Below are 72089 nucleotides of genomic sequence, written 5' to 3'. Positions count from 1 at the left end.
ACGTCTTCAGACAGCTGCAAAGATTTTTAAGCCTGAAAGTGTAGTGAAGTCCACTCAGGTTCTGAACGTATCACGTGCCAAGCAGTATAACTGGACACTCGCCAAAGTAACCACCAATTTCAGTTCTTACCACTGACAAAATAATAATGTTCTGATGTATACAATATTCTTATTATATCTACTCAATTTCCGAGGATGCACAAAGGTCCCAATTCCCTGAAATGTCTCAACAAAATTCAGTATAACAGTTATAAAGGTCAGAAGGAAATCCCTACCTACAGTACATTTTAGACTTCCATTATCAAACTCGATAAAAGATATTTAGGGCCATGGTCGGCTATCCCAGTAAAGCAACCAACCCTGGATGGGACAACAATCAATCACAGGGCACACTCACTCACACAAGTAGCTGAGCCTTATCAGTTTAAGCAAACAGATTAGGGTGGCACGGTGGCGCAGTGGTAGCGCTGCTGCCTTGCAGTTAGGAGACCTGGGTTAGCGTCCTGGGTCCTCCCTGTGTGGAGTTTGCATGTTCTCCCCGTGTCTGTGTGGGTTTCCTCTGGGTGCTCTGGTTTCCTCCCACAGTCCAAAGACATGCAGGTTAGGTGCATTAGCGATCCTAAATTGTCCCTAGTGTGTGTGTGTGCCCTGCCAGGGGTTTGTTCCTGCCTTGCACCCTGTGCTGGCTGGGATTGGCTCCAGCAGATCCCCGTGACCCTGGAGTTAGGATATAGCAGGATGGATACTGACTGACTGACAACCAGAGATTAAGAGGTGACATGACTAAAGTGTTTAAAATTGTAAAAGAAATCACGACAGCAGGTCCCAGCTGTTACTTTAAAACAAAATTTTCAACAAGAACACATTGGAAACTTACCAAGACCAATTTCCACACAGATGTTAACATTTTGTTTTTCTTTTCTTACAAAGAACTATAGACACATAGAATAAATGATCAAGCAGCGAGGTAGACAGTAGGACTTTACGGACCTTCAAATCTTGACATGAAGATATTTTGGACAATTGAGGTGAACAGGATGGATGAGAATGTTGGGCCGAATAGCATTTTCTCATCACAATCATTTTCATGTTTCATTATAAAAGTTTAATTCATCCGCAGGCTCAGAAGTCTTAAAACAGGTTTAATTTATATAGTGCCTTTAACCAAGTACACACTGATAAGACACGTTACAAAGCAGAACAAACTCCAATGCAGTACCAAACTTCTCAGGAAAAATAAAATGAGTAGGAACACAAATGGAGTACTGACCGCACCTAAGAAGATCTAGGAAACAACCCAACATGAAAAATAGGGAACATCGCACTCAGCAAAGTATCAGTAGAAAGAAAAGAAAACGTAGCACAGTAAATTAGAGCAGTAACAATTCTAAGAAAGAGTGGCCTTCCCTGACAGACTCGGAGACTGCGTGGAGACCTGGGGCCTCGTGTACAAGGCTGTGCCTAGAAGTCACACTAGAATATGGCGTACGGACAAAACAGGAAATGTGTGTACGCGTAAAAAAAAATCCAGATGAATAAAACTAGTAAGCGAAGTTCCATGCACTTTCCCATGCAGACATGGTAGAACAGGATAACTCCATACGGACAGCAACTAGGAACAGGATTCAAACCCCACGACTCTTGATTCTATGTGGCAACTCCGTTTACCAATGTGCCAAAGCTTATTTACAGATTACAGTACAATCCTGAAGCCATCAAGCTACTGGGAAAAGGGAGGTGAAACATAGTGAGTGCCCTTGTAAAATGACTATGTTCTCATACAATTGTTTCCGTTTTATTTACTACTTTTAGAGACTGTGCATGGAGTCAGGTCAAATAGGGGATTAGCAGTTTGAGATTTTGTTTCAGAGTTCAGCCTCTTAGCTACATGGTGTGCCGGACTGTAGAGAGATGAAGCTGCAGTCCTAACATATTAAAGGTTAGGAGCAGGCGCCGATACAGAGCATTGCCGCACCCAGCACATGACGAACCAACTCAGGATCCCAGATTGGGACCCGAGTGTATCCATGTAACGGGTGACACCTCAGCACCACACAAGTTCAGATGGAATGGAACCAGTGCGAGGTTTTTTTTATGGTAGTCGGAGTGCCCATTCTGCCACCAACCCCCAGGTTTTTCCCTGCAGGTTGGAGGGCCTACATGCAGGACTGGATGCAGATTAACGTCATACTCAGGACAGAGCAATTGAAGAGCTCAGTTCCAAAATCAGCTAAGATACATTTTGGAGATAAATAGGAAAATCTGGGTCCGTAAGCAGATTTTGAAACTAAATCCCTAAAACTATAGCGCTACACTGTTGCAATTAGCAGGTTTTGAAGCTCAAACATATTTTCGGCGCATGACCAACTGCATGAAAAGTCACAATCACGTGTTCACTAAATTTTAATTAGCAGATTTTGGAACTCACATCTTCAATTGCAGGTTAAAGGCCTTGCTCAAGGGCCCAACGAAGTAGAGGTACTTTGGCGTTTACGGGATTCAAGCTGGCAACCTTCCGATTACCAGTGCAAATCCCTAGCCTCAGAGCCACCACTCCGCCCTAAACATATTAAAGGATTTCATTTTTTGAGCTATAGCCTGCCTTGACTGAATCTCTTCACAGAACTAGGTGATGAAGCGGAGCTGAAATTTTAGAATCTCAAGTGCAAATGTTTTTCAACACACAGTAAATCAGGTTTTTAGAGGACTACAAATAATGCCATGCTGTGAATTAATTTTGTAGTGAAGCGCCATGGTAGTGTGAGCACTTCCTCAAAGGTGGTGAGGCATCATGAGACAGACACACCTCCACCTGTTACATTCTTGGAGGGCACTATACCCTGAAGTAATTACAGGTAGTCGTGGACACTAAAGGGACAAAGTGGCAGTCTGCCTCATACAAGCTGAGGACCACTGCTCCGCTAAGTATTAAGGATTAGGCAAAGTCATTGAAGTCCATAAACCAGGAGGAAGGCAGCATTCAGACAGACTGTCTGTGCTAGCCTGTAAAAAAAAAATCTGTTACCAAGGAAAAAAGCGTTCCAGGTACCAAAAATAAAAACCACATCTGTTGCCATTATCAAATTCCCAATTTTTAACTGCTTATTAAAAATGTATGTGTGTTGAGGGAGATGTAAATGCTGGGTGATGTTTGACTCTTAAACAGCAGAAGGTGGGAAGCAGAAGACATACAGATCAGCATGAAAAACAACATACATACATACATAAATAAATAAATGACTTACCGCTACTATTGTCAGGTCCACATGAGCTTCCTTCTCTTCTCCAGTCCCACCAGTTTTAATGCACCATATTTTCCCATTAGACTGAATAAGCTTCAGAACGTACAGCACACTCCTCTCGGTATCATAATTGCACAATCCCACAAGCGCAGACTAATCCCACCTGTTTTACAGTATTATTCGCAGATCTCTATGGTTCCAACAGCATATTTTCTTCAGTCCTACCAAGTCCTCAGCCATGCATGGTTTCCCATTCCCCATGCCACAATGTTCCACAACCTTTGCCTCACCAGTTTCACAATCTGTCATCCTTTTCGTTGGCAAAACTCCACATAAGTCATGTTCCCACCACAGGAACTTTGTTTTCAGGAACTAATGAATTCCTGTATGATGTAGGCCAAGGGCCTCTTCAATGTGTTGCATTCCCACTGCACAATAGGCACTGTAAACTTATTGCAAATTCTGTTACGTGTAATGAAGAGTGATGTGTTTCAGAAGTTCACGGCGGAGATTAGTGCTGCAATGATGTGGTGCACTAGGGAGGCAGCTATGAAGAGTGATGCAGCACTCCATTTTCACCAGTAACTCTTTAATAAAAAGTCCAAACTACAAACAAACAGACTTGTCAGATGGCGCCAGTGCTTGTGCTCAACCAATTGATCACCCAAGCCCCACTCACGATAGTCCTTGATTGAATGAAAAAGTACATACCCTAGAGCAGGAGCTAAACAAAAAAGTACCTGGAACTACCTACCAGGAACTACACATGGCCGGAGTTCCTGCAGTGGGAAAGCGCCTAACTTCAACTCCAGATGACACCTTGAAGTTCCTCAAGTGGAACAAACTAAACTCTGCTCACCTTGGAACTTAAATGTACAGGTCACTCTGTAGGAATTTTGATGATTAATAATCAATAAGATGCCCACCCAGGAGGATGCAATAATAATGTGGGATTTGAAAAAGTTTAACTTGGTTAATTAATTATCAGTTCTGCCTTTGTCTCTGTTGTAGGAGGCAAGGTTCTAGCCTCTAGACTTATATCAAGTAAATGAGGCCCTGCTGTTTTAAGGAACAGAATAATACAATTTATTGATAAACACAATGATTACAGAAGTATAATAAACACATATATTGACATGTAAGACTAGATGAAGACACACTAGACATATAACATACAGGCTGGCTGTTTACTGTGTCACACACGTGCGCATGGGAGGCGGCTAAACGGCTTGAATAAGGGCGATTCCGAATCAGACCAGGATGTGACAGAGTGCACGGACTCTTTTTCTCCCTTTCCTGCAGACCATTCACGGGAGATTCCACCTGGCCCTCTTGACGTCACTTTCAGGCTCGAGCCTATGGGTGAAGACCCTTGTGAGCCCGACCCCTGTGATGTCACATCCAGGCTCGAGCCTATGGTTGAAGACCCTCATAAGCCCGACCCATCTGACCTCACTTCCTTTCTTCCCCTTTAAAAGCCTCCACCTTTCCCCCTATTCCTTCAGTTCTGTTTTGGACTCGGTTTTCTGCACATTAGTGCTGTGTAACATTTTTACGATTTTGCAGCCAGGATACCAAATATATGGGTGGCTGCCCCAAACCTTGCTATGACTTGTGGTCAAATTTGTGATAACTGGTATAGTTCTATTTTATCTTGGCACAGATAAACAGATTGAAGATACCAAGTCTTTATGGATGTTGAATGAAGTTGTTGCTTTGTTTCTGCTCTAGGTTCAAGTGGAGGGTTCTTCATGTGTTTTAGTGCACTCTCTCTTTACAGCATGACCCGTTGTCTGTGGTATAATTCTGCTTCCCCAGCTTGCCTTCTGCTATCTTTTGCCATTACATAGGAAACAGCATTACTCATTCTGGCCCAAGAGTTTAAGATACTGAAGTTCCCTTCCTGAAGTCATGGCTTCCCAGCCATATCAGACTACTGGCACACAGCTTTGGCTTGAGAGACTGAATTTCAGATTCTGGTCCACGTAGAAAAGAGTTTGTCAAATTCGGCTTTCCAAGAAGCTAATAGCTTTTAGTTTGAGAGATTTTAGAAAGTCATTTTGGAGAATGTGCACAAAGTGCCCCTGGGAAGAGTCCCAGAGTTCTCTAGGATTCTCTGGAGAATTTCAGGGAGTATGTTCAATTCACAGTTCTCCAAGATCCTCTTTGCTTCTCCCCATTCTCTGCCATTTTTGGTGTCTTCTCACTTAATTTTAGAGATAGGGTGCATGTGGTTTTAAAGGAAGGTTGAACCTTCTGATTGGATTAAAGTCATTTCCAGTTACAAAACAAGTGTCTTCTAATAGGTGAGATCTTTGATCCATCTTAGTCATCATCCCTTGAATTATATGCCTGTCCTTGCTAGAGTCCATTTCGTGCCTTGTGGCTCAAGAGGTCTGCAGATGGCCCAGAGAGATGTCAAGTCACCTCTGATTTCCACCTTTATCATTAGATGAAGTCCATGCAGATCCTGCTACAAGCTGGAGTTCAGTCACTTAGTTTAGAAAGCAAGTGGGGGAAGGTACAGCTGGATGCCTGCATCTGTTAAATCCACTTTTGTTTAAAAGACCTGGTGTGCCATGAAAGCCTAGCATAACGGGCAATGCCCACTTTGTCCTACAACTCACACAGACCATCTTACATTTTATACCCAAACATGTGCACACTGGTAAATTGACAATTCTAAACTGGCCTAATGTGAGCACATCCTGCATACGCATTGTACCCAGTGTTGCCAGGATATGCCCCTCATCCCTAAACTGGATTACTAAATGAAGGATGGATCTTTCTTGAAGAAAAATTTGAAGGCACTGCCCATACAGTTTACAGCTTGGCCCTCCTTTTCCAGAAATATTAATTTACGGTGCCATTAAATGGATCATGCCAAGTAAGCAAAATGCCAAGAAAGACACATGTCCTCACTTTTTTAATCCAACTCCTTACTGAAGAAGCAAGAAGCAGCAACAATCAAAAATAATCCTGGATTGGTGAAACATCAGCCAATCATCAGCCGTTAGATTTGACACACACTGCCAAAGTCAGCGGGGGTGGACAGTGACAGCGGGTTTCTGAAGCTCAGATTACAACTCTAGAGGTCAAAGAGATTTGATTGTTTCACTAAGGGGCCAACCAACTCTTGCTCTTGAAACCTGATCCAAGGTGGATTATCCTGCAGAATATTTAGTGACCACACACAGGAGAAACAGAACTGATTTCCTAATGGCTCATTAAGTGAGGATCAAGCTGCAAAAACGCCGTCTCCTGCTCAGTAGCATGAAGACAGATCACTCTATTGAACTTCCTGGGACAATTTTTAAATCAACTCAGTGGTGTGTGAGCTTGTTCATTTAAAAGGTGTTAAAAAAAAAAATTAAAAAATAACGTACATTGGGTGTCCCACAACAGTCAGTTGAACTAGTTCCATCAAGGCTGCCCCTAACTCAAGAGTCAGTTGAAATGTCATTCTTGCTGGCATCTCGCCAGTGTGATGGGCACCCGACTGGGAACAGTAATCACAGACACCGCTTTGGCCAGCTAATGCACCTACTTAAATTGTCCACCCATCCATTTTCCAACCCGCTGAATCCGAACACAGGGTCACGGGGGTCTGCTGGAGCCAATCCCAGCCAACACAGGGCACAAGGCAGGAAGCAATCCCGGGCAGGGTGCCAACCCTACCGCATACTTAAATTGTATTTGGCTGAATTACATAAGGGCGGCATGGTGGCGCAGTGCGTAGCGCTGCTGCCTCGCAGTTGGGAGACCTGGGGACCTGGGTTCGCTTCCCGGGTCCTCCCTGCGTGGAGTTTGCATGTTCTCCCCGTGTCTGCGTGGGTTTCCTCTGGGCGCTCCGGTTTCCTCCCACAGTCCAAAGACATGCAGGTTAGGTGGATTGGTGATTCTAAATTGGCCCTAGTGTGTGCTTGGTGTGTGGGTGTCCTGCGGTGGGTTGGCACCCTGCCCGGGATTGGTTCCTGCCTTGTGCCCTGTGTTGGCTGGGATTGGCTCCAGCAGACCCCCCGTGACCCTGTGTTCGGAATTCAGCGGGTTGGAAAATGGATGGATGAATTATATAAAGAAAACAGTTCAGGCACTGCTGGCGTGGAGTCTGCACATTCTCCCCATGCCCATGGCAGTATTTCACCTACATAATTAGTTTAATAACATTAAACAAGATGGCATGTCGTTAGGATAAGAGAGCACAACTCAAGCATGAAGAGAAATGTGTACAGCCCTACACAGACAATCCCCACGGCAAGACTCAGACCCAGTGTTTTGGCAATTTAGGAATCACAATGGACACCTCCCACCCTGTCTATTTGGGCACAATAAGGGAGGATGAACAGATTAAAGTAAAAACCTGCATTCATCTGTTCTGGAAGGTCGGGTCCCTCATGAAGTTCTGCAGTAGACAGGATTCTGGGAAGTGCTTTTAGGCTTTCTGAGGACACAGTGCTGCACAGTTGGGGGTAAACTGAATGAAAAGAGTTGCTTTAACCTAGAAGAGAGACAAGCAGACAGTTGCCTGAGGATGTATCCATGTAACAAACAACAGCTGCTGCATTCACTTGATAAGAAAAGAAGCAAAGAAAAATAAACTTAGTAATGGGTAATATGAACAAGGCTACAGAACTGAAGATGTGGTGCCAGAAACATTAAGAGCCTTCCTTGCGAAAAACTGGCAAACACAGCTAACAGAATGTACAGTGCCTCAGAAGTATCAAACACCCTCACATGATTGCAGCCTCATGCTAAAAAAAACTTTTACATTTATTCTGTCCTTTATCAATCAACACTCCATGCTCCACAATGACAAAGCAAAAATATTACAAGTTTTGCAAATTAGGAATAAAACACTGAAATATCTCATTGACACCTTTGGTGTGACACTTGGCTCAGGTGTATCCCATTCTATTGATCATCGACAAGATGTCAGGAGACCATCCATCCATCCATTATCCGACCCGCTATATCCTAACTACAGGGTAACGGGGGTCTGCTGGAGCCAATCCCAGCCAACACAGGGCACAAGGCAGGAAACAAACCCCGGGCAGGGCGCCAGCCCACACACACAACAAGCACACACTAGGGACAATAGTGGTCAATTCAATTTATTGCACTTGGTAAGGAGCACATTGCTGTCTACAGAAGGTCCCACATTTGAACAAGAAGAAAGAAATAAGGTCAAAGAAAATCTCAAGACACAGATCTGGGGATGGCTACACCATTGCCGATTCCAAACAGCACAGCGGTTTTCATAATTTGTTAAATGTGAGAAGTATGATACCATGACTCTTCTCAGAGCAAGCCACCCAAATCATAGTGAGCAATCGAGGGAGGAGGATCTTGGCAAGAGTGGAGGTCAAGAACCCAATGGTCACTATGCATCCAGAAAACCTGTGTGGAGATGGATGGTAGGTAGGTAGGTAGGTAGGTAGGTAGATTGATACTTTATTAATCCCAAGGGGAAATTCACATTCTCCAGCAGCAGCATACTGATACAATAAACAATATTAAAGATTGATAATAATGCAGGTAAAAAACAGACAATAACTCTGTATAATGTTAAATGTTAACGTTTACCCCCCAGCCCCCCCCCCCCCCGGGTGGAACTGAAGAGTCGCATAGTTTGGGGAAGGAACAATCTCCTCAATCTGTCAGTGGAGCAGGACAGTGACAGCAGTCTGTCACTGAAGCTGCTCTTCTGTCTGGAGATGATACTATTAAGTGGATGCAGTGGATTCTCCATAATTGATAGGAGCCTGCTGAGCGCCCTTCGCTCTGCCACAGATGTTAAACCGTCCAGCTCCATGCCTACAATAGGGCCTGCCTTACTCACCAGTTTGTCCAGGCGTGAGGAGTCTTTCTTCTTAATGCTGCCTCCCCAGCACACCACTGCGTAGAAGAGGGCGCTCGCCACAACTGTCTGATAGAACATCTGCAGTAAGATGAAGGACACCAGCCTTCTAAGGAAGTATAGCCGGCTCTGTCCTTTCTTGCACAGCGCATTAGTATTGGCAGTCCAGTCTAATTTATCATCCAGCTGCACTCCCAGATATTTATAGGTCTGCACCATCTGCACAGTCACCTTTGATGATCACGGGGTCCATGAGGGGTCTGGGCCTCCTAAAATCCACCACCAGCTCCTTGGTTTTGCTGGTGTTCAGTTGTAGGTGGTTTGAGTCGCACCATTTAACAAAGTCATTGATTAGGTCCCTATACTCCTCCTCTTGCCCACTCCTGATGCCGCCCACGATAGCAGTGTCATCAGCGAACTTTTGCACGTGGCAGGACTCCAAGTTGTATTGGAAGTCCGATGTATATAAGCTGAACAGGACCGGAGAAAGTACAGTCCCCTGTGGCACTCCTGTGTTGCTGACCACAATGTCAGACGTGCAGTTCCCAAGACGCACATACGGAGGTCTGTCTTTAAGATAGTCCACGATCCACGATTACTGCTATACTCCACTTACCTGGGCATTATAACAAAGCTGCCAGACAGAAGTCTCTCCTCTCCTCCTAATACATGATTCTGTTTTTTCAGTGCAGACTGAGGACTAAACAGAGCTGAGGAAAGGCTAAGCACAGCAAAGTACAGAGATCTCTTTCATGAAAAACTTGCTCTGAAGCACACCACACCGGGCTGAAGTTTCACCTTCTAACAGGACAGTGACCCTTAGCACTAAGCAAATGCAACACAAGAGCGGCATAGTGACAACTTTGGGAATATCCTTGAGATGCCCAACCAGAGCGTAGAACTGAATCCAATCAAACATCTTTCAAGAGACCTGAAAATAGATGTCAACTGATTGTCTCCATCTAACCTGACAGATTTTGAGGGGAGCTGCAGAGAAGAATTACAGAAACTCCCCAAATCCAGGTGCGTGAAGCTTGTTGAGTCACACCACAGGAGACTGCTCACTGAAATCATTGCCAAAAGGACCTTCAACAAAGTTCTGAGTGAAGGGTCTGAATACTTATATCAATGGCATATAGCAAATTTAAACAAAAAACAGAACACTGATTATATTTTTGCTTTGTCATTCCGAGGAACAGAGTGTTGCTTGATGTAGTGAAAATGAATTTAAATGACTGTAGAAGGCAGCTACAAAACAGCAAAATGTAAAAGAGTGAAGGGGTCTGAGTACTTTCCAAATGCACTAATGTAAACACACATGCATATTACACACCTGCTATGCATACTTTATATATTTGTTGTATTTTTGTCAGCTATTCTGAGGAGACAGGCAAGTAAGAAATTAATTGTACTGAACTCCAGCATTTTTGCTCTCTCTACAACTTCTGCAGTCTCGTGGAGCTTTTCAAATCCTATGTTCAGTTTTCATCAGTATTTTGTTTTACTCCCATACTTTGGCTTCATAGGAGGTCTAAAAATTACTCAGTGTGAGACTGTGCATGAATGGGCCCCGAGATGGATTTGACATCCATCTGGCCATAGGCTGCATGCAGCCCCAAAACAACCCTGAGTTGGATTAAGCAAGTTTAAGAAAGTTAATTCTGCATTTCTGAGCCATTCACCTTGTTGAAATTTCTATGGGACTGGAGAAGGTGAAAGGAGAATCCATGCTGCCTACCAAGGACTGTCTCTGAAAAATGCACTCCACCGTTTCAGGAGTAATCAAATGCCAGATAACCGAGTAGCATACAAGGTGGCATACCTTTACAGATGATTAAAATAATTATGGTATTATGTAGGTGCACCGCTGACTTTACAAGTATCCACCACGGTCGAATTGTTTCAAACAATTTATTCATTTTCTGACACATTTAGTTCATTTCAGGGTTGAATATTTGGCTTTTAACAGCACATCCAATGGATAACCAAAATGCAGTTAAGCCCACACTACAACATCAGGCACCTTCAGAGTGGCACTTCAGTTGGGACCTGAAGCTGATTCAGATCCATTTCTCTATCTGGACCTTTTCCAGAAACTACCACAAACTATTCAAATCACACTGGTTGTTCTTATAATTAATAAGAGCTACTGCTAAATGAGACCACCTTCAAGTTTACATTTAAAGATGCGTAGCACTGTTCCCTCACATAACTTGGGTTTCACTATTTTTTTTTTTTTTGAACCTTGTGAGTAGGGGTATGCTGTCCTGGTGGAGCTTCTCTCTAAAATCTAAAGACGTTGTCAAGTCGACTGGCATTTTTTAATCCGGCCCAATCCTAGTGTAGCTGGTGTCCTGTCCACTTCTGGCTCCCCCCCCGAATAGCCTTCAGGCCCCTACAGCCCTGACAAGGACCAGCAGGGGCATAAAGGAGATGAATGGAAGAACTGCAGTTTACATCTGATGATGAACAACCAAAAACAAAGAGCAAAGAGGTGGAGATGTTATTTTGGTAAAAACAGAAAATTTCAATTAGGTCTAATGGTGTAAAAAAAGGGTAAAAGCAGCTGCAAACACTCAGGCGGTCAGCTGACTGAGCTAAAGGTAATTGTCACAGAAGAATGGATTCACCTTTCCAGCCCATTAAAGAAAAGCTAGAAAAAGTCTCAAGGGGTCTCATTATGGGGACAAAAGTGGCCAGAACCTAATTAGTAGCTCCTCATATATCTGATCCCTTCGCCCCAGCAGCCAAAAAACACCCCATTCAATAAAGTGCGACACGGAGCTCACACCGACAATTACTGAAACACAGTTCATGTTTACTCTAAATACTAGCAGACTGCACAAGAACACACAGCCTTGTACGGAGAATGCAATGCTAAAGCCATTAATAAAGGATCACCCCCCCCCCCTCCTAAACAATATTTGTAAACTCAATCAAGTGTAAGTAACCACCATTTCCATTGCAGACCATGGTTACTGGCTTCCACCTGTGATCAATTGTAATCCGGGTGATTAGTGAAGCTGTTCCTGGAGCATTCATTCCCTTGCTTGGTAGTGAAACTGACAGCAAACAACAGACTATGGGTAGCAAGTCACTTTCAAAAGATCTCAGGGATAGAGTTGTGGACAGACATAAGGCAGGAGATGGATACAAAAAAATCTCAAAGACTTTCAATCCCAAGTTGTAAAGTCCATAATAAAAGAAGTGGCAAGTGTTTGGTACTACTAGGACCCTCTCTGGATCCGGCCGTCCCTCCAAACTGGATGGAAAAGCAAGGAGGAAACTGGTAAGAGAGGCTACCAAGAAGCCAATAGCCACTTTGAAGGAGTTACAGGATTTTACGGCAAAAAGAGTGGTCATTGTGTGCATGTGACAATTTCACAAGCGCTCCACATTGTGGCTTGATCGGGAAGGTTGCAAGGAAAAAGCCACTTCTCAGGAAAGGCCAGATTAAGGGGTCGTTTGAGCTTTGCCAGAATGCACCTTGAAGATTCTGATGCCAAGTGGAAAAAGGTCTTATGGTCAGATGAGACCAAAATCAAACTATTTGGCCTCAATACCAAATGGTACACATGGCGGAAATCCAATGCAGCTCACCATCCACAACACACCATACCTACAGTAAAGCATGGAGGTGGCAGCATTCTGTTGTGGGGGAGTTTCTCTGCCACAGGGCCAGGGGCTCTTGTTAGTGTAGAAGGAAAAATGGATGGGGCAAAATACAGTCAAATTCATGAGGAAAACCTGCTACCCTCTGCCAAAGAGTTGAAGACGGGCAGTGTTCACCTTTCAACATGACAATGACCCGAAGCACACAGCAAAACTGACCACACAGTGGGTGAAGGAGAAAAAATTGAATGTCCTCGTGTGGCCCAGTCAGAGACCAGACCTAAATACCATTGAAAATCTGTGGAAAGTTTTGAAGATAGCAGTCCACCAATGCTCACTATCCAATTTGACCGAACTTGAACAGTTCTGTAAACAAGAGGGGGCAAATAAATCTAGATGTGCAAAGATGATAAGAGAAGTATCCCAACAGACTGAAGGCCGTCATTAAAGGTGGTTCAACAAACTATTGACATTTTGGGGGGGATGGGGGGTTTGGTGATCCTTTATTAATGTCGTTTTTGATTTTTTATCATTTTTCTGAACTGTAGCTGTGATATCTTTCACTTGAGTGTTATAAGGTGCATTGAGTAAGTAAAGATGGGAAGAAATAATTTTTGTGTGGGTTTTCATTTAAGGCTGTAAAACAAAAAAAAAACGGGAATATTTTGAAGGGGTGATTCTTTTCTATGCTCACTGTGTGTTGATTTGTCTTTGAGGAATAAACAGAAGAAAACTTCTCCAACTAGATTACTGTAGATGAAATTCATTTTTACATTCTCTTCATGCTTTGAACAAGTAAACTGAAAAGTAATACTGAAGTAGTTTAAGCTGTGGTAATCCTAAGTGGGGAAAGTGATCATCTCAAGAAGGTATTATACTATGTACAGTGGGTACAGAAAAAAATATAAAAATAGGATACCCAAAGACAAATCAACACATACCTGGTGGACTGCAACTACATGTCTCAGTAAATGCAGGTAATGTGTTCCAGTGGCTAAAGCCCCATTTGGACGGAATTCGCTTTATACCAGGAGGTGGGTTAAAGTAATTTTTGCCAGGGGGCTGCTGTAATTTTAGTCCTATCCAAATAGCTCAAGTCATTAACTTTTCATGGACTGTGCATTCAGAGATTTCTTTCCTTCTGTAAAAACTCTGTAAAAATAAAAATAACCCCAGGTTAAGCTAGTCCAGTGCAGATTGACATGTCAGCAAAATTTAATAATTACTTTATAAACCAATCCCTGAAGTAGAAAAAAAAAGTAGTGTTGGTGTACCTCTTGTTGTGTACGCTGAATAACTGGGGGTGTTCATTGGCACACTTGTATACAAAATGTATATAGAAAACCGAGTAGGTGCAGGTACCATCCACCTTGGAGAAGCGAATTGACATGGATTTTTCTTATAAATAAGGGTTCCTAATGTGGTCTGAACTGATGGCATGCATACATTAACTAAAGGGAATGGGGAAATGCCAGTACAGAGTTAAGCATAACCAGTAAAATCACTGGCTTTACACCACCTACTGATGTCAAAAATAATGTCCAAATTGAGCTTAAGCCATTAGTCCTATGAACCACAAGTTTCCAGTTAAATTGCCAGCAAAAGCTCACAGTATGGATGTGAGCAAGTTAATTACATTGTTGATTCTTTCCATTTATGTCTACAATTTAATTCTAGGATGCTTTGAATAAAAGCTTAAGCACATTAAATATACAGGAGAAACAGTATATATTTTAATAAACACAAATGTACTCACCTTTTGGACAGTGTTTCTCAGTAGCTGAATATCCTTGTACCATTCAGTTTTATCAGAAAGTACAACTAAAACAAGGTATGGCATAAGATAAAAAAAAAAAACGGATAAACGGGTTCTTTTTAGCAAAAGTCCCCGTTATCCATTATTAAAGGCTTGCACATTGGTCAACTCAAAAAATCAGCAGCAGTTTACCAAATGTAATAAACCACTGCCTCCACGCTTACCAAATATATGGATTTTCAAAAATAATGTTAAGGCATTGTTATTTTAAAACCCCATGTAAAATTAAGGAATTAATTCTAACAACATTTTTAACAGAAATACTACACTATTAAAATGGCAATCACCATTCCAATTCAAAGGAAAAAATGTATTCTGTATAAAAAGTATATTTACTTGCACTGTTAAATATATAGTACATTTTATAGCACTCAATACTTTTTGAACAACGGGGAAAAAAGCTTTAATCCTCAACTGACAACAGCAGGCAAAAAGCACAGGCACAGGACAAACCCAGAATTAAACATTTTTATTTACAACTGTATATACAAGACACTGACAAATGAGAAATATAAAAACCTCTTCATTTGGCCAAGAGATAAAGGTAATACTGCCATTTGCAGCCAGTCAGGAGGGAAATTGGGTCAAATACATGTTCAAGTGAGAATATACCACCACCAAAAGAAAAAAGTAAAATAGTGGGACACACTTTACAGTGTATATTTGGGTAAAAATGGATTCTAACAATTTTTTGTGTAACATAAGAGATGGCTCTTAGGCATATATTGCTCACACTAGTCCATCTGACAAAAAAAATCTTTTAAGGCTGGGGGAGAGAAGGGCTACAGAAAAACTGGACAAATGAACTCTGGCTTCATAAATATTAAAGTATTCCAAAACTGAGTGAGACCTCTCTCTTCATTGGGGTTCTCATTTCTCAAATTTGTATAATGTACAAAACATGGCAACCAAAATGTGCCTCTCTGTCACCTAGCTAACGTTTCAAGTCTCTTCCAATTTGCTAAATGTCTAATTACACTTAGCAATGAGAGGCAAGACTGTATGTGTTTTTCACATTTAAATACTGGAAGGAGGAGGTGATCAATAAATAGATCCATAAAGTCATCCACATAACACAGTTCTCTTTGGGGGGTGGGCATACCAAGGAGTTTCAATTGCAAACTGTAAATTAGATCTAACTTGGGACAATTTTTTGAATGATAAGCTCCTCTCTTATCCACCCAAATCTGAAACCACCGAACTTGAACTGTGAAAGTAGGAGGGGGAAAAATCCATCTGACATTTTGATTATTTCTTCACACTGCTTTCCGATGATACTCTGGAGGAGCCACTTCATAGTCGCTGGCACTAAAGAGAGTAGAAGCATTTTTCACTAGATACCTGCAAAAGCACAAAAGGAAAGTTATAAATTATAAAATACTTCTAAAATTGACAATGCTTTTTTTATTTATTAAAAGCATATAACATTCCATACAATCATGTCAAACTTAGCAAAACTAAAATCAAATCAACCCCCACCCATGAGACAGAGAGGAAGGCCAACAACTAAAAGATGTTAAGAGCAGTAAAGAGAGAATGGAGTCTTTTGCCCCAATATAAATGCTTATTCTAAAATGTTATTGGATTAGGTCCTGCCAGGTTTTAAAAATGTTTTGCACAGATCCTCCAAGTGAGAATTTGATTTTTTCTAATTTCAAATAGTATATAACAACCGCTATCTACTGACTTATAGAGCTGGATTAGTATTCTTCCAGTTGAGCTAGTCAAGTCTACGTGCTAGTAGTGAAGTAAAGGCAATTACAGTTTGTTTGTCCTTCTCCACTTTAAGCCCATCTGGAAGTACCCCAAACACAGCTGTTAATGGATTAGGAGGGTTTGGGACACCAAGGCTGTCCGATTGCCATTTAAAAATGTTCGTCCAGAATGATGTTAATTTGATACACACCCAAAGCATGTGGCCTAGTGAAGCTGGAGCTTGATTGCAACGTTCACGGGTTGGAACATTCCCCGGAAACATCTTGGACAATTTCAGATGTGCTTGATAAAAGATTAAGTTGAATAACTGAATGTTTTGCCCATATGGAGCTAGAGAGTGAATTCTGTGTGTGGCTGTCTTCCACTCAGTTTCTGAAATGTTGAGTAAGAGATCCTTTTCCCACTGTACTCTGGGATCTTTAAAAAGAAGGGACTTTAAAATGTTTTTATATATTATAGAAATGCTATCCGAGTCCCCAAGACTGATTAGTATCTCTTCTGGAATAGAAATAGGTGGGAGGTGAGGAACACTGGGCAGATTTCGTTTAGCAAAGTATCTAATTTGGAGATAATGGAAAAATTGTGTTGATGGGAGGTTAAATTTGGAGTATAATTGTTCATAGGATGCAAAGACATTTATATTCAAATCTCTAAATGATTTAATCCCACACGTTTTCCAAATATTAAATCTGTGCAAGTTCCAGAGGGTGGTAAAAGGTGGTTATCATGTAGAGATGATACAGATAAAATAGTCTAACTTTTTTTTTTTTTTTTTAAAGCAAATGTCATTTTACATGCCCATCACTATCCCCTTGTTCCCAACCCATCCTATTACCCCTGGACCCACTTGTGACTTAACAATTATCTCATCCCTAGGTGAAATTCATTAAGATGCATTATACAATAAGTGTCTAAACTGTGGGGTCTTACTTCAGAGAATACCGCAGCATTTTTGTTCTTGAAAAGTGCCAATTTGATCTTCAGCTAAACAATATCTATAGATAATGGTAATACAGTAATCCCACGCTATATCGCGCTTCGCGGCTTCACTCTATCGCGGATTTCATATGTAAGCATATTTAAATATATAATCGCAGATTTTTTGCTGGTTCACGGATTTCTGCGGACAATGGGTCTTTTAATTTCTGGTACATGCTTCCTCAGTTGGTTTGCCCAGTTGATTTCATACAAGGGACGCTATTGGCAGATGGCTGAGAAGCTACCCAACTTACTTTTCTTTCTCTCTCTCTTGCGCTGACATTCTCTGATCCTGACGTAGGGGGATTGAGCAGGGGGGCTGTTCGCACACCTGGACAATATGGATGCTAGTATAAAAATGCTGAAAGATTATCTTCACGTTGCTCCCTTCTGTGCAGCTGCTTCGTGAAGCGACATGCTGTACGGTGCTTCGCATACTTAAAAGCCCGAAGGGCACATATTGATTTTTGATTGTTTGTTTTTCTCTGTCTCTCTCTCTCTTTCTCTGCTCCTGACGGAGGGGGTGTGAGCTGCCGCCTTCAACAGCTTTGTGCCGCAGTGCTTCGCATACTTAAAAGCCAAACAGCCCTATTGATTTGTTTGCTTTTCTCTCTCTTTCTGACAGTCTCTGCTCCTGACACGCACTCCTTTGAAGAGGAAGATATGTTTGCATTCTTTTAATTATGAGACGGAACTGTCATCTGTCTTGTCATGGAGCACAGTTTAAACTTTTGAAAAGGGTTCGCTTCCCAGGTTCTCCCTGTGTGGAGTTTGCATGTTCTGCGTGGGTTTCCTCCCACAGTCCAAAGACATACAGGTTAGGTGTATTGGCGATTTTGTCCCTAGTGTGTTTGGTGTGTGTGTGTGTGTGTGTGTGTGTACGTGCACCCTGCGGTGGGCTGGCGCCCTGCCAGGGGTTTGTTCCTGCCTTGCGCCCTGTGTTGGCTGGGACTGGCTCCAGCAGACCCCTTTGACCCTGTGTTAGGATATCAGGGGGGTTGGATAATGGATGGATGGAAAAGTAAGTTGACCTCTATATTTATTACTACCTCAAATACCTAAAATTAGTATCTCGTGACAATGATTATATCATTACGGAGGATCTTGGAGGAACACATCTTATTTTTTCCTCAGACATTTAGTTTGTTCTTAGTTGTGTGTGTTATCACCATACCTAAATCAAAAAAAGCTCTCAGAGGCCAATCATTATGGGAAAGGATTTAGAAAGATCTTCAAACAATTGGAGGTCAATTTCCCAAAAGATCATCTCTAAGTGGAGAAGATTTCAAACAAATGCCAGTTTGTCCAGGCAAGGCCACCCCAGTAAGTTCAGCCTAAGAGCAGAACATAAGAGACTGAAAAAAAAGTCTCCAAGAACCGCAACATTTCATTGCGAGATCTACAGGTTAGCTCTTGCCACTGGTGATGTCAAAGCACACAAGCTAATATTAGAAAGAGGCTGAAGAAATTAGACCTACATGGGAGATGTGCAAGGAAGAAACCTTTGCTGCCCAGAAAGAAGAGCATCAGGAAAACACTAAGTTTACCCACGAATACCTAGGCAAAGGTTGGGCCTATACTACACTGAGCTCTAGACAGACAAGCAAAGATTCATTCACTTGATACTCACTATACATCATGGTGATGGAAATGTTATGATTTGGGACTGATTTTGCTATAACAGGGCATGGGCAGCTAACCTTCATAGACTTCAATATGAATTCACCATTGCTCCAAAGAATGGTTGAGGGTGATGTGAGACTATCAGAAGACTGAAGCTCAGCCAAAACTGGTCCTTGCAACATGACAATTACCCTAGACATACCAGTAAAACCATGGAACCAAGGAATGGCTGAAAACAAAGAAATGGAGGGTTCTGGAATTTCTAAGTCAAAGCCCAGATCTAAATCCTATCAAGGTGCTTTGGGGGGATTGGAAACAGGTTATGAATGCAAAATACCCCTCAAACATTACACAGCTAAAAGAACTCCGCATGGAGGAGTAGGAAAAATGCTCTGGGTCAATGTTGAAGACAGGTGGACAATTATAAGAAATGCCTACTTGAGGATGCTTCTACCAAAGAATGCCCACAATTAAAGCCAATGGTATACTTATTTTTTCATGGATAGAAATCAAATACAGTCATATGAAAAAATTTGGGAACCCCTCTTAGTTCTTTGAATTTTTGTTTATCATTGGCTGAGCGTTCAAAGTAGAAACTTCTTTTTAATATATGACATGCCTTATGGAAACAGTAGTATTTCAGCAGTGACATTAAGTTTATTGGATTAACAGAAAATATGCAATATGCATCATAACAAAATTAGACAGGTGCATAAATTTGGGCACCCCAACAGAGATATTACATCAATATTTAGTTGATCCTCCTTTTGCAAACATAACAGCTTCTAGATGCCTCCTATAGCCTTTGATGAGTGTCTGGATTCTGGATGGAGATATTGTTGACCATTCTTCCATACAAAATCTCTCCAGTTCAGTTACATTTGATGGTTGCCGAGCATGGACAGCCTGCTTCAAATCATCCCACAGATTTTCAATGATATTCAAGTCAGGGGACTGTGACAGCCATTCCAGAACATTGTACTTCTCCCTCTGCATAAATGCCTTTGTAGATTTCAAACTGTGTTTTGGGTCATTGTCTTGTTGGAATATCCAACCCCTGCGTAACTTCAACTTTGTGAATAATGCTTGAACATTATCCTGAAGAATTTGTTGATATTGGGTTGAATTCATCCGACCCTCGACTTTAACAAGGGCCCCAGTCCCTGAACTAGCCACACAGCCCAACAGCATGATGGAACCTCCACCAAATTTGACAGTAGGTAGCAGGTGTTTTTTCTTGGAATGTGGTGTTGTTCTTCCGCCATGCACAGCACTTTTTGTTATGACCAAGTAACTCAATTTTTGTCTCACCAGTCCAAAGCACTGGGTTCCAAAATTAATCTGGCTTGTCTAAATGAGCATTTGCATACAACAAGCGACTGTTTGTGGCGTGAGCGCAGAAAGGGCTTCTTTCTCATCACCCTGCCATACAGATGTTCTTTGTGCAAATTGCACCGAATTGTAGAACGATGTACAGATACACCATCTGCAGCAAGATGTTCCTGCAGGTGTTTGGAGGTGATCTGTGGGTTGTCGGTAACCATCCTCACAATCCTGCCCATATGCCGCGCCTGTATTTTCCTGGCCTGGCAGACCTGGGTTTAACAGCAACTGTGCCTGTGGCCTTCTGTTTCCTGATTACATTCCTTACAGTTGAAACTGACAGTTTAAACCTCTGAGATGGCTTTTTGAAGCCTTCCCCTAAACCATGATACTGAACAATCTTTGTTTTGAGATCTTTTGAGAGTTGCTTTGAGGATCCCATGCTGTCACTCTTCAGAGGAGAGTCAAAGGGAAGCACAACTTGCAATTGACCACCTTAAATACCTTTTCTCATGATTGGACACACCGGTCTATGAAGTTCAAGGCTTAATGAGCTAATCCAACCAATTTGGTGTTGCAAGTAATCAGCATTGAGCAGTTACCTGCATTCAAATCAGCAAAATTACAAGGGGACCCGAATTTTTGCACAGCCAGTTTTTCACATTTGATTTATTTTCATACAACTAAATACTGCTTCACTAAAACTCTTTGTTCGGAAAACACCCCAGTACTCAGATGTTCTTAGGAAATGAAAGACATACCACAGTTATCTTTTTTTCATGAAAGTAAATTGCTGAGAGGGGATCCCAAACTTTTTCATATGACTGTAGCTGTTCATTTTTTCATTGATTATTACAATGTGAAATTTTCATAGTAATATACATCTTTATCTAAAGATTCTGTTTAAAAAGGATGAAATCTATGTCAGCATAGGCTACAAATAAAACATTTCATGGAGTGCACTCACTTTTCACATGACTATACAGCCACTGTAACACTTTTTACAATTCTACAGCTGTTTTAATAAGGCAATCATATTTAACAAAAGTCTATTTCACTAAAAGTCTTCATATCTATAAATTCTATATGTAGTTTAAAAAACTAACGCATGCCGTATTTTAAAAAATTCATGAAGAATTAAGTACAAGACTTACTAGCTTATCTTAGGACCTATTTAAACTTTACAAAATTTTAAAATAACTGTTACAAATTAATCAAACGACTAACCAGTGTAAGGGGGCATTAAGTATGTGCAAGAAAGAAATCTGGTCAGTCTGTCCTTAACAATACTTATCAGTGCGTTCTGAAGACCGCCTCAGGATGAGTGCTGTAAGTGCTCATTACACTTGCAAGAGTCTACAAATTGAGACAATTTAAAGCCACAGTGGATATCCTTTAAAAACTTTAACATTGCCACAAGCCACAGCTACTTCATATGATCTAACATTTTTTCCTGCAGCCAATATCCTTGTTAAAACCTCAGTTTAACATACACTGAATAGCAACAGCATTCATGGGTGAATATCCATGGGGGAAAAAAGGGAAAAAATGTACTCCATAAAAGTACTGCGCTTGTTAAAGGCCATTAAATAAGTTACATCTTCACCACACAAGGCATGCTTTAGTATGGATAATGTAGTTACAGGTCTTCCCTGCACTAGCCTAAGTACTGCCATTTTAATGATATCAATGACTAAGAAATTTTTTTTTCACCTGTCATCACTGCCATACAATTTTAGGAAAACAAACAGTAACATACCTTAGCAATACAATACTGTCTATTTTACAAGGATCTGTTCCATGAAATTTAGAATCACAAGCGCCAAAGCCTACACTAGCACCATGGGAACGCAAAACAGGAAAACTACCATAGACCGGCCATTGCCATTAATTCAAAAACCCGGGGCAGCTTAGAATGGCTGGTTATTCTAAGGTGAACATCATCCTTTGGATATGTAAGGAAAACCAGAGTACTCGGAACAAATCCTCCTCCTGTAAAATACTGTTTATGATGACAATTGTCCTGGTGATCTGAGGCATTATAGCTGCCAACATGCACCTCAGACTCAGCAGTGTGAAAAATTAAAATTGTAATCCATTTCTCGTACAGGTCTGTGGTGACTTCTTCCTTTTTGGATAGTCTGTTTGCCTACAAAATAGAAGAATTTGCCTAAATATTGATTCTTCTGTTTATTAATCAGCTGTACTGTGCGGACAAAGTATTGCAAGCATTTTAACTTAATACAATTTAAATAGGATTTGTAGACATATGGTGATGTACTAGTACTGAGAAAATTCTTTGGAGCTAGTTATCTGGGTTTTAAAGTGTATATTTCCTTATTGTACAACATTAGGATACAAATAAAACAACACAATACAAATCAAAAAATGTTGTTTTTAAAAACAGCAACAGACTGGTATCTTGTTGGGGTGGCTGGAACACCACAGGTCTGGTTTTCAAACTCATCCTTCAGGCACCATGGCTATTCCATACATCTGTTGTCAAACACCATGTCGGACTCCAACTAATGAGATAGTGATGAGCCAAACAAGATGAGCTACTGGTGCAATTTAACAAACAAATGATGTACTGGATGGTAACCACAAATAGAGGAGTGCCTCAAGTTAAGGTTTAAGTATGGCTAAGGAAACATACTTTAACAGACACAAAATCATACTTTTGTATCAACAAGGTCAGTGCATCAATTGCAGTCAGTAAGCAGTTATACATTAAACCAACTTTCAAGATGTAGTGATCAATATGTTAAAGAAAGTAGAAAAAACTTGGCAAGCTAAAGACAGACAACACAAAAGTAGGCTTGTGTGGCTGGATGATATCATTACCAATTGATGATTGACTATTTACATTACCAAGGGTTTGATCCACATGCCCCTCGTTATGGGGTTTACCATGGTTGGTGTGATAGACTTATATTTATGCTTTATGCAATTTGTTTTCATAATGAACCTAAGTGAAGAATCATGTCAGTTTGTCATAATATTTAATGAGCTTCTTTAAAGTCAAACATCCTCCAGGGGACAAATATAGTTCTATATATCTACACTAGCTGTGCTACTCAGCTTCGCCTGGGACTCAGTTATCCTGCCACTGGTTAATCAGATGTATCAGAAGTACTATGTAACTACCCAAGTACTTTTCTATATAGTATGTTAGCATTTTTTTTTCTTTTACCAGGGTCTAATAGTATTAGTTGACTTGAGCTGCTTTTTGTTGATCCTGTTATAAACAGTCCTCGGTGGTGTTGGTATGAAAGAGATTGCAGTAGAACTCTGCCTTAAAGTGGTATTCAGTAATGTTATATGGGTTATTTAAAGATGATTCATTCAAAGCTAAAAATCTCTACTCTCTATTAGCACCAAAGCCTAAAATTAGTACTGACTCAGTATTGAGTGGATTTGAATAAATATCTACTAATAAACAAAAAAAGCTACTAATTATTTTTACTCACTGAATAGCACAATCCTGTTCTTTTCTCATCACATTTTGAGAAACAGCATCACATCAGTAAAGGGGGGGGGGGGGGGGGGGGGGGGGGGTCGGGAGAGAGGGAATCATGCTTCATTCTGTGCAATTGTTGTTTTGCGCATCACTTAATTTGCTAAGTGGACAGTTTTTTTTCTTTTTGTTATCTTTTTCTTTTTTTTTTTTTTTTTTTTTTAAACTTCACAAAGCACTTAATGTTGAACATTGATTAGTAATGCAAACTGAATGACGATATGCAGATGAACAACAGTGTTGGCGTTTTCAAAAGTACAAGGCTATAAACTGATTTGCAAAAAAAAAAAAAAAAAAAGTGGTATAATCAGTTTCTCTCACATTTACCTTCAAAAGTGTCATACCCCCAGTCCACTGAAGTGATCTATAGCACCACATAATATTTTTCCCCATTTCTAACAGCACTCATTTCACCATGGATGCACACCCTTATCCCCGCTCTTTAAATTGCACTTTATTCATGAAGGGGGAACTTTACACTCTTCAAATGCTGTCAAAGAACTTTAAAAGGTAAAACTGGGTGCCAAGGCCATAAATGTTGAGAAACATTTCCAAAATAAACACGGAGATAATGAAATTGTTACTCTAAAGTTACTAAGGTATTATTTATAAAAAAAAAAAAATGCAAAAAGCAGCAGTTGCTACCTCTCATGACATTCTATGTTTGTTGATTCTGTTATTTGAACTTTGTTCAATGCTAATGTGTGAAGAATCACATTGGTTGACAGGAAATGTAATCCATACATAAGTATTCACACAAGGTAGCAAAAAAGATGGGGGTTTAATATATATTAGATAACTTATTCACAGCAACAGTTGGGCAAAATTGACCACACATAGCCATAGAGCCTGGCAAGCACTTGTTAAATGCGTCTTTTAGCTTCAATGAACTTTGCTCCTTTCACTTAACTTATGCAGACAGTACTCAATTGCATAAACCGGCATGCCCCAATTCTCCATAAGATTGCTGTGGCGAAACGGGGAACGCTGTACATTATAATGTCCCACTCACTAGAGAGTGGTTAATGATAAACACCAACAAATAAACGTGTGCTAGCGAAATTTACTTTTGTCTACAATGTCACCAAATTTTAATAAAATCAGTCAAAAGCATTTTTGAGGTTTTTTTGAGATTTTAAGGTATTTCGTTTTTTTTTTTTTTACCCCTTTATACTGATATTAAAATGTCCTTTCTTAGCAGATACCTACTACCTAGATCAGGGGTTCCCAAACTTTTCAGCTCACGACCCCCAAAATAACCATGCCAGTGACTCGTGACCCCCACTATCCTCGGAAGTGGTTGAAATATACAAATGTTGCGCGCAACGGTGCACATGCGCCAATAGGCCTATCCAAACATGAGAATGACAACACGAAAGAACACAATGGTCTAACAACCATATAAATTTTTTTAATAATAATTTACTCATTTGTTTAATTTCAACAAAACATCTTATCCAAACAAGAGCATGACAACAAAAAAGAACATAACGCTCTAACAACCATAGAACTTTTTTCATCCAGCTCAGAAAACATATCAATCCTTCCTATTTCAACTTGCTCAGTCCAGCACTCAAGTTTTCTCTTGAATGCGTGGATTTTATCATTTAGCGAAATTATGTGTGTGTTCTCACCTTGAAATGACATATTAAGTCCATTCAGTTTTTCAAATATGCAAGCCAAATACGCTAGCCTTGTTAACCAGTCAGGATCAGTGAGGTGATCAGCGAGCTGGGACCCATGCTCCATCAGAAATAAGCGCACTTCGTCCCGCAGCTCAAACAGGCGGCAGAGCACATTCCCTCGCGAAAGCCACCTGACTTCTGTATGGAAAAGCAAGCACTCATGCTCCGATCGCAGTTCGTTACAGAGAGTGGCAAACAGTCTGATATTGAGTGGATGCGCTTTTATATTGTTGACCATTTTTATCGTAGTCTCAAGAACACGTTTAAGTTCTGGGTCAAGTGTTTTGCTCGCAAGAGCTTCTCTGTGTATAATACAATGCGTGAATTTTACGTGAGGCGCCACTTGTAAGACTCTTGCTTTAAGACCTTTCTTTTTCCCCAGCATCGCTCCAGCACCCGTCTGTATACACACCGACGCACTCGCTCCAAGACAGTCTGATGGCTTTTTAATTTGCATGTTTTTATTAAATGTAACTATTAACTACTAGTTTTTATCTTTTGTTAGTTATGGATAAAATGTTATTTCTAAAAAATTAAATTAATTAATTTCTAAAAAGTTTTTAAAAAGTATTTGATTTCTTGGAAATTATCTCGCGACCCCCCCCCCCCCCCCCCCCCAATGTCTCACAACCCCCACTTTGGGAACCACTGACCTAGATGGTAGCACCCTACCAAATTTGAGCTTTTTAACTAAATATGACATTGTGCTTGTGCGAGAGAGAGCGCATGTGTTTCCTTCAGCAAATAAATTTAATGTCCACATGACTACGCTTAAATATATTTTTCTTGGATGGACTAAAACTGCTGCATAGTACTATAAATATTTAGTACCACATAGCTAGTTTTATTTTAATCATGTTGATGGGTTATGAGTCATCTGCAGGGCATTCTCTTTAAACCCAGTTAACTGACAACTGCTTGTATATGATGTGTAAGAGATTATCAGATACTGTCAAATTCCAAATTCCATACTAAGAAGATTAATCAAAATTATTTTAAAATCGGGGTGTCAAACTCAAGGCCTACAGGCCAGATCCAGCCCTTGGACCTTTTTGAAGCGGCCGGTTTGTCAATACTCAGAACATTATGGTCCGCAATGATCAGTTTTCTCAAGGACCCCCCCCTTAACGTTCATTTCAGATGCAAATTGTATCCATGTATAACTTGGATGGATTACATTTACACCTGTCTTTAGAATGTGCCTCCAGTGTCTGCCCGTGTCCATCATTTAGAAAATGTAGCAGTAGTTGTTTGTTAATATATCTCAGCCTGAGCTAGGTATTATAAAGCATTATTTTGAAAGTTTAACACACATGCTTTAAATCAAATAATTCAGTTTACACATATTCATTCATGTAACAGTATTTAAACACCACACATCACATGACATTTGCCACAAACACTTTCTTCGAAAAGATCTGATCTGCTGTAATCCATGTTAGGCCTTGACTAATGATTTATTACAAGTAAAATAAAAGGCTTTGATACCAAAGTAGTAAAGATTATTAGTCTCATATTGCAAAAACTGAATCCTGGTAAGAGACACGTACCACTGAAACATTATCTTTAGGAGTTGCCGTGACAGTGTCAGCAAAAAAAATTAAAGCATTAGCCAAAGATACATAAAACAAAAACAAACCTAAGGAAATGCATCACCATTCAGCTTCTGTAGAATACAACAGAACTATGTTGACTACAGGAATTCCTGCTGGCTGGCTATATGACACCATATGTGACACTGAGAGAAGTTTTACTGAGAAATTGTTAATTAAAAAGGTATATTGTATAAAAGTGGTACAAGCAAACACTTTGAGACTTTGTGCTGCAGGTTTGATAGGCCAAGTGGCAGTAAGAAAGCCATTCCTTAAAAGGACAAAATAAGCCTTGCCTGACCCATGAAATGCCAGCTGTGGACTACTGCATACTGGAAGAAAGTCTTCTGGACCAATGAATCAAAACTTGAAACCTTCAGTTCATCATGCAGGGTGTTTGTACACCGTCAAGTTGGTGAAAGGATGGTTCCTCACTGTGCGACACCAACTGTCAAACATGGAGGAGGAAGTGTAATGGAGTTCTTTTGCTGGAGGCAGAGTTGGTGACTTACATATAGTGACTGGCATTTTGAATCAAAAGGGTTACCACAGTTTGGCTGTTACATCAGCAAAATTGGCTACTTTGACGAACAGAAAATATGAATAAAATGTTGTATACTTAATGATTCATTGACTTTTTAAATTTGCCATTGCTTATTTGTTATATAGCTTATTTTCATGAAACATTAAGCCATTAAACTGTGTGCATTTCCATAAAAATTGAAAAAACTGAGGTGTTCTAAAAACTTTTGACTGGTAGTGTAAGTATGCCAAACCGTACCAAAGTGTAAGATGCAAATGCACCTATAAAAGGGACTAAATAAGTTGGTGATTGCAGCATAAACACCATGTCATAATGTATGGAGCTGCATTGTGCCAAGTTAATGATTGGAAGAAGCACAACACTATTGCTACAACTACCACTACACCCAAAGCACTCCAGGAGGTAAGAAATCTGTAAATACATGCAAATTAAAGAATAAAATTCTTACTTTAAAAAATCCTGAAGGTAGTTCAATAAAAGTGCTAGACTCTTCTCATCAAGTGGGGTATATGCCAGCATGGCCCCAATTCGAACTAAAAACAAGTACAAAATGCATTATTTCACAAATTTGCAAACTGCCATTCAAGTATAAATGCTTGTCCCATGCAATAAAAGATTAATATCTTTTTAAATATTATGCTTTTCATCTGCAAAACAAATAAAAACAGTAACAGTATTAAAATTGGCCCACATTAACATAAAAAAAAAAAAATCTGTTGCTACTGCTCTCAGTATAACACATTTCCCAGAATTTGAATACATATATGCTACACTATACACAAACTCTATTTATATGGAAAAAAGAAATCCAGTTTCAGTATGGTATATCATGAACACAATGATTACTATGAACATTTGTAAGCTCAGTTAGTTTGGATCAATTCTGCTATTTCTTAACCTGCTTAACAGTATAGATTTTCATCACAAAGTCACAAAAAACAAAACAGTCTGTTTTCAAAAAATACTGCTATGTACACAGCTAGCAGCCAGGCGGATTATCCTCTCTTTGCTAAAAAGGGGGTGGGTTGGGTTTCTGTGATGTAATGTAATCTAAAACTGTAAAGTACTGAAATCAGCTTTTTTTATGCTTTTATGTTATAAAATACACAAACTATGACTTACTTTCAAGATTTTACCTACTTTCACAAAATACATTTAATCAGAACTTGCCTCTTCCTAATTCAATTAAATATAATTATTCACCAATTTAAACATATTAAAAGAAAACACCCATGCAGAAAATACACATGGCAGGGCTTCCCATGTAATTGAATTTAGTGGGCTCACCACCCAATAATCTGAACTACCTGCCTAGTCATTCATAAGCACCGAGACAGTGTCCCAAGGGCAATGCCCCTTTTGTCAAAAAAAGAACAAAGCTGATCATGACTAACTGGAAAAACCAGATGAGCTCTGAAGTCCTTTCTCTTTCAACAGAAACCGAAAGAACAACTGTCTGAAGAAAACTAGGGTGCCCATGTTTGGCAATGAGACAAAACAACTTATCACCAATAGAAATGTAGGGCTGCTGTCTACTCTTACTCTGGCACCGGACAACCCAACATTGTTGAGAAAATCATAAATTCTTAAACATATTTGAGGATTCCAGAGAAGTTTATCAAGGCAACAAATCTCAAGACTAACCCTGGGCACAAAGTGAATATTTCAACGAGGCAATGATCCTAAATATTCAAATTCACTAAGGAAAGTCTTGGGAAGAAAAAGTTCCATGTTCTGGTATGATTAACCCAAAGTCCTAACCTGAATCCTACCGAAATGCTTTGGCAGGACCTGAAGACAGCTCCTCAAGCAAGTAGTCCTTCAAATCTCACAGAGCTTGAAAAGTTTTGTTTAAAAAAAAACAAAACAATCTGAGACAGAATAGTTGGCTACAGAAGGTAACATGAAGTTACAGCCATGTTACTGACTAAAAAGGTTTAATTTTGAAAACATATTTTAACAAAACAATGATAATCTTAACAGTCTAATATTCTTTAAGTTCAAATCCCTTTGTATGCAAAGTTTATTAATTGCCATCTACAATAAACATCCTAAAGAGTTCAATGACTTTCAAACATGACAGCAAGTATACCACTTGCAGGGATACCACTGTTGAGTAAGCAATACCACTGGAATAACCTCTAGGAAATTAGACAAGAAATTTTATGGATAGTTTTTCTTTGTTTGGTAAAAATAAGCTAATGGCTCATTTGTAAAAGAAGAGTATATCTTAAGTGGGTAAAAAAAAAAAAAGCACTGCTAATGAGAAGTGGCACACTAAGAAAACAGAGTGCAATCAAGCAATCCAGTCACACTAGAATACAAGGCTGTAATGCTGTTGAGAACTTAAACAACTACATTTTAGTAGTACTGATTTTAGTGCATTTCTTACCAAATAATCGTAGGAGGTGTGGTGCACCATAAATCTGTGACATTGGTGCATCTGGGTGATCTGCCAAAATCTCTGCATATTGTGGCCTCTCAAATTTATATAATAATTGTGTTCCCAGCATTACATTGAAGTATTCACGAATTCCAGCTACAACTTCATTAACAGCATACTCCCTGTTTTAAAAGAAAGAAAAACTGTAATTATAGAACATTTAATTTGGCACAGTTCCTTATGCTTTCTGGGACATAGAGATTAAATTTTAATTTCTACCTATATGAAAAGGATAATGAATGAACTCAAAAGGAAACTGTTAGGATCACGTGTTAAATTAAAAATTCTAACCACTCACTGCAAGACCTGCCTAATCCAATTAAAAGGTATGAAAAAAAATTTAAAAAGCTATAATTAAAACTGTAAATGATTTAGAACAAACTTAATATAAACTTGTCCCACATTAAACATTCAACAAACAAGTTTTAACTAGCTTACATAAAAGGGCAAGAGTTTTAACCTTCATGCCAGGGCAAGAAAACAAGAGAGATTTAGGTATTTGCAGAAACAGAAGTGCTAAGTCAGCCTTTTCTACTCAACTGCAAAACAGGGAGACATTTCATTTGTATAAAATTTACTGTACAATGTAATTTTTTTCCTCCATAAACACACTCACTTATTATCAGAATTTCCTCTAGACTTCTTATAGTTTCCATAATCTTCCAAGATGGTATCAACATTTTTTTTGGCAGGAAGATGAAACAACTGAAATAACAAATGAAATTCAAGTAAATGATTTAGCATTATAAGTAATGGCGAAAGACCATGTTGCCAGAGAAGGGAAGAAATTAAGGGTGGCTAGGAATACAATTTAACAATGACAACTTTTGTTATACTTTCTTGAGAAAACAGGAGTAATCTTTTATTAGAAAAGAAGAATGTGTAACCATGCCAAGTCGATCATAATGTGGTGCTTCGTCCTTTAGTGCTTATAATTCTAAGGTAGTTGTGCAATGCTACATCTGAACTTATCTATCATGGCAGGAGGCTGGGGGTCAGACCCAGCCGGGACACCTGGAAGGACCGGGAGGCAGACTATATGTACCCCGGGCCACGAGGGGGCAACCGCCGTGAATAGTGTTGGGACCATGGGGACGGAGCATGGAGGCTCAAACCCATTGGGGCCCATGGCCATTGCCAGGGAGTGCCCCGAGCCTCAAAGAGCCTGGGATATCTGCACTTCCGCCACACCTGGGAGGGTTGATGTGTTTTCTAGAACTGTGGTGTCTGCCTGATGGTGTTCGGGCTAGTTCTCACACTATATATTTGACAGGCATACACACTTAGGGTAGGGCCATTTTAACAGCATTATAGGCCCCTGGAAAAGCCACTACCTACACAACCACTCAGCAAGTCACAACATACACAGATTAGCATGGGGTCCCCTGGGTAACTGCCCAGCATGCCTATGCATTAAGACGGCCTTTTTGCAATTCCACGCCGTTTTTAACACAGTTTCATTTTGTGTCTGGAGGTCAGAGGGACTTCACTTCCTCTCCACCCAGGAAACCCTGGGAGACCAATATATAAACTATGCGGCTACCAGAAGTTACTCTTCACCATCCATTTATCATTTGTAGTAGACATCGATATTTGCAAATTGCTCAACTTAACTTGGTTTTATTTCAGCATTTCCCTTTCATCTAGAATGCCAAGTTGGCTATATTTAGGTACTACTGGCACTTCTCTAGATTAGCTTGTTGAAATCTGGAAATCACCTTTTAAATGGTACTCAAGTTGATGCGTTAGAACATCTATACAAGTTTATTTCTATCCATTTAGCAGTAACACTCAGCTGAGAGTATTCCATATTCATGTTAACAATACACCATCATTTGGGATGTATTTTTGTAATACATGTAGTAATAAATTGCATTGCAATTTTCATTCTAAGAGTTGGAATCTCACATACTTTAGCGATGCGGTTGATAATCCTGTACCAAAAAGCTGTATAACAGAGGCAACATACAAACTGAAACTAAAACTTAATTTAAGAGAATTTTAACTAGAGAGAAAAAAAAAAAAAAAAAAAAAAACTGGAAATGTGGAAAAAAAGAGGGATTACTAATCTCACTCAAATCAAACAAACATTCTGGTAATGTATTTATATAGTGAAATGAGAGTAATAATAACAATACATTTTATTTATATAGCGCCTTTCTCATGCTCAAGGCGTTTAGTAGGAGTAGTAATATATCATATAAATATACTCAATCAAGTTATAAACAGGGCATGCTATACTCTCAGGATAATTACTAATTATCTAATTAATAGTTATTACTTAAAATAAATTTGAAACTAACCTGATCAACTTTATTATGTTCTGTGAAATATTGGCAAAAACAAATATTTCAACACATGCAATGAACTGTCAGGGTGCAGTTCATTGTGTTGTTTTATGCACACTACGTATACAGTACATTGCTCATCATCTGAACTATGTCACATGAGTTTAGCAATAGTTATGTTTTATTGTTATATCAAAACATAGTGAGAGGATTCATTAAGCCATGTAATTACTGTATATCCTTAATACACAAAAAAAAATCAAAACCAACATTGCTGAAGAGGCATAAGGTGGAAAAACAGAAGTGTGCACAAATATCCATACTGTAGCCAGTACAAAGATGACCAAGTTCCATGATGTACCATTAATGAAGATTTAAAGCTACTCGTACCAATAATAAAGAAATCTAGTTTATTCTGCTCCTTTCAGAGTGCATTTTTACACAGCACTTTTATCATATAGGACATAACAAAAGTTATATATATTGATATATATCACTCTACGGTTTATCTTAATGAACTCAAACACATTCCGGATGTGGATCCCACAAACTGGCATACCCAAGTGACAGCTTAACCAGTTCAGCCTGATATGGTGTATAAAAAAAAAAAAAAAATGATGCAAGCTCAAGTACATTTATCCTTTTCCAATTTATTTTTCTCTATCACTTCAAATTCAAAACTAGTTAAAAGTCAAAATTGCAACATACAGTTCAGAAAGAGTACTGGTGTGAATACAGTGTATGTTAATGTTCACACTATTTGCTGACTGGTTTGATAATTTATTCAAGCATAAATATTTACAGTGCAAGCTGGTATATTTAAAGAACGTCTTTTCAAAAAGTGAAATGGGCATTAAAAAGTGACACATTAAGTCCATGAAGTATAATGGTTAATACAGCCAGGATATAAAACCAACAAATCTGTTCATTGTAAATATATTTTTTAAACTATGCTTTTATTGTAACTGTTCATGTGGAGAAACACATGCCCGTCAACTTCATCTGATCTGACAATGTGCAAGTTTACATCACACATTAATGTTTATGGTTTCAGTTTTAAAATTAATTTTTTGTCACCATACTAACTCCTACCTGTTTTTGCCTGGTAATCAAGTCCCAGTCATCAACAAGCCAAGGCTTTAATTCTTCTGGAATCTTTACTTTAACTTCCACTCTGTTCATAAACGTTTCCTCCTATAAAGAAAAAAATGAAATAGGAAAATTTATTACTCATTTCAACAAGAAAACTTTGTCAGTAATAACTCAAAGAAATAGGCACAAGAAAGCACTCTAACATGGGAAAATATTACAAAGAACCATATGCAGACATATACATTTTGTGCTGCTGTCAATGAAATTTCATGTTTTAAGGATTTTGATCATACTGCACCTACAAAATATAGAAAAGGAAAAACAGAAAACATACACTTTCTACAGTGGGGTCAACTCGTGCTCTCTTCTTCCTCGGAGGTTGAGGCATCTCACTGTTGCTAGTCCCCTCACCTGCTCCTGGAGCTTCATAGAAAGTAAGAAATGCAAGAACACTTCAGTGAAGTACAAAATTAACCTAAAAACATACTGCATCAAAATGCATTGTGCACTTGAACTTCAGAAGCTAGTTAACTGTTTTCCTCATACAGTGGTGTGAAAAACTATTTGCCCCCTTCCTGATTTCTTATTCTTTTGCATGTTTGTCACACAAAATGTTTCTGATCATCAAACACATTTAACCATTAGTCAAATATAACACAAGTAAGCACAAAATGCAGTTTGTAAATGGCGGTTTTTATTATTTAGGGAGGAAAAAAAATCCAAACCTACATGGCCCTGTGTGAAAAAGTAATTGCCCCCTGAACCTAATAACTGGTTGGGCCACCCTTAGCAGCAATAACTGCAATCAAGCGTTTGCGATAACTTGCAATGAGTCTTTTACAGCGCTCTGGAGGAATTTTGGCCCACTCATCTTTGCAAAATTGTTGTAATTCAGCTTTATTTGAGGGTTTTCTAGCATGAACCGCCTTTTTAAGGTCATGCCATAGCATCTCAATTGGATTCAGGTCAGGACTTTGACTAGGCCACTCCAACGTCTTCATTTTGTTTTTCTTCAGCCATTCAGAGGTGGATTTGCTGGTGTGTTTTGGGTCATTGTCCTGTTGCAGCACCCAAGATCGCTTCAGCTTGAGTTGACGAACAGATGGCCGGACATTCTCCTTCAGGATTTTTTGGTAGACAGTAGAATTCATGGTTCCATCTATCACAGCAAGCCTTCCAGGTCCTGAAGCAGCAAAACAACCCCAGACCATCACACTACCACCACCATATTTTACTGTTGGTATGATGTTCTTTTTCTGAAATGCTGTGTTCCTTTTACGCCAGATGTAACGGGACATTTGCCTTCCAAAAAGTTCAACTTTTGTCTCATCAGTCCACAAGGTATTTTCCCAAAAGTCTTGGCAATCATTGAGATGTTTCTTAGCAAAATCGAGACGAGCCCTAATGTTCTTTTTGCTTAACAGTGGTTTGCGTCTTGGAAATCTGCCATGCAGGCCGTTTTTGCCCAGTCTCTTTCTTATGGTGGAGTCGTGAACACTGACTTTAATTGAGGCAATTGAGGCCTGCAGTTCTTTAGACGTTGTCCTGGGGTCTTTTGTGACCTCTCGGATGAGTCGTCTCTGCGCTCTTGGGGTAATTTTGGTCGGCCGGCCACTCCTGGGAAGGTTCACCACTGTTCCATGTTTTTGCCATTTGTGGATAATGGCTCTCACTGTGGTTCGCTGGAGTCCCAAAGCTTTAGAAATGGCTTTATAACCTTTACCAGACTGATAGATCTCAATTACTTCTGTTCTCATTTGTTCCTGAATTTCTTTGGATCTTGGCATGATGTCTAGCTTTTGAGGTGCTTTTGGTCTACTTCTCTGTGTCAGGCAGCTCCTATTTAAGTGATTTCTTGATTGAAACAGGTGTGGCAGTAATCAGGCCTGGGGGTGGCTACGGAAATTGAACTCAGGTGTGATACACCACAGTAAGGTTATTTTTTAACAAGGGGGCAATTACTTTTTCACACAGGGTCATGTAGGTTTGGATTTTTTTTCTCCCTAAATAATAAAAACCATCATTTAAAAACTGCATTTTGTGTTTACTTGTGTTATATTTGACTAATGGTTAAATGTGTTTGATGATCAGAAACATTTCGTGTGACAAACATGCAAAAGAATAAGAAATCAGGAAGGGGGCAAATAGTTTTTCACACCACTGTATATCACTATACTTTACAAAAATAAAAATTAAGATGTATATTTATTACTAGTAAGACAATACAGTTACATGGAGTCTCTGTCCTAGAAGTTATGACAATCACCATAAGCTACAAACTTAAACATTACATATTTCTGCACATGTGGATTTTCACTTGATATATATTTGCAGAATTTAAAAGACTGGAAAAAATAAACAACAGTGAATGTGGGACATAGATAGGCTGAGTGCCTGTCAGAATAGTCTGTCAATTCCCATAAACATGGCCTCCTCTAAACAGTTGAATAAGAACTTGAACATTTAGATATCCTACTATTACAGAGCTAGAGAAGGCTATAAAAAGAGAAATGACCAAAACTGGAATATTATAGAGAAATGAAAGTTAATGAGGATCTAACAGATTGAAGACGAAATGTGGAAGATACAGAGAAGTCTGACAGATCTGCTCATAAACTGCGCAAATCTGAAAATAAGAACCCACATAACTGCAAAGGTTTTAGCTGCCACCAAAGAAGTGGGTCACAGTACACCATTTTTTGTGCAAAACTAGTCTGCACAAAAGGGTTGTTAGATGGAAACTTTACACACAGCTTCATCACAAATATCAGAGAACTGATGAAAACAATACTGAACTTATTTGCCTCAATCATAAAAAAAAAATACAGAAAAGCAAATTAAATATTTGAAGAAAAACATCTTATCGACCATTAAGCATGTAAGTGGATAATAGTTTTAGAATTACTCTCGGCTAATGGAACAGAAAACATAGGGATGGAAAGTTAATTGGATTTAATTAAATATAAATACATTCTACAAACCATTTTTTCTGGGTCATTTGAAATATAACTGAAAAAAGCTTGAAATTTTAGCAAGACAGCAATCCAAAAAAATACTTCAGTATTCAACCATGACATAAACATAGGAAGGAAAATAGTTTTGGAATGGCTTTTACGGTATCCACGCTTGATTATTGATAATCTGTGAGAACAGCTCAAGCATGCATTGTACACACTGTGAGATGTTGTAATATTTTTGATCTTTGTTTTTGTTTGAAAGACCAGTGGAGTCTTTCTTAACTAAGGATGTTTGGACTCCTGGTTACAATAAACACGTGCTCACGGATATCTGCCAAAGAACAGGTTATAAAGTACTGACTGATAGTGTGCCCAAAAGTTTAAATGTCACATTCACCCCCACAAATAAAATGTAAATTAAAATTTTCAGAAATATGTTGTCACAGATGACTGGGGTCATTACCTGGCTGGGATGCCTGGAGGGACCGGAAAGGGACAGTAATAGCTTCCGGGTCACGAGGGGGCAGCCGCCCTGGATAAAAAGAGGACTATGGGAAAGGGACAAAGAGGTTCTGACCTGTTGGTAACCGTGGCCACCGCCAGGGGGCGCCTTAAGCCTCATGGGACCTGGGGAACTGTCACTTCCGCCACACCAGGCATGATGGCGGATGAACCTGCCAGGGACGCCCAGAGTGCTTCCGGGGCAAAGGGCAGCACTTCCGCCACACCAGGAAGTGTTGCCGGAAGATCGTAATCAGCCACCTGTAGCACATCCGGGAGGGAATAAAAGGAGCCGCCTCCTAACAGTCGGAGAGCTAGAGTTGGGAGCGGGAGCAGGACGAAGCTCCCAGGAGGAGATTGGCGGCTAAAAGACTGAGAAAGAAGGTTTAATTGGGGAGATTTACTTGCTGTGTGCATTGTGTGGTGTTCGAGACTTTATTCTTGTGATTAATAAATGTGTGATTTTGATAAAGATGTGGTTTCTGACTGGTGGTGTCCAGGTAAATCTCACAATGTTTAAGTTTAAACTCTGCTGAGGTCAAGGGTGTCCAAAGTAGATTGCTTTTTTTCATATTTATGTGCCTTAGCATTTATATATATATTAAAAAAAATCATTTTTGAAAAATTAAACAAATCTAGATCAATTTCCCCAGGTGATAATAAACCCATTATAATTTTCCTCACAGATCACTAGATAAGCACAAGGCTGTCACTTCATATTATATAGAATATAGCAATAAAACAAAACTTACTTTTCTGCTTGTTCTTTTTTGTTTTCCTAAAGTAGAAAAAGTATTAATTTTCAAAATTACAGTTTACACTTTATTAATTAGTTCTGAAGCAAGCAAAAACAAGTTAAATGTAAAAAAATGCATAAAATTACACTAAAGTTTTACTAATATTCACACCCAACATTAAAGTAAACTTAGACTGAATCATCCACAATATAATTCAATACGTTTTTAAACATTGGAGTGGTTAGTGCTGTTGTGTCACAGTTTCAGCATCATGGGCTAGAATCCCATGCTGTGTTGTCATCTTGATGGAGTCTGAATGTTACAAGTATTTGAATAAGATTTTCATCTGTTTTTCTTTGAACATACCACAAATATTTATATTTGGGCCAAGTTAAAATTGCAAGATAAGCCGTGTCAAAGACAGAAAATGCAAGAGCAGGCCATGAAATGAGACTGCACCCGGTCTAGGTTTGGTTCTTACCTTGCACCTAATGCAGCTGGGACTGGCCCTGTCACCCTATGACCCTAAACTGGATATAGCAGGTCTGAGAATGCTGTGTTATACACTTTGAGTAAGCCTAAGCCCAGCGTCATCAATAAACATATCCCATCACCATCATGTTTTATATTTTATTGCTATATACTATACCACTTTATGAAAAAGCAATTATTTTAAATTTGTTTAAAGTATCTAAGTTAAAAAAAAAATTAAAAAAAATTATTCATAGTTCTACAATGTCAAAAAAAGAAACTCTTAACAGGATTCCTAGCTACCTCTAGAATATGAGATACAAAGAATGGGGGGGAGAAAAAAAAAAAAAAAAAAATCACAGTGCACACTGTGGTGTAAAGCTAAAACAAAAATTAGAAGCCAGGTTGCCATTGTAAAGACAGTATTACACTAATCGCTTGATATTTATTAACAAATGTAGGCATTACAATCTAGTACAGTTTATATATCATACAAACACACACATGCACCAATCAGGAACTGGTCACCCTTGTTCTGCAAAAATAGCTCTAACCCACTGAGGTATGGACTACAAAAGAACTCTGAACGCATCCTGTGGTATGTGGCACCACAACTTAGCAGCAGTCCTGTAAGTTACAAGGTGGGGCCTCCATGAATTGGACTTGTTTCCCAGCACATGCCATGACAGGGTGCATGTGGTCTGCAGCAATCTTTAGGTAGGTGGTACATGTCAAAATAACATCCACGTGATTGCCAGGACAACCCAAGGTTTACCAGAAGAACACTGCCCAAAGCATCACACTGCCTCCGCCAGCTTGCCTTCTTCCCATTGTGCATCCTGCTATAATCTATTCCCTAGGTAAATGACACTCACTCCCTGCTGTCCACATGATCAAAGAGAAAATGCAATTCATTACACCAAGCCACAATGCCCACTGCAGGTGCTGTCGACGATCGACAGGAGTCAGCATTGGCACTCTGACCTGTCAGCAGAAAGCTGTGACACACTGGGTTCTAAAACCTCTCTCATGGCCAGCATTATGTTTTTCAGCAATTTGTGCTACAGTAGCTCTTCTGTGGGATCGGACTAGACAGGCTATCCTTTGCACCCCACATACATTAATGAGTCTTGGGTGTCCATGACCCTGTTGCCAGTTCACTGGTTGCCCTGCCTTAGGCCACTTTTGGTAGGTACTAGCAGCGGCTTAAGTGGAACATCACACAATATTTGCAGTTTTGGAGGTACTCTGACTAAGTCATCTAGCCATCACAATTTGGCTGATTTGAAAGTTGCTCAGATCCTTATGCTTGACCATTTTATCCTGCTTCAAACACATGACTTAAGAGCTGACTGTTCACTTGCTGCCTAATACAGTATATCCTACTCCTTGACAGGTTTCATTATAACAAGATAATCAATATTATTCACTTCACCTTTCAATGGTTTAAATGTCCTCTCTCAACACATCCATAAACCTTCTCTTTTCCTCTTGCCTAGACAGCTCTATCGTTAATATCCTTCTCCCAATATACTCAGCATCTCTCCTCTGTACATGTCCAAACCAACTCAATCATGCCTCTCTGACTTTGTCTCCCAACCGTGCAACTTGAGCCGACCCTCACACATACATTTCTCTGCGAGTAACCTGGTTAGGCGACCATGTAAATCTTTAACTGGGTAAAGAATTTTGTAGTCTCTGCACGTCATTCCACTGCGCATGTGTTGGGTCTGCACCCACTTTTGACAATCACAGGTAGCAATGTCAACAGAATAAATTTCCTGAGGCCAATGATTGAGCAATAACATTAAAAAAAACCTTTTCCTTGTTGAAATAATCTGTCTCAATATTTCAGAAATGGTTAAATTTATGTTTAAATGCAGAATGTACAATACTAAGCTCAACAGTACAATCTTGAGAGCAATGTTCGAGGTAACACATTAAAAAAGTTACATGTGTTATATAGTCAGATTATTTTTTAAAGTAGCAAGTAACTTAATGTAACCATTATTTTACTGTATCAATAACACTTGAGTGATTAATATTCCAGGGGCACTTGGTGTAAGGCAAGAAGCATATGTACCAGGTCCTTTGCAGGGTTCAGTGACACAGCCAGGCAGAAAAGAATGTACTGCATGCAATACAGTAACAGAAATGTATTAAATGAAGTGTAATTTTACTTGTTATCCAGCTAAATGCTATAGATAAGTTGAAACAGTGTGATCAAGTGAAGCAGTAGCCAATGTTAATACCGCAAATCATTGGGGTTCAGGCAGAGGATGTAAAAAAGGAGATGAATGTTATTTACTTAACAGTACGTGAAAGACTAAAGTATGTATAAAATACAGGAACATTATTTCAGGCTTCATGGTTGTATTCAGATTTATAGTGGGTGATAACGTTTAATTCATTTTTATTGTGCAGTTTAATGACGTTAGTGTATTTGGCCAAAGAAGAAAAAGTGCATGCTCTAGTGCATTTCTGGTTATTGGTGTTACTTTAGATGACAGTAGTCACAGATAAATGTCAGACAAATCTTTAGATTTTCTAAGTTTTTATTTCTCTATATTTAACAAGGAAACTAATTCATGAATCAAGGTTCCTTCCCTTAAAATGTGCAAAGGCTGGCTCCAGCAAAGCATTACAACTTTAAGCTATCTGTGACACAACACACAAGCCTAGAGGCATAAGATGCATTTTAAAAAGCATATGCATGTCTCGGGGGGGGGGGGGGGGGGGGGGGGGGGGGGTTTTCTGGGTGGGTGAGAGGTTTAAGACACAATTTACATTTTACCAATTAACAGAACAGAAATGTTGTAACATTAGAATAAATATGTGCTAAGTGCTTCTTTGGTGAACATTTAAAAAAAGAAAATAATTCATAAGACTGTACAGTCAGTCAGTGAATTAATAACTAGTATTCTTTCTCAACAGCAATACAGTACATGGAACCCACAGGGGACAAGGAAATCTCAAAAGGTGAATCCTAAAAATATTTAAGGAAAAAGTACAACATAACATGCCATTTTACAGGACAATCAGTGGTTTGCAATTGGAGAAACATTTTGCACAACTCACAAAATTGAATCAATCTGCTCTGGAGGAACTGACTGAGTCACTGCTATTTCAGCACAAACTCCTGCTATTTTGTACTGTATAAAACTCAGCAATTTGAACAAGTAGCAAATGAATCAAGCATAGAATGCTTTCAGTTCTTTGAAAAGCTGCAATTGGCAACCCACAACTTCATACTGTAAGTCCATGAAATTAATAAGCACTCAGGTTTTCCTACTATTTCTCTAGAAGTACAATTCAAGGATCTCTTATGCAAGCATGGAAAAAAAGGTCATGGTGGAAGGTGGCACAGGAAACTGTAAGAAGGAATCAGTAATCTGTGCCACATTTTCATAAACGTCACATCCACAGAGCTCTGCATTAATTCATCATGACCTTTAATGATCTATACTTATCCCAACTAGACACAGTGTAGACTGGGCATCTCCAAATGATTACTGGGCTGGGTAAAGTGATTAGATTATATTTATTATTTCCACATTCACTGACAATTGCAAGTTTCTGACAAATGTTGTACTATGTAAAACAAAATACAACATTACATGAGTAAAATCAAAATAAACCACATACTAATAAAACCCCTCTATCAATTTTAAACTGGCTTACTTCAATTCATGGGGCAGGTGTCTAACTCTGTAACACAAGCACAAGGAAACAATCAATGTTATAAGGTTTAGTATAAGAAAGTTACCTATTTGTTTATATTCTAATCAATTATGTGTTTTGGTAAATTGTATGATCAAAGCACCACACAAACATGGTCCATGGTTTACCTCTCAGATTCCTAAGAAGTCTATCACAGCATGTACAAAATAAATATTAATTCATCAATAATGCAATCTATCTGTACCTAGACTACTGAATCTTTGAAATTCAAATGTCACTGTACACCCATATATTACTGTATACACAAGAACTGGATCAATACAATTAAATGAACAAGTTTACTTGTAAAATAAGTTTTGATACACTGCCACATAATGTCAGATTTTTATAAAGCAGGTCACAAATAAACACATCACAACACATTTGTACAATGTCAAAGAACGACTAGAATGATTTAATCACATAGGGATATTGTATAAAAACTAAAGAATGCTTATTAGTTCCCAAAGACTATATAAACTAAGACAAAATTTACTAGTGAAAAGTATAATGTCATGTTTTGTACATTGAAAAGGGTCTCTTAAGTCAAATATATTTACAGATCTAAACTCACTGCCATAGACAATTAATGGTAAAAATAAACAGCATGTCACTAAAGAAGGGTAAGACAAAACTGGTACTTACAACTCAACATTTTTTTGCTGCATAGCAGCAATCTTTTTGCCTGGTGCTGCCCCCCTCATCTTTCCTTCTGCATATTGATCCCTTAAAGGAGGAAAAAATAGGTATTTAGCAACATTTAAGCAACTCTCAGAATCATCTACTTGGGTGCAATGGAAACTATTACTCAAAAGAGATAATCAACATCTGTAAAATATGACCCAATTTTCATTACAGCTAATTAAAGCCAAATATTCAAAACATAACTAAAATCTAAATGAACACAGGGGAACTATTACAAACTGGTTCACTTACTGATTAGCTTTCTGAAGCTCCTTTTGTTTCTGCAAGTTGCTGTCAACATATTTAAGCACTCTGCTCTCGGGAACCCATTCATCCCAGCTAAGACAAAGAAATTATAAAACAAGCCAAAAAAAAAAAAAAAAAGAAAAAAAAAAAGAAAAAGAAAAAAGGAATAAAAGACAGACATCAAGAATTCTTATTGTACAGCATCGTCAATTTTAAGGAACCAGTAAAGCTTTTCTTTTTAATAAGTAATATGATAAAAGTGAACTCACTTCTTATTCCATCCGCTGTAATGTATGAAGTATTTCACTTGCTTGTCCTTTATATTAACCTTTACACACTGAAAGTAAAAGAAATTAACACAATTACATCAACAAAGAAAAGGCAATTAAAAATTAGTCTAATATTTTCTGCACCATGTAAAAAATATTCAGATTAGAAAACTATACAATTCATAAAGCAATATGTGATAAATATGCTTTAACATAATCTTTAGCGCTTTTCACAAGTCAATATAAAGATAACAATTCTGTGCTAGCAATATTTACGATAATTTAAGGGTGACTTTTATTTGAGATATTACACATACACTGGGTACGGAAAGTATTCAGACCCCCTTCAATTTTTCACTCTGTTATATTGCAGCCATTTGCTTAAATCATTTAAATTAATTTTTTTCCTCATTAATGTACACACAGCACCCCATATTGACAGACAAAAAAAAGAATTTTTGAAATTGTTGCAGATTAAAAAAGAAAAACTGAAATATCACATGGTCCTAAGTATTCAGACCCTTTGCTGTGACACTCATTTATTTAACTCAGGTGCTTTCCATTTCTTCTGATCATCCTTGAGATCACCTTCATTTGAGTCCAGCTGTGTTTGATTATACTGATTGGACTTGATTAGGAAAGCCACACACCTGTCTATATAAGACCTTACAGATCACAATGCATGTCAGAGCAAATGAGAATCATGAGGTCAAAGGAACTGCCTGAAGAGCTCAGAGACAGAATTGTGGCAAGGCACAGATCTGGCCAAGGTTACAAAAAAATTTCTGCTGCACTTAAGGTTCCCAAGAGCACAGTGGCCTCCATAATCCTTAAATGGAGGACGTTTGGGACGACCAGAACCCTTCCTAGAGCTGGCCGTCCGGCCAAGCTGAGCTACCGGGGGAGAAGAGCCTTGGTGAGAGAGGTAAAGAACCACCCAAAGATCACTTTGGCTGAGCTCCAGAGATGCAGTCAGGAGATGGGGAAAAGTTGTAGAAAGTCAACCATCACTGCAGCCCTCCACCAGTCAGGGCTTTATGGCAGAGTGGCCTGTCGGAAGCCTCTCCTCAGTGCAAGACACATGACAGCCCGCATGGAGTTTGCTAAAAGACACCTGAAGGACTGAGATGGTGAGAAATAAGATTAGAAATAAGATAGAACTTTTTGGCCTTAATTCTAAGCGGTATGTGTGGCGACAACCAGGCACTGCTCATCACTTGTCCAATACAGTCCCCACAGTGAAGCATGGCGGTGGCAGCATCATGCTGTGGGGGTGTTTTTCAGCTGCAGGGACAGGACGACTGGTTGCAATCGAGGGAAAGATGAATGCGGCCAAGTACAGGGATATCCTGGACAAAAACCTTCTCCAGAGTGCTAAGGACCTCAGACTGGGCCGAAGGTTTACCTTCCAACAAGACAATGACCCTAAGCACACAGCTAAAATAACGAAGGAGTGGCTTCACAACAACTCTGTGACTGTTCTTGAATGGCCCAGCCAGAGCCCTGACTTAAACCCAATTGAGCATCTCTGGAGAGACCTAAAAATGGCTGTCCGCCAACGTTTACCAACCAACCTGACAGAACTGGAGAGGATCTGCAAGGAGGAATGGCAGAGGATCCCCAAATCCAGGTGTGAAAAACTTGTTGCATCTTTCCCAAGAAGACTCATGGCTGTATTAGCTCAAAAGGGTGCTTCTACTAAATACTGAGCAAAGGGTCTGAATACTTAGGACCATGTGATATTTCAGTTTTTCTTTTTTAATAAATTTGCAACAATTTCAAAAATTCTTTTTTTTGTCTGTCAATATGGGGTGCTGTGTGTACATTAATGAGGAAAAAAATTAATTTAAATGATTTAAGCAAATGGCTGCAATATAACAAAGAGTGAAAAATTGAAGGGGGTCTGAATACTTTCCGTACCCACTGTACATGCATACACGGACACTGCTCACATGGCCCAACTTAAAAAACCATTTGCAATATGTCTTGTCTAGCTAGGCTGCTTAAAGTAAGCGGCTACTTGTGCTCACCTCGTACAATATTCATCGGTTCCATTGTCACTTGGCCATATTTCAATTCATTACTAGATAAATATTGTTGTTTTCCATTAATATTATTTTCGACTTTATGTTCAGTGTGTTTTAACAAATCTGTATCTTTATACTGTATATACTGTACTAATTGTGTATTTAATATATAGTGTCACAGGTGGCTAGGGGGGCGACCCGGCTGGGATGCCCCAGAGAACCGGAGGAGGGCTTACGCCTCCCCCAGACCACGTAGGGGCAACCGCCCTGTTGGCTATGGGGACCACAGGTGCAGAGCTTGGAAGCTCAACCCTGTAGGGGCCCGGGTTCACCGCCAGGGGGCGCCCCAATGCCTTTGGAGCCCTGGACCTCAGCACTTCCGCCACACCCGGAAGTGCTGGGGGTGGGGAGTGGATCGGGGACACCCAGAGTGTTTCCGGATGCGCAGCAGGCACTTCCGCCACACTGGGGAGTGCCGGCGGAAGATTGTCGGGAGGCACCTGGAGCACACCCGGGTGATTATAAAAGGAGCCGCCTCCCTCCATTCAGGGGCTGGAGTCGGGAGAGAAGGAAGGACAAGATCTTGAAGGAGGAAAGGAGGTGGCCTGAAGAGTGAGGCATTAGAAGAGTTGGCCTGGACTTGTGGAGACTTTGGGGTGTGTGTGTACACTTGTAAATATGGAGTACTGGAATAAACGTGTGTTGAGTGACTTGTTCACAGCACTCTTCACCTGCACTCAGTAAGTAGTGTTAAACAAACATAAGTTGCATGGTATCGTTGTATGTTATATCAATTATGTAGATTTCCGTTTCTTTATTGGCTGCAACACCTTGCCAAATTGGTTTCTACTTATCTCTAGAAGAGAAACACATGTATACAGGCAATTCTATAGATCATGAACATTATAATATAATTTACTACTAAATTACTTCTTTACTAGGGTGGCATGGTGGTAGCACTGCTGCCTTGCAGTAAGGAGACCCGAGTTTGCTTCCCAGGTCCTCCCTGCGTGGAGTTTGCATGTTCTCCCCGTGTCTGCAGGGGTTTCCTCCGGGTGCTCCGGTTTTGTCCCACAGTCCAAAGACATACAGGTTAGGTGATCCTAAATTATCCCTAGTGTGTTCTTGGTGTGTGGGTATGCGAGTGTGCCCTGCGGTAGGCTGGCACCCTGCCCAGGGTTTGTTCCTGCCATGCACTCTGTGTTGGCTGGGATTGACTCCAGCAGACCCCCCCGTGACCCTGTGTTAGGATATAGTGGACTGGACAATGACTGACTGACTTCTTTACTAAATAATTCACATAAAATATTTGAGTTGTTAGCAAATCATGTGACATCTTGGCAGAAATTGCTGTGTAGTGCAGGTGCTCTCCCTTGCTTTTCATCTAGTCTAATCAAACCAACTTAAGAATTTAGATTTCAACAAAGAACCAAATATAGCGAAGGCAAATTCTTCTTACACTACTGCTGCTGAATACCTACCAACCCTCTCTCTGAATGCTGCGCTTGATGCAGACACTTAAGTGTACATTGCATAATCGAATACTCCAGCAAAATACTAAATACCATGCAGACCTTTACCACAGAGTTTCACAAAGACAGCAATTACAAAATTGGAACAAGTTAAAATACAAAATAGAGTCTTCTCTCTCTCTCTCTAGGTTTTACTTCATGATGCTAAGGCAATATGTGCTAAGGGCACATTAGCAGCCCCAAGAAACTAAACACTGGAGATTGAAGATTTCTCATGATTGGGCAATCTAAGATTAGTTGCTTTACTGAAAGGCTTGGAGTGGGACAACACCATAGGGTTTCCCAAGAGACATTTTCTGAACCAGCTCCCCAACTTTGCCAGTGAAAATTGGAAATCCTATAGGTACACTGCATCTATTCAATCAACTCCTTGACACCTCGTACCTTGATAGCTTGCAGATCGACAGCAGGTTTTGAAAGCATTGAGAATGAAATCAGATATATTGTTGTTCAATGGGTTCATTATAATATTATTTCCTGCCTTTACTATGGACAATATTTTTAAAAATTAATGCTATCCATCCTGCTATAAAGAAGGCTGGATTACAAGATCTTTCTTCCAGTTTCCTGTTCATCTGAAGATCATGCTAGTCTCTTCCTTTCAAATCTTCAACTCACCATAACTTCTACAGCACTGGAACTTTCCGTATTTTTTAAAACACTTGCCCATATGTAAATTTGTTGTTCTTGTTGTCTCCAATACCCTGGTATAGATTTTGATTTAAAAAACTAGAAAGCTCTTTTGTTTCATTATATGTGGGTTGGAGTGTGGCTTCCTGATGTATCAAAGCATCCTATTTGTTTTATTTCTTACATACAGATGGAATCCCATAATAACAAAACTCACAGGACCATAAAAGCATTTCATTATAACAGAAATTTAGTTATAACAAATATGGGGAAAATATGTAAAGTATTGTGACCAGGGTCACTGCCGATTCACCATGTCTAACGGAAGCGGCACAAGGACAACGCCATTGCTTCTCGGCTAAGTTTGGCAAACCATAAACCAAGGGAAAAGCAATTGGTTATCCTCTGCTGGATCAGGGCTACCGCATACTGTGCTTGTCACACAATGTTTAACATTTAACAAAGGGCTTTAATCTGCTCTTCCTCACACTCTCCTGGGGCCTCATGTATAAACAGTGCGTACACACAGAAATGTTGCGTACAAACCTTTCCACGCTCAAATCGCGATGTATAAAACCTAAACTTGGTGTAAAGCCACGCACATTTCCACGGTAACTCATACCTTGGCGTACGCAATTTCTCCGCTCGGTTTTGCAGACTGGCGGCACCCAGCGTCAAACCAGTGCTACTGTTCCTGTGTGATCACCCTTTCTTTCTTAGATCCACATCCACGGCGGTGGCTTTATCAAATACACTGAAATTAACCGCATATCGTTCATAAATTTAATGCATCTGATTGTAATTAACCTGTAACAATATAATGGTCCACAGAATGGTCAAACTACTGTTCCTGTGTGCTCATCCTTTCTTTCTTAGCTCCACATTCCTGACGCGGCTTTATAAATACACTGAAATTAACTGCATATTGTTTATTAGTGTAATGCATCTGATTGTAATTAACCTGTAGCAATATAATGGGCCAGGGAATAGCCATAGTATTCCAAATACCATAACTGCTTTAGAGTTTTTACGCTCACTACATCTTGTTCTTCTTTTTGCTGTTCCCGTTAAGGGTTGCCACTGCGGATCATCTTTTTCCATATTACTCTCATTGCACCACTCGGAGTATTTATATCACTGTATCTGAGTGTGAATCACAGCAGCAGATGATCGGAAAGAGAATTATCGGTATACAGTTTCAAGCACACACTACCTCAACCACGGCAAAACGCGTCAAAGCCTTTCCTGTACGGACCTCGCGTTTCAGAAACAGTTTCATCCCAATAACTATAAACGCACTCAATCAGTCCATCAAGTGCTCCTTGTAGAACTGTATGCACTTATAAGTACAATCACCTCACTGTAAACTTACACTGCAGTTATAATATTGCACAACATGCGCTACTTTATAAAGCGCGTATGATGACAATATCATTTTTAAGATGAAATGCAGCAAAATATGTTGCTTATAGTATACAGATAAAACTTTAACTTCATTTAAATAATCTGTATTGTTAATAATTAAACATGTGAGGACACGGTGCCGCAGCGTATAGCTAGTTCAAGGATAGCTCCTGCCTTGCGCTGTATTCTTGCTGGTGCTGACGCGACACTGCAAGGATAGACGAATAGAATAATTAAACATGTACTACGAAGATATTTCAATGTTCCTTAAAAGTTTTGAAGAATCGGCGTTCTAAGCTTACAAATGGCTTAACGTCTATTACAGAGCTGATTGTGTGGCGATTGGAAAAAGAAAAGTATGGAAAGGAATTGGAGGTTAGTACGTTTGAAAGAGTACTTCTGTAATAAATTATTTAATCGAAGGTCGCACATGGCACCGCAAGCCTCTTGCGTGAGATATGAACAATCACTGCGCCACCGTGTTCCCATGTTTAATAACATGCTTTCATTCCTATCATCATGAAAATGATATCACGTATACATCTCAGTATTTTAATTATTCAGAGAGCTGTAATATCTCGAATGTAATGCATTCTGTGTCCTGTCGAAGAAAGAGAAAGAACGGAAGCACGTAGTGATTCACACACATAGAGCACATAGAAGATCAAATACAGAACAAAGACTTTAACATGCTGCTTGAGAAACTAGTAAAATAAACGATTTTAAGATGAAGTTTATGATGTTCTACTTTAATGGCAAAATAAACTACGTGTTTAAAGTGGAAATTTCGAGATTAAAGTTGACATTTCGTGCTTTTTTCCCCACTGTGTGCCTATGTTTTTTGTTTGTACCCTAATACGCTTTCATATGACACTCAGGCGGTGGGCTACGACTCGCCTTTTCACAGCGACTTTGATATGTGATTTCTTTTTTATTTCGGGCACTGTGCGATTTTGTGAATTTGATCTTTCGAGTTTTTCCGACACTCTGTCACTTGATCAACTTTCTTTTGTTGATTATACCACTGTTTAAACCAACAAATAGTATGTTTTTCTAATGCCTCCACTTGGTATTCGCTGAAATTCTTATATTTTCCCCTGTGGTTTTCTCATTGTCTTTTCACAGAAGGCTATTTATATTGATTTGCATATTCAAAGAGGCGTAATTCTGGGAGGAGTTGGGGCGAGACAGAAGGCGCGTACACGTGCGTTACTTTTCACGCATATCGGGATTTATGTAGTGGAAGAACGTGAAAGTATGCGTGCGCACAGATTCCTGCATCTGGATTTTTCTGTGCGTACGCACAATCCCGCTTTTGTGCTTACGCCATGTTATAGTGCGAGTTCTACGCACGGTGTTATACATGAGGCCCCTGATCCGTATTCTCCAGACAGTGTCTGCCATAGCAGTGATTCAAAGTGGCTGGTATTCTTCGAATCTGAAGATGGGAGCGAAAGCATGACAATCGCCCGTGCCGTGACTCCTAATAGTTCCTATTCTGAATGAAGTCTTGAGACTGCAGCCCTTCTCTGTACGGTAAAAAAAAAGTACCTGTATTTTCCTTGAAAACCCGGACTCGTCTTTCTATCTCTCGTGCATCTCTGTGACCCAACCTTGACAATAATTATATAAAAAAAAAAAAACAGCACAACTTATACTGCAAAAAATATTTTATTTTAAAATGAGACATTTGATGTATTTTTTTTTTTTTTTTAAATAGAAATACAGGTATGAAAATACATAATGAAAACGACTTGTTAGATAAAGATGAATGGATAATTCCAAAAAGGTTTTGCAAAGTCATTTTTCTTCATTCCGGAATCAACTATTTCCAGGATTGTTAATTTTTCTTTTAGCATAAACTGACGCCTTTTCTCCCTTTTTTGTTCATCTCAAAGAAAACTTTGAGAAACGCTATGAAACTTGAGTAGAATGGTATCTGTACACGACACAACTACTAACGTGGATGCTCGGTGGAGCACTAAATTCAGTTGTGTATTGATATTACACCTACACGCTCACAGAGCCTGCCCAAGACTGGAAATTTCGCAACAGATCATCCTATTCTTTGAGACAGCCCACTGCAGGGTTCCCAAGACTCACTACGGAAAGTGTAGGAGTGGCATTAAGTATTTTTTCATTGCATTATCATCTTTGGTGGCTATTTTTAGTCACAAAAATGTTCATTATACTGAGATTTACATTTCACTAAAATGAAATTCATTTGTCTGGACCCACAAAAAGTATTCGTTATTCTGAAAATTGTGTTACTTCGGTATTCACTAGGACAAGATTTAACCTGTATTTACTGACATATCTCTTATTCATCTATTGTTCTTTAAAGCACTGATCACAGCTAATATTTATGCCTATCTTATAATTGTTACTGACAGTTCTGAAACCGGCTTTAGATCAGTCTCCTCTGTCCCATGCCCCGTCTATATCCTTTTTGTCTGTTTAAGCATTGCACCACATTAAATATACAGGACTGGAATCTGGTTGCAATTGATTTTTCTTTTCTCATCATTAGCAGCACCCTTCTCCAAAGCATTAGGGAAACAGTTATTGTTGTCACCGCCAGGGGGCGCCCCAATGGGAAATACAGTGATCCCTCGCTATATCGCGCTTTGCCTTTCGCGGCTTCACTCCATCGCGGATTTTATATGTAAGCATATTTAAATATATATCGCGGATTTTTTGCTGGTTCGCGGATTTCTGCGGACAATGGGTCTTTTAATTTCTGGTACATGCTTCCTCAGTTGGTTTGCCCAGTTGATTTCATACAAGGGACGCTACTGGCAGATGGCTGAGAAGCTACCCAGTTTACTTTTCTCTCTCTCTTGCGCGGACTTTCTCTGATGCTGACGTAGGGGGATTGAGCAGGGGGGTTGTTCGCACACCTAGATGATACGGACGCTCGTCTAAAAATGCTGAAAGATTATCTTCACGTTGCTATCTTTTGTGCAGCTGCTTCCTGAAACGGCATGCTGCACAGTGCTTCGCATACTTAAAAGCTCCAAGGGCACGTATTGATTTTTGATTGAAAAACAAACTCTGTCTCTCTCTCTCTCTCTCTCTCTGCTCCTGACGGAGGGGGTTGTGAGCTGCCACCTTCAACAGCTTTGTGCTGCGGTGCTTCGCATACTTAAAAGCCAAACAGCCCTATTGATTTGTTTGCTCTTCTCTATCTCTCCGACATCTGCTCCTGACGTGCACTCCTTTGAAGAGGAAGATATGTTTGCATTCTTTTAATTGTGAGACGGAACTGTCATCTCTGTCTTGTCATGGAGCACAGTTTAAACTTTTGAAAAAGAGACAAATGTTTGTTTGCAGTGTTTGAATAACGTTCCTGTCTCTCTACAACCTCCTGTGTTTCTGCGCAAATCTGTGACCCAAGCATGACAATATAAAAATAACCATATAAACATATGGTTTCTACTTCGCGGATTTTCTTATTTCGCCGGTGGCTCTGGAACGCAACCCCCGCGATGGAGGAGGGATTACTGTAGTTATTGTTGTACTCATTACCCAATTTACCACCAATATCCACAAAGTTCCCACCTCAACAAGCACAAGATTTAACAATGGTGTACATGAGTTGACCCACCAGGATACGACTTGGAAGAATATTGAAGACTGGTGTAATCACAAATTTGATGTGATGAGGACTGGCCTTCCAGGGCTCAGACAATGAAATCTTGTGGTCCATGGCCTGCTCCCATCACATCAATATTTACTGTTGTCATATGACGACTAAATTTACGAGTCCTCCATATTTACTTCCAATTGGTCCAGGATCATTTTTTGATAATTCTAGGTATGGACCTTGTTATTGTGCATCATTGCGAACCTGCTCGGAGCTCAGTGCCAAAGTTCACAAACACAGTGTGAACTCTGGACAGCAGGGACTTTCTAGTGCACAGGACCTTCAGTCATGTTCTTAAGTGTGAACTTTAATGTGTTCTGCCTGTACAAAGCAATTCTGCTTAAACTCTGTGATACACCTAGCCAACTGTGCAGGTACTACCTCATCATTATGGAAAATGTCCCAACTGTTGATAATGGGACTTTACAAAGCAGCAATGGCCACATAATCTGTGGGAGAATGCTCTAAATTCAAGCTTTAAAATTTTCCCCAACAGTTCTGATTTACCTGGTGCTGCCAAACAAAGACTCTTAACATGTCATAATGGACGCTATGTCCAGGATAGCACACCAGAAAGCAAGCAAATGATTATCATAACAAACCACAGGTGACACATTAATGAACGGTAAACATTCTTTTTAAGACTGACACCACACCATAGTTTTTCCTTGTTATTTCAAGGCAAGCACCTCATTAAAACTAAGAATGGGCTAAAAAGTTTAACAAATACAAGTCAAGTTGGGGAGCATGCACTGGTACAGTGTGTTGGCGCACCCACTACAAGACAAAACAACTCGGGATCCCGGTTTGCAACCTCCCAGGCAGAAACGTGGTCCAGTCCCACCCTCCGGAAATTACCCTCTACCTGCTGCAGCCAGGTGTTACGTGGGCGACCCCTTGGCCTGGTCCAGCCACTTGGGTCTCCAACAATGAGGATCTTACGAGCTGGATCACCCTCGGGGAAACGCGCCATATTGCCGTAGTGCCGTAACTGACGATCTCTCACAATGCAGGTAATGTGCCTCATTCAGGACTCCACGAGCAACCACTCATTCAACATCAAGTCAAACCAATTGTACCCAAGGATTTTCCAGAGAGACACAGTACCAAAGGCATCCAGTCTTCGTCTCAGGTCTTTGGATAGCGTCCCTGTCTCAACTATATAGCAAGACAGACTCTAAAGACTTGGACCTTTGTCCTTTTGCATAGATACTGGGAGTGCCACACACCCCTTTCTAGAGACCTCATGACCCCCCATGCTTTCCCAATCCATCTACTGACTTCATAGGAAGAGTTACCAGAGACATGAATGTCACTGCCGAGGTAAGTAAACCTCTCGACAAGGTCGACATTCTCTCCGCAGACAGGCACACTTCTAATGGCAGTGCCCATGAGATCATTAAAGGCCTGGATCTTGGTTTGTATCCAGGACACTCGCAAGCCCAGACACTCAGACTCCTCGCTCAGTCTCTCGAGCGCCCCGATCAGAGCCTCCATTGACTCCGTGAAGATCACAGCATAGTCAGAAATGATCCGTGAATCTTTCTTCACCAACAGATGCCCCACAGCTGCTGGACCCAACAAATATAGACACCAGACAAAAACTGTGTCAGGATTCAGGGGATCAATGAATGTGCTTAAACTACATTCTGCCACCATACCTATAAATTAATTCAGTATAGTTTGAAATATTGTACTACACGTAAATATTCATCTATGAAGTTTAAAAACTGATGGAAGAGTGATTCTGAATTCTGGTGATGTGTGCCTGGGTGATAAAGTAATAAACAGATGCAATGAAATAATTATGTTAGAAAAAGGTTCTGGCAGATGGCTTTGAAACTGCAGTTTTTAGTAACAGAAGAGAAAGAATAGTTTTCCATTGTGGTTCTGCTCAAAGACTCTTAAGTTAGCACATACTCTCTTGTTTTGAACGGTTTAATCAAGTACTTTGTTTTTCCTCTTATTAATTGGTTGACTATAGTGTTTCGTTGCATTTTTATCTTTTTATCCACTGCAGGAGCTGGGTTGTGGCTGTTTAACTACTCCACATTTTATACTTACCAATACACATGTACAAAAAAAGGTAAGAAAGCTTATTTGAAAAATATGTTGATGGCCACATGCACAATTCTCCTGTCAGGTAAATTAATGGAATGCTAAATTAAAGATAGTCAAAAAATGGTAATTGCCACACAAACTACCTCAGCAGGATTAGGCACAAACGACTGGTTGACATCTAGGCCTGGGTAAAAATTTAAATGAAAAATGTTTAATTTGAAAATTTATATGATGCAATACAGACTCCATTGCTTCTTAAATGTCATTCCACTCTTACGCATGTTATGAAGTTACTACCTTTCAAATAAAGTGTTACTGTAATTTGTCAAATTATACTCATGTTCTCTACGCATGTTAAAGTAACCTCTAAAAAAACAGCACTTCAAATGTATCAGTGCACTTTAATTTAATCAATATAAAATCGTTATCTAATTGGGACATTGTGAACCAAAACTGTATTGGGACATCACTGTTAATACCCAGCCCTATTTATATCCCATGAGAGATGCACATTTCCATTTGATGGTGTGTCAAGAAAATCAGTGGCTGCTCAGATCTGCAATATGATCAAACTGGGATTCTGATTCACAGTTCTTTGTTTCTCTGAGGAATATTCCCCAAATGCATATCTCAGTTTGGAGGGAGGGGTGTGCTTGGTTGAACAGTTTTCTATATGCATGGGTGATACTCTGATCTTCAACCAAACTGATTCGATCAGTGATCAGTAAATTGGCTGAAGTAAAAAAAAAAAAAAAAAAAAATTTTTTTCAGATTCTGCTTTTCTAAGCTGTATAATAATATAGTTGTAATTTAGAATACTTCTCATAAAAGGTTCACTATGTGCATCTGTTTCTACCACAACTTCCTGTAAACAGAGAGCTGAGAGCCAGGCTTTAGGAGAGAGCAAGGGTAGAGATTTTGGCTTTTACATTAAAGCAAGTGGGGAATTAAACGTGTAAAGTGAATCTGAGGAAAAAAAAAAGTGCATCTTCGGTAGAAATTAAGAGAATGCTTTTTTATTTGTTTTAAACACTCTGCCATTGTGAGACCTTTTCATTTTGTCCCATATTTAAAACCAACATTCCTTATTTGAAGGTGGTCAGTGAGCAAACTTGCGTTTAGCACAACAGCTCACATTTTAATTTGAAAAAGAACGAATAGAATTTGCCCTTGTTGCCTAGTAAACAATAGATTTCTTAACTGAAGAGCAAATGTGTTAATTTTGCATACAAACTTGTTAAGTATGTGTTAGCCTTGTATTTTATTGATACTAGGGGGCTTCGCTCGCCAACCCCCGTGTTTGGTTTTCCGGACACACTTTTAAGATTTTTTTTTTCTTTGAATTGTTGCTATTTCATTAGTTTGACTTTTATTTCATAAATTATGTAAAAACAATATTTGGAATCTTTCGAGTCCAAATATGCTGAATTTTTTAAATGAGGTCAGTGAGACGTGTGTTTAATGACTTTGTCAGGTTAGAGATAATGAAAACTAGAATTCAAAAGACCCCAAAAAAACGTAGGCATGAAACACATGCAGAGCAAGAAACAGAATATGAAAGCAGAAAAAAAACGAAAGTGTCAAAAAAAAAAAAAAAAAAAAGTAAATATCACATTAGCGCAAAAAAAGAGAAATTATTACTCGGAGAAATAACTAAAAGAGAGAATAGAGATCGAATATATGGACATAGGCGATATGTCAGAAGTATGTAAATATTGTAAGGCTTTGAAGTTTAAGACAGAGAATTTCAAAAACGTGTTTTACCTCACATGCATTTATTGGTTACTTTGCAAAAAAATTTATTAACTGATGATGTAGATCGCTTTGTCTGTGCTGAAATTTCAAACAGAGAAACCTATCCTGAATTATCTCTAACCTGCTCTGCATGTGTTTGGCCCTTTTGTTTTGTAACCTCTTTATGACGTTTTACTTTGTTTTCTACTCTGTCTTTTACCCCTCACCTCGCTTTGTCCTGCTTTCCCCACCCATACCCCCCCCAATGACACCTGGTCCGTGGTGATTATTTTCCCTTTTTCGGTTATTAATTTCCGTTTGTTTGCGCTACTGCAATCTTTACTTTCTTTTTTTATTCTAATTTTCCTACTTTCATATTCTTTTAACTTTCTCCACATTTGAATCGCGCATACGTTTTTTTGTTTTGAGCCTTTCGAATTGCACTGTTTTCATAATCTGCTCTGCATGTGTATAGCGCCAACGTTTGCGAACGTCTTTATGAAGTTCTACTTTGTCCATTACTTAATTCTGAGCCCGATTGGACGTGCTTTCTTTCAATTCCACTTGTTACAGGCTGATAATTACTTGCCTTATTTTATGAATTTGCACCTAGATTATTTTTTCTCCACTGCTTGTATGTTTCATTAATGTAAAGCAGAATGTTTTATCCATCCATCCATCCATCCCTCCATCCTCTTCCGCTTATCCGAGGTCGGGTCGCGGGGGGAATGTTTTATGGTATTTTAATTATTTTAGAATTTATGGAAATGGACAGATTTTAAATTGTTAATAAAAAATGACCAGGTAACACCTGTGGACTACAGTTTAATTATCCATATTACTAACCGAGAATGGTAAACCGGAAGGCATGGATGCAGGTACACGGCGATGGACCCAGGAAACATAGTGCGCAGGCGCCTACAGCGCGCGTCTCATAAACCGCAAGCGAAGTCTGATCCACCGCGAATGCAAAGGAGTCACGGCTCAAAAACGAAAGAGCTCAACTAACGTAAATAAGACATGAAGCAACAACGCGCCCATAGCTAACGACACAGCCACACAGAAAAGAGGATTCTGCACTGCACCCCAGAGTCAAACGGAAGACACTACGGAGTCCGCAAAAGGTCCAAAAAGATAGTACGGAAGGCACGAGATAGTACGAAAGGCGCAGGTCCACACTACACAGCATGGTCCGGGTAATAATGAACTCTCCGTATTAAAACGTACGGCATCCTCACACGTCCAAACCATATAGCATATGTGAATCACATTACAGTGATGCATTATTAACAGTACAACCACAGAAAACGCTCCGTATTAACAGTAAGTGCAATTATCCATATTACTAACGGTAGACAACGGATAACTAATGGAGTCACGGTCACGGCTCCAAAACGATCCAGCTCAACTAACGGAGCTACAAAAACGAGCCCGCATGGATAAAAAAAATAAACGTAGGCGCCTACAACGCGCGTCTGAAACCGCGGAAGCAAAGCAGGCATGGGTTCAAAACAAAAGACCACAACTGACGGAGACACAAAAACGAGCCCGCCTGGATAAAATCAATGAACGCAGGCGCCTACAACGCGCGTCTGAAATGCCGCAAGCAAAGCAGGCACAGCTCCAAAAAGAAAGAGCTCGACTGACGGGGCAACATATACGAGCCCGCTTGGATAAAAACAATGAATGCAGGCGCCTACAACGCGCCTCTCAAACAGCAGAGGCAATAGATAAACGGCAAAGAAAGGAACGACAAACAGCCGCTAAACAATTCCGCCAATTAGCTGACAGCGCATTCTGTAATGAGTCCACTATTGTTCCACATGCCATGCGTTCAGCTGTTGCTCAGTCCAGTTTGAAATACGCAGACAATTGGCATTACTTTGAGACAATACATTTTGTACAAAACATGCGATGTCCAGATCCAGAATATACCAATTAGTTATTGCAACTAGGAGATGGAAACCTTACCAATACATAAGGTTTACCACTATTTACCACTATTAACACAACGGGCTATATTATGTCCAAAGAATATTGACGTTGATCTCATAAATAACCGGGTCATTGCGTTACTTCCTGGAGAAAGCCGCCTCTTTCTAAGTACTGACAATGTTGATTCTGAAGGCGAGAATGAGCATCTTAATTTCCCCTTAGAATATTTAAACACTATTAACCCAGCCGGATTACCATAACATAATCTTAACCTTATAATCGGGACAATAGTCATGCTATTAAGAAACCTTAACACTAAACAAGATTTATGCAACGGTACACGTTTAGTCATCAACACCATGACAGACAATGTTATTGAAGCAAAAGTACTTACAGAATCACATTCTAACAATACTGTTCTGATTCCTGGAGTTGACCTTACAAGTTCTGACCTTTAATTACCTTTTACACTTAAATGACGCCAATTCCCCATTAAGCCTGCATTTGCCAAGACAATCAACAAATCCCAAGGACAAACCATGGACAGAGTTGGCATATACCTCTCAGAGCCTGTATTTGGACATGGACAACATTATGTGGCCTTCTCAAGAGTTCGGCGTTCATCTGACATTAAAGTTAAAGTTACAGATACTCCATACCAAGGAGAACTCATTCAAGGACAACACACCATCTTTACTACAAATGTTGTGTATAAAGAAATATTCCAATAAATCCTTCTAATGTGCCAAGCTATGGGTTGTTTACTTCCTTTGTTCGTCATCTACACCTTTACACTCCAATATATCTCATACATACATCAATGTATTTCGGGTTACCCAACACCAGGGGTTGGCGAGCGAAGCGAGCAGGGGGCGGAGCCCCCTAGTAAAGACACTATTGGTATCGAATCAGGCAATTCTGCTAACATTAAATCCGTAATCAGTATCAGCCCTAAAAAAAAAAAAAAAACCTGATTAGACCATCCCTAGGCTACAGCCTTTACACCTACAGACAAAGGAACTGGCAGCAAGCAAAATAAACAAGATGGTGAAAATGTAATTTGTCTGTGTAGTGATATACTGCAGTCTTCAAAGTGAAAGTTGCATTAAATTTGCTCAAGGCTTTAAGAAATATTAATAAATCCTATCATCATCTTCTTTTGGCTGCTCCTGTTAGGGTTATCACAGCGGTTCATTTTGTTACAGATCTTTCTGTCCTCTGCTTCTTGCTCTGTTACACTCATCACCTGCATGTCCTCTCTCACCACATCCATAAACCTTCTCTTAGGCCTTCCTCTTTTCTGGCAGCTCTATCCTTAAGGAATCCTTTTCCCAATATACCCAGCATCTCTCCTCTGCACATGTCCAAACCAACGCAATCTCACCTCTCTGACTTTGTCTCCAAACCATCTAACCTATGCTGACCCTCTAATGAACTCGTTCCTAATCCTATCCATCCTTGTCACATCCACAAATCCTATACCCAGTAAATATGTACATTTCTGAGTATATACTTTTTTTACATTTTAAGAATATTATAATTACATTTAACTACAATGTATCAAAAACATAGCATGAAGGGCTTGTAAATCAAAGGGTGATCTATAAGAACAGATTGCACGCAAGATAATATATTGGCAAAGTGTCAGCCTTCACCCACCTGTTCAAACCATGTACAGATTATTGACAAGTTCAGCACTAGTTCTTAAACTTATTTGAACATTCTGCAGTAGAAAGTAATATGGAGAACTGAAAGTGAACTTCAAAACACCGACAGGCAGCAAGATCAAAATCAACACTTTTTAAATGACACAAAGGTAGTATTTAATCAGAATAGTCAGTATGCCCCCAACATTCACCAGCACAAAAGACAGTGCTTATGAATGCAAATTACCCTAAGTTCTTGTCTATAAGCCGGACTCATGTATTAGCCGGAGACCAAAAATCATACGAATTTTTAAAATAAAATCGTATCATAGATAAGCCGGACTCATGGATAAGCCGAACGTACTATAACCTATAACTAATAGAAGGGAGGGAGGTCAGTGGTCTCACTCGCGCCCATTTAATTTCTTTAAGGGGGGAGAGAGTGTGAGATATTGCCGTCTCTCTCACTCCCCGCATGGCGCGGTTGGAGCGGCCGGAGCGCGTTCTTTCTGCTCTGGGCGTCGCCGAGTCAACACAAGCGCGTAGCGGTCATTTAAATTGTGATTTTATATGTAAGCATATTTAAATATACATCGCGGATTTCTGCGGACAATGGGTCTTTTAATTTCTGGTACATGCTTCCTCAGTTGGTTTGCCCAGTTGATTTCATACAAGGGACGCTATTGGCAGATGGCTGAGAAGCTATCCAGCTTACTTTCTCTCTCTCTCTCTCTCTCTCTCTCTCTTGCGCTGACGTAGGGGGGTGTGAGCAGGGGGGCTGTGTGCAGCTGCTTCCTGAAGGACATGCTGCACGGAGCTTCGCATACTTAAAAGCTCAAAGGGCATGTATTGATTTTTTTTATCTGTCTCTATCTCTCTCTATCTCTCTCTCTCTCTCTCTCTTCCTCTCTCTTCCTGCTCCTGACAGAGGGGGTGCGAGCTGCCGCCTTCAACAGCTTTGTACCGGCGGTGCTTCGCATACTTAAAAGCCAAAAAGCCCTATTGATTTTTTTTTTGACTGCTTGCTTTGCACTCCTTTGAAAAGGAAGATATGTTTGCATTCTTTTAATTGTGAGACAGAACTGTCATCTCTGTCTTGTCATGGAGCACAGTTTAAACTTTTGAAAAAGAGACAAATGTTTGTTTGCAGTGTTTGAATAACGTTCCTGTCTCTCTACAACCTCCTGTGTTTCTGCGCAAATCTGTGACCCAAGCATGACAATATAAAAATAACCATATAAACATTTGGTTTCTACTTCGCGGATATTCTTATTTCGCGGGTGGCTCTGGAACGCAACCCCCGCGATGGATGTATAAGCCGGACTTATGTATAAGCCGATATTCTATTTTTTCATTTTCACAACTTTTTTCCTTAGATAAGCCGTGGCTTATTGACAAGAACTTAGGGTACTAAAATTTTTACTTTCATCTGTAAGCAGGCAAAAAATATCAATTTACAGTAATCCCTCACTATATCGCGCTTCAACTTTCGCGGCTTCACTCTATCGCAGATTTTATATGTAAGCATATCTAAATATATATAATGCGGATTTTTCGCTGCTTCACAGGTTTCTGCGGACAATGGGTCTTTTTACCTCTGGTACATGCTTCCTCAGTTGGTCTGCCCAGTTGATTTCATACAAGGGACGCTATTGGCGGATGACTGAAAAGCTACCTAATCAGAGCACACAGTTAAAGTTCCTGTGTGCTGATTGGCTCAGCGACGGAGTGCTGCATTAACCAGGAAGTCTCATCTCACTCATTCAGCATTAACATGCTCCTGCTTCAGGGGCCGTGTCCAAGCGCCAACAGAAAATGCAAATGATTGCAGAAAAGGTGAAAATTTTGGATATGCTGAAGGAAGGGAACAGCTACACCGCTGCAGGACACCATTACGGTATCAATGAGTCCACGATTCTTTTTATTTAAAAAGGAGGAAAAGCATACAAGATCTACAGCCGCAGTGTCCTTTAACCAGGGCGCAAAACGAGTTGCAAGTGGACGTGATAAGGCAGCAGTCTGGATGGAATCTGCTTTAGGGATTTGGATTGAAGACTGATGGAAGAAGAATGACGGCGGTGCTACACAGACGCCTGAAGAGGCTCCTTTAGAAGAGCTGTAACGCTCTCCTTTGTTGTGCAGTAAAATTAAACTCATCGTTATCGGACAAGTCGTCGTGTCATTGTTGGTGAGTAACCATAATTAATTATCTATGTACAGTACTTATTACATGTACATAGTTTAGTGTCACTGTACACACATTTTACTGTATACAATTTTTCTTGCATTGTACGTATTTATTGCTGGTGGCCTGTCTGTCGTAATGGCTGTAACATATGTGATATCGGAGACGCTCGATATCTTTAAAATAATATTTTGGTTTTACTGTATATAAACTGTGTTTACATACATAATTTCAATGAATCTTACCTAATATCTAAGAGAATACAAAGGGTTTATGCTGTATAATTGTGCGGGAAATGTTTATAATAGTGTGGGAGAGTTTATAAGGGCTTAAAATATATAAAAAGAACCATATGAACATATGGTTTCTACTTCGCGGATTTTCACCTTTCGCGGGGGGTTCTGGAACGCAACCCCCGCGATGGAGGAGGGATTACTGTATAGTCCATTTCAACCCAAGTGAAGACAATAACCAGTGCTGAAAACTATTATCAATTCCAAAAAATAACCTACTGTAGACAAGGATAATCCTGTCTGTGCTGAGAAATGGTTTATAAAAAACAGTACTAGTGAAAAATACAGATATAAATATTGCAACAGTAGCAATTACTGAAAACAGACATGAGAATATATTAAAGAGTGAGACATAGGGAGCTTGAATTTGGAGATGAAGAAAATGAAAATTAAAAGAATAAAAGAGAAGAGAGAGGTAGATAGGGAACCTCACTTAACCTGAATTAATGTTGCAGCTGCTTGCCTACACCCATAATGCACAGTAACCTACTAAGTATTGTTGCTGCACTAGTTTACTGTGTAGCTAAGAATATCACTACCAAAATTCACAACTCATATTTTCATGAATAAAGCATTAGCATGGCAACAAGGAATACTGTAATTTTAAAAACAAACAACATATACTGAAAAGCAGCAGGACTGCAAACTGCCTACTGTTCAAATAATAAAATACAAATCACCCAAGATGTGTAAATCACAAAATACAGCCTAGTACAAGTTGTTTGTTAAATTTCAAAACTTAGTGTCGATATGATACAATCTATAAAATTACTAAGCTAAAGGAAAAAATTTAGAGATTCTTTCTTAGAAATCTATCTAGATAGATGAAGCAGCTCCAAGAAATGTTTGCACTTCAATCTCAACTCAATGCTTCATTTTTGAAAATGAATCAAAAGATTTGACAAGCAACACTAACTTTGATTATTTAAGCAATTTTGTAGAGTACTAACTAAGCACATCAAACCATAACAAATTTAAATGTTGATCAGGAAACCTTACCTTAGCTTCATAGAGCAATGGCCCATGAAAACACAGAACACGTTCACCTGTGGGAACAGTTAAAGAATACAAATTAAAACCATGTAAATAAAAGAAAAATAAAATCATTTGGGGAGAAAAAAAAACTTTTCAATTTCTTGAAATTCACTACATGCTTCTAGTGTGTACAGCATTAAATTTTAAAAATATTAATTTACATTAAGTGTGTATAATTAACTCTTAAATCTTACCATGTAAATGATTCAAAATACAAATTCCTCTAATATTGTTCTTCAACCCATTCAACTAAGTATGTGAATTTTGATCAAATTTTATAATCAACTTGTTTTCCTAACTAAATTATTAATCAGACACGAGATATTTTCTACTATTTGACTATGAACTAATAAAAGATAAAGTTCTCACAAAATGAGGTTAACTTAGGCATGTTATAGATTCCTTTAATGTCAAGTAAAAGTGAAAAGGCTACTCAGAAGAATTTTCTTTATTTTTATTTAGGAATAAGACACATACTGACATGCTCGGAAGGTAGCCTCCAGCACCACCTATTAAGTGTTAGGCTGCCAGTCAGAATCACAGCCACACTGTTGGCATAGATGTTCCAACTATGTTCAGGAATTAGTTCACCACAGTTAAGGTATATGTTAAAATGTATTTATTGTGACTTGCTGCATATTAAGTAGAGAGCGCAATCCATAATTAGTGATGTCCTTACTATCTGCATGAGAACTGTGGCTTGCTTTAAACAATCATACCTACCTTAACCTAGAAGACATTAAGGTACAATTGAATATGCAGCCTAAACATCTGTAGCAAAATGTGAAAATAAGGTGGTATAGTATACAATATATGATCGAGAGCCTCCTAGGACAGAAATGAGCCTCATCTGAATATTCAGCAGTGTAACTCATTCAGTCACTCTGAATGCAAACCAATATGAACTACTAGAGGAAACATTCGTTGTTTTCGCCCCTTAGCTTACAAAGGAGGGTTCTTCAGCCTCATCTTAAGCCGACATTATTCCCATGGTAAGTATACTTAAACATTTCTCGCATGAGAAAACAGGGTAGAAAAGTGAATTAAGGCAATGAACAGCACCTTCCTTACTGCTAGGAACAAACAGTTTAGCAACATGCATACGGAGCCATTGTACCTGGTTACAACTCTTCTAAATACAACATAAAAAGACACTTCTTTCTGTTTATGATTGAAACAAACACTACAAAAGGACTATCAAATTAGTTAGGAACCGAGGGTCAATAGTTCATATTAAATAGCATTTTTCCCCCCATTTGAACATGTATTATATAAAGTATATATATGTACTTAGTGCTTTTTTAATATTCATAGTATTTTTTTTTTTTATTACTCGTGGGTCTTCAGTTAAGCATGAAGTGCTTATGACTCATCACTTAGAAGACACAAGCAAAAACAAACAAATGCGACACTTTAAAAACACAGCCATTCAGAAAAACAGGATTCTCTATGTGCACAAACTATGTGCGAGACTTAGAACACTTTTGCCCTGCCTGTACTGCACATTACAATTCTAGACAAAATATTTTCACTGCAGCTTTACTTCTGTCTGCCCCTAGAGGTCAGAAAACGTAGTGTGACTGCTCATCTCTCTCTTGTATAATACTGTACTACACATACTTCACAAATGAAACAAAAAAAAAATGTATTGTTCTGCATACTAATAATAAAGTATTTATACCGGATAAAAATATTTTTCACCACAATAACGTCTGTAAAAATTACTTTATAATAATATAAAGAGAGATGGGCAGGCACCCCACGTGTTCTGACCACTAGGTCCAAAATAGTAGGATAGGAAATGGGAAAAGCTGTGTTTGGATTTCTTATGTGCATTACAGGCCGTGCAAAATGTCATCGAAAAGAATTTGGAGCTGGCGACATAATTTTGTACACACAGAATCCTGCTTTTTTTTTGGGTCAAGAGCTGCTTTATCAAGCGTCTCACTTGTGCAAGTTCTCCTTTTAAGCAACACAGTTGCAGTTACCTATAAGCAATAATCAGCAAAATGAAAAGAAATAAATGCTTGAAATATATCACTGTGTATAATGAGTCTATAGAATATACGAGTTTCACTTTTTGAATTGAATTACTGAAATAAACTTTGATGATATTCTGATATATTGAGATGCACCTATATACAGTGCATCTGGAAAGTATTCACAGCGCATCACTTTTTCCACATTTTGTTATGTTACAGCCTTATTCCAAAATGGATTAAATTCATTTTTTCCCCCTCAGAATTCTACACACAACACCCCATTAATGACAACGTGAAAAAAGTTTACTTGAGGTTTTTGCAAATTTATTAATAAAAAAAACTGAGAAATCACATGTACATAACAGCCTTTGCTCAATACTTTGTCGATGCACGTTTGGCAGCAATTACAGCCTCAAGTCTTTTTGAATATGATGCCACAAGCTTGGCACACCTATCCTTGGCCAGTTTCGCCCATTCCTCTTTGCAGCACCTCTCAAGCTCCATCAGGTTGGATGGGAAGCGTCGGTGCACAGCCATTTTAAGATCTCTCCAGAGATGTTCAATCGGATTCAAGTCTAGGCGCTGGCTGGGCCACTCAAGGACATTCATAGAGTTGTCCTGAAGCCACTCCTTTGATATCTTGGCTGTGTGCTTAGGGTCGTTGTCCTGCTGAAAGATGAACCATCGCCCCAGTCTGAGGTCAAGAGCGCTCTGGAGCAGGTTTTCATCCAGGATGTCTCTGTACATTGCTGCAGTCATCTTTCCCTTTATCCTGACTAGTCTCCCAGTTCCTGCCGCTGAAAAACATCCCCACAGCATGATGCTGCCACCACCATGCTTCACTGTAGGGATGGTATTGGCCTAAACGTAACGCCTGGCATTCACACCAAAGAGTTCAATCTGTCTCATCAGACCAGAGAATTTTCTTTCTCATGGTCTGAGAGTCCTTCAGGTGCCTTTTGGCAAACTCCAGGCAGGCTGCCATGTGCTCCATTTTACTAAGGAGTGGCTTCCGTCTGGCCACTCTACCATACAGTCCTGATTGGTGGATTGCTGCAGAGATGGTTGTCCTTCTGGAAGGTTCTCCTCTCTCCACAGAGAACCTCTGGAGCTCTGACAGAGTGACCATCGGGTTCTTGGTCACCTCCCTGACTAAGGCCCTTCTCCCCCGATCGCTCAGTTTAGATGGCCGGCCAGCTCTAGGAAGAGTCCTGGTGGTTTTGAACTTCTTCCACTTACGGATGATGGAGGCCACTGTGCTCATTGGGACCTTCAAAGCAGCAGAAATTTTTCTTTAACCTTCCCCAGATTTGTGCCTCCAGACAATCCTGTCTCGGAGGTCTATAGACAATTTTGACTTCATGCTTGGTTTGTGCTCTGACATGAACTGTCAACTGTGGGATCTTATATAGACAGGTCTGTGCCTTTCCAAATCATGTCCAATCAACTGAATTTACCACAGGTGGACTCCAATTAAGCTGCAGAAACATCTCAAGGATGATCAGGGGAAACAGGGTGCACCTGAGCTCAATTTTGAGCTTCATGGCAAAGGCTGTGAATACTTATGTACATGTGCTTTCTCAATTTTCTTATTTTTAATAAATTTGCAAAAATCTCAAGTAAACTTTTTTCACATTGTCATTATGGGGTGTTGTGTGTAGAATTCTGAGGAAAAAAATGAATTTAATCCATTTTGGAATAAGGCTGTAACATAACAAAATGTAGAAAAAGTGATGCGCTGTGAATACTTTCCGGATGCACTGTATCTATAAATACAGCATCTGTCCGTATGTTCTCTTACAATTCTAAACTCTTTGGCCAATCTGGACCAAATTTTGCAGTTATTCACTATATGAACCACACAAAAAAGACAGACTAATTTGGAACATAAAATGTTAAGCTGGGAAACCCCGGGTCAACATTACTCACCCGGGCAATGCCCAGTTCTGCTTCCATCTACTGAAACATAAAAAGGATTATCAAGCGCTTTTGCAGGAGGGTGTTGGGTGAGGCTTGATTGAGAGTGGAAGTGCAGCACAACACAAAGAAGAATCAAAGAGTCGCTGTTTAATTTATGCTTAGTCAGACACAACAGTGTTCATGGTTATAATGCAGCAAACAGTTACTGCAATTCTAGAATAAAATCTGACCCAAAAAGAATAAATTCTCAACTCACGAGAGCAGAGGCATTGACAGAAGCTCAGTGTGGATGACAGATGGGGCAGCTAGCAATAAAAACAGGGTCATCATTTAAAAACTACAAAAACCTCTCCTTTCTTTCTTTAACCCATTCTACAAATACCCCAGAAAACGCCAGGTACTTCAGCTAGTAGTAAGTAAAGTTGAGCAGATAAACATATCAGCTAGTCAATTAAATAACTTTCTTTTGCGATTTTAACTTTAACTAATTCCTTAGTTATTATGCATGTAGATTTTTATTTATGTTTTAGTTAAACACACAGACTTGACGAACAAATACTGTATCAGTAGAGCAATTATAAATGAACAAACCTGAATATAAATTTACTAAACAATCTAAGTCAGTTTCCTGAATGTATGCATTACTGGCATGAAAAATATTCTTCAGCCTTTTTTAGCCTTCAATTTAAAAGTTTGTTTAATCTGTGCTTTATAGGAAAGTCAACTAAAGAGCACCACAAGCCCTGTATCCTCAACTCCTGCTGCACACTTGTGCAAGTCCAGTGAATAGCCGACCATCACATTCCACAGCTGCACATTCTGGTCAATAGTAATGCCAGCAGGAAAGGGACATCCTATGCATGACTTTAGCAGAACGTAAACAATGAAAAATAAAATCAATTCTTGGGCAAAATATTTTGGATATTTATAAAATAGTGATTTTATACTTTTATACTTGCAACAAGAAAGAGTGCTTACTAAAATTAAAAATTAAAAATATGAATTTGCAGAAATTACTAATTTTATGCAGGGTACGCATACTCTTGTGCCAAATTTCTAACTATGCTTCAAAGCATACTTATTATGCTCCAGTTTTGTATAAGTTGTTGTGTTTCTTCCCGTAGAGTAGCACAGCAACTTCAACACACTACTTCTTGGTTGTCATCTTAAATAAAGTAAACAAACAGCTCATTTAAAGCTTTGTTAATTGTTAAAGAGAGAAAACTATTGGTATCAACAGATACTTAATATTTCAAACTCAGAAACAAAAACATGATATTGTGCCACCTCTAGTATGAACAAAACATTCCACCGGAGCCTGATTCACAAGGGTTTCTTAAACTCCACAGTGCAGACTGTATCACATTTGTATGCAGCCCAAATATTTAAGACTCATACTGTTCCTTAAAGATATTAGTTATTTCTTTTAGCTCCCCAATTTTAGTTCCAAGTACACTAATAATATTTACTAAAACACAGCATTCTATCTCTGTACACAATCTGTGTGATTTTCTTTTTCTTGCTAGGGGTACCAATATGGTAGATTACTATAGTACAGTGATTCCTAAACTCGGCCCTCAGAACTCCTGGGGCTGCAGGTTTTTCTTCCAACCAACTTCAGTTTTTAGCTGAAATCCTAGCCTAACTGAGTGAGCTGTTATTTCCCAGTTTTTATATTTTGGAGTCAATGAAAAAATTACAAAGGTAAGTGTGTTAATACATTTAATATAAATTAAGCAGTCACCTGCTGATAATGTTTTTTGTTTTTACTTTTTATTTATGCTTACCCTGATTTCAATTCTGCCTTACCATTATTGCCTAATTAAGTGGGTCTGATGCTGAAGCAGTTGCAGCCTTTCATCATTTAATGTTGTTCACCTGGGTGTCTGCTTTGCCTGTTTTTAATTGTCACTAACAGGATACAATGAAGGGAGCAGACTACACAAAAAAAAGAAAAATAATAGGAAATCAACAAAAAAATTTAAGCATTTAAAAGGTATAGCAAAAAGCAAATATTTCTAAATGTCTCATAATGTAAAAATCATACTGCTGTGCTTTCTGAATGTAGAATAAGGAGAGAGAGAGAAAAAAAAAAAGAGACCAGCTAACTAAATTAGATCAATTATTATCACTTATTGGGAATCTGGTTGGAACAAAACCCTACTGCCACAGGGGGTCACCAGGATTGAGTTTGGAAACACAGCTGTAGTCCAACCTCACAAGCATCATGCCTATTTTAAGTGTGGGAACACAATGTTGACGTGTTGCTTATAGATTTCAGCACAATATTACAGTCTACAGCATACTTCCGCCTGAACTGCCCCCAAACTAGTGTTGGATTGGTATTACAATTTTGACTTCAATAGTGATACAAGCTCTTGGACCTCAGTATCAGTACAAAACTGTTTTGATGTAACAGACCACTCCTAAAACACCATCTTACTGTACCCTCCCTTGTGTGCTGCACTGCATTCCACTTTACTCTCAATAGCTCTGAAGTTCTGACTACATCAAAGAGAGTAGTTTAATTTTGTGAAGTCAATGAAACAGACGTTTTTCCACAACAGCAATAACGGCCGCTAGGGGATCATGAGGAAAGCTGACATTTACTTCAGGTACAGAAAATTCTAAAATACTAATATCATACCATTTTAAAATTTGGTTTTTTTTTTTTAGTACAACGTGCAACCCTACACGAAATGGAGTTATGTTTAGCAAGCTTAATTTTCACTGTTCCCAGACTTAAAATGAACTGAAATGTAGCTTCAATGCTGCTCTCGTGTGTATGTAAACAAACAGTACCCCAAGACATTATGTTTGGTAGGTTAGTGACTGACTTGGCTAAGTATATATGCATGGATGCTATGAGATATTGAGGTCTCATTCAATAAGGTTTCCTGCCTTATACCAGATGCTGCTGGCTCCAGCTTTCCATGACCCAAAATTAATGAAGTTTGAAAAAATTGCTATGCAACATCTCTCACTGTAAGCATGTCTCAGGCATTATTTCACAATAAAAACATAATCATAAAATCAGTAATACTATTTGATTAATGTTCATTTTTTTATGCCAAACAACGGTTAATCATTGACATTCCAGGTCCCTATATCTACTTATCTTTTATTAACCCCATGTAATCCAAGTTTGGGTTACAGTGTTAAATTTAAATACATTTTCGATACCATGCCCTTCATATTTTGAACACTCAGATCCGTTAATGGATTCATTTATTATAATCCCAAAGATTTAAACTAGCATTTATTGAAGGCCATCTAAAGGAATCTTGGAAGAAGCCAATTTTCAATTATCTAAAAATAAAATACACAAAAGCAAAATACTAAGGTTAAGTTGCGATTTCTCAAACAGCAACTTAAATCTGAATCATTCAGTGAATTTGTATAGTGGATTTCAAGAAAAACTGCACTGCTTTTTTAAAAATGATTCAATCATGCTGGAAAAAGCTTTGCTGAATTTCACAGAGTGACTGCTGGGAATGCATTAAAATCTACTACACTGCCACCTTGCTATTATTTAAGTATATACAAAGGCAGCTTGATTGGACAAGAGGTACCAACATTTACCATTAATAACAATATACGTACAGTTTTAGGTGAACCTATTACGCGTTAAAACATTTAAAAAAAGAAAAGCAAGTAAGGAAGCTGATCTCTGGAGTTTTGACTTCCACAAGCCTATGCGCCCCATTAGGTGCAGCAGTTAGATGTAACGAATGGAAAGGACTTCTGCAAACCACAAGGTCTACATGTGCCAAGCAGGGCGCGAAAAAGGCAAGTAAAATCATCTGTCTAAACCAGTATGTAACACACAATGCACATGAAAGATGGCAGCCGTACAGGAAGAGTTAACGGGTGTGCATGCTCATAACAATCAGTCAAACGAGCCTCTTCAGCTAAACCACCCACTCGTTAGACTTTCGAACATTACCATCCAACGGGATTGTGACCACAGGGGGAAAAAAAATCCCGACGTTCTCCATGTACTGACTGAAAACACCGCACGCCCTCTCTCGCTCGCTTGGATCCCAGGAGCCGCGGTTTCCATTTACTTTCACAACGACTTCTTACCTTCTTGAAATTTAGGTTTAGGGTCCTGTTTTGGCGCCATTCACAGATTAAACTGTTTAAATAGCCGAAAAAGTTCAGTTTTTCAGCATCGCCGGCTCCAAATTCAGCGCGAGACAATGAAGGCGCCGCCGCTGCGTCACTGAAGGACGCACGAGCCCCGCGCGCGCCGCGTCACCCCGCTTTCAGCCTCCTATTCTGCGACTCCGCCCTCAGTGTCCACTAGCCGTAATGCAGAACTTGATTAAAAGCAGCACGAGTAAGGGCTGAGGGGTCCTATTTCACCCCTTCAGTCGATCATCTGCAGTCCTCGTTAGATCATCGACACAAGCTTACACAGGAAGCTACAGAGTGTCGTCAATCCAAAGAAAACACGTCCGAGCAAAATCGCGCGTTAATTGAACCTCATCTACCATCATGCATCACGGTTTAGGTGCTCAACCGTGATCTTTCCTGCTGCTCAAAAAAGGCGGAACCATTGTGAATTTGGAACTAAGCTCATATACGTAGATTGAATAAACTATTTGCTTATCTACTCGTTATTTTTAATTTATGCATCACTTGTAGGAGTCTTGCATTCATATGTAAGAAAGTAATTTATTTTAGTATTTATATTATGTAATCAATATAAATTGCAAACAGCACTGGTGGCTCGCCTGCAGGCGTCCCAGTCAGTTGTTAAGGATATGTAACAGCTATACTTACCTAGCAGAGTTGTGCAGCGCATAATCATTACATGTCTTACAAAGGGAGGTGCGATTCCTTCGAAAATATTTATCACACTTCAAGCGTAGTTTGGGAAAGAATGTTTGTCTCAGGAAACGGCGTGCAGTTGGGTCAAATCGTTCAAAGAGCAACGAGATCCCGTTAAAAATGAAATTCGCGCACCGAGACTTAATTGTTATGTCACTTCCAATGTTTGTAAAGTTGAAGTACTTGACCTAAACGATCGCTTGATATAACCGTCTGTGCAGGGTTAGAACGTTGAGTGAACTGTGCAAAAAGACTTGAAAATTCAGCCAAGTGAGCGCAAGGTGGGTCCCACGACTTGTAACCACAAGAA

The 72089-nt window shown here is 39.3% G+C and overlaps 1 protein-coding gene across 3 annotated transcripts; it reads right to left on the bottom strand.

Moving 5' to 3' along the window:
• Nucleotides 1–14981: 14981 nt before the first annotated feature.
• morf4l1 (mortality factor 4 like 1) lies at nt 14982–71847 on the bottom strand. 3 transcript variants are annotated; one of them, XM_051920763.1, is made up of 13 exons: nt 71030–71410; nt 68753–68881; nt 63006–63052; nt 42914–42981; nt 42651–42737; nt 42360–42440; nt 37539–37564; nt 33663–33751; nt 33329–33430; nt 30565–30653; nt 29898–30070; nt 27954–28038; nt 14982–15868 (listed from the first exon to the last, which is right to left on the bottom strand). In XM_051920763.1, exons 6-13 carry the CDS (start codon nt 42416–42418, stop codon nt 15784–15786), a joined length of 708 nt encoding a protein of 235 aa, XP_051776723.1. In that variant the 5' UTR covers nt 42419–42440; nt 42651–42737; nt 42914–42981; nt 63006–63052; nt 68753–68881; nt 71030–71410; the 3' UTR covers nt 14982–15783. The 3 variants fall into 3 exon arrangements, with proteins under 3 accessions (XP_051776723.1, XP_051776722.1, XP_028678479.1); XM_051920762.1 differs by lacking the exons at nt 68753–68881; nt 71030–71410 and adding an exon at nt 71732–71847; XM_028822646.2 differs by lacking the exon at nt 68753–68881.
• Between the last annotated feature and the right edge of the window lie 242 nt (nt 71848–72089).

This window comes from Erpetoichthys calabaricus, chromosome 17 (assembly GCF_900747795.2).
Source record: "Erpetoichthys calabaricus chromosome 17, fErpCal1.3, whole genome shotgun sequence".
In the NCBI taxonomy this organism is placed as follows: domain Eukaryota; kingdom Metazoa; phylum Chordata; class Cladistia; order Polypteriformes; family Polypteridae; genus Erpetoichthys; species Erpetoichthys calabaricus.
This window is presented reverse-complemented; position numbering and strand designations above follow the sequence as displayed.

Bases quoted from the DNA above. Each gene is read 5' to 3' on its own strand.
- morf4l1 (XM_028822646.2), bottom strand. From the start codon at position 71,069: ATGGCGCCAAAACAGGACCCTAAACCTAAATTTCAAGAAG. The intron at 37,565-42,359 runs GTAAGTACCAGT...TTTCTACTTTAG, and splicing joins CAGCAAAAAAATGTTGAGTT to GAAAACAAAAAAGAACAAGC. The intron at 33,752-37,538 runs GTAAGTTTTGTT...CTTTCTATGAAG, and splicing joins AAAAAAGAACAAGCAGAAAA to CTCCAGGAGCAGGTGAGGGG.